General features: G+C 44.1%; 4 protein-coding genes across 12 annotated transcripts; 2 read left to right on the forward strand and 2 right to left on the reverse strand.

The window, feature by feature from the left end:
* Positions 1-3,978: 3,978 nt before the first annotated feature.
* LOC139365140 (heme oxygenase 2b) lies at positions 3,979-13,822 on the reverse strand. Its single transcript, XM_071102556.1, has 8 exons — positions 13,759-13,822; positions 12,935-13,017; positions 10,044-10,180; positions 9,528-9,645; positions 8,895-9,107; positions 8,433-8,708; positions 6,958-7,087; positions 3,979-6,634 (listed from the first exon to the last, which is right to left on the reverse strand). Exons 3-8 carry the CDS (start codon positions 10,124-10,126, stop codon positions 6,507-6,509), a joined length of 948 nt encoding a protein of 315 aa, XP_070958657.1. The 5' UTR covers positions 10,127-10,180; positions 12,935-13,017; positions 13,759-13,822; the 3' UTR covers positions 3,979-6,506.
* An 8,313-nt stretch (positions 13,823-22,135) lies between these two features.
* Positions 22,136-42,264, reverse strand: LOC139424064 (cilia and flagella associated protein 70). The gene is made up of 26 exons (XM_071175754.1): positions 42,178-42,264; positions 41,669-41,852; positions 41,399-41,497; positions 41,191-41,276; positions 40,866-41,045; positions 40,341-40,523; positions 39,542-39,636; positions 39,197-39,299; positions 38,929-39,063; positions 37,157-37,318; positions 35,945-36,037; positions 35,544-35,635; positions 35,243-35,303; positions 34,673-34,867; positions 29,636-29,767; positions 28,895-29,020; positions 28,469-28,602; positions 28,069-28,184; positions 27,482-27,667; positions 27,089-27,282; positions 24,777-24,929; positions 23,480-23,641; positions 23,076-23,165; positions 22,787-22,888; positions 22,374-22,421; positions 22,136-22,291 (listed from the first exon to the last, which is right to left on the reverse strand). The coding sequence occupies exons 1-26, from the start codon at positions 42,247-42,249 to the stop codon at positions 22,211-22,213; spliced, it is 3,264 nt and encodes a 1,087-aa protein (XP_071031855.1). The 5' UTR covers positions 42,250-42,264; the 3' UTR covers positions 22,136-22,210.
* Positions 42,265-42,390: 126 nt separating this feature from the next.
* On the forward strand, positions 42,391-51,966 carry LOC139365141 (tubulin epsilon and delta complex protein 2). Of its 8 annotated transcripts, none has more exons than XM_071102558.1 (10): positions 42,391-42,458; positions 42,942-43,063; positions 43,189-43,244; positions 43,361-43,973; positions 44,218-44,271; positions 44,813-44,891; positions 45,285-45,486; positions 47,411-47,509; positions 50,304-50,512; positions 51,110-51,966. In XM_071102558.1, exons 2-10 carry the CDS (start codon positions 42,960-42,962, stop codon positions 51,242-51,244), a joined length of 1,551 nt encoding a protein of 516 aa, XP_070958659.1. In that variant the 5' UTR covers positions 42,391-42,458; positions 42,942-42,959; the 3' UTR covers positions 51,245-51,966. The 8 variants fall into 8 exon arrangements, with proteins under 8 accessions (XP_070958659.1, XP_070958663.1, XP_070958661.1 ...); XM_071102562.1 differs by having other exon boundaries at positions 45,285-45,435; XM_071102560.1 differs by having other exon boundaries at positions 42,397-43,063; positions 51,110-51,270; positions 51,336-51,966.
* Positions 51,967-63,232: 11,266 nt separating this feature from the next.
* LOC139365143 (transmembrane protein 100) lies at positions 63,233-65,917 on the forward strand. 2 transcript variants are annotated; one of them, XM_071102566.1, is made up of 3 exons: positions 63,233-64,309; positions 64,407-65,219; positions 65,251-65,917. In XM_071102566.1, exon 1 carries the CDS (start codon positions 63,562-63,564, stop codon positions 64,015-64,017), a length of 456 nt encoding a protein of 151 aa, XP_070958667.1. In that variant the 5' UTR covers positions 63,233-63,561; the 3' UTR covers positions 64,018-64,309; positions 64,407-65,219; positions 65,251-65,917. The 2 variants fall into 2 exon arrangements, with proteins under 2 accessions (XP_070958667.1, XP_070958666.1); XM_071102565.1 differs by having other exon boundaries at positions 64,407-65,917.
* Positions 65,918-71,568: the final 5,651 nt, after the last annotated feature.

A 71,568-nucleotide genomic window follows, 5' to 3' on the forward strand; every position in this document is an offset into this window, starting at 1 on the left:
TCTCTGCATCTCTGACAAATGTTAGATGCTCATTCCTCACGGTCTCCACTATTGTGTGTGAGCAGGATCCTGACAGACAGACAAAAAGCTCTGCTCATGAGCTACGCAGAGGATGAGACTGAAGTGGAGGGGACAGTCAATGGTGTCACAAGCACCACTGCAGGTAGTGGCACACACACGCACACACTGTTTCTGCGCTAGGTTCCTACACACTGACTGCACACTTACCTGCTCCTCTTCATTTGGTTTACAATTAGTTGAGGTCCCAGCTCTGCTCATGAAAGCTGACAATGCTTTTATTTGTAAAATCTTAGCTCACGCAATACATGTTTCTGACCAGGTGGGGGCAGCAGTGCTAAGCAGTCTGAGGCAGGGCAGGACAGGCAAGAGGAGGTAGGAGAGAGCAAGCAGGAGCAGGGCTTCTTCACCAAGTTAAAACAATTGTTTAGCTCCACCTGACAGTCACAAACCAGGTAGGACACTTTAGTCATGATGCCTTCGCCTGACAGTCACAAACCAGGTAGGACACTAGTCATGATGCCTTCGCCTGACAGTCACAAACCAGGAAGGACACACTATTCATGATGTTGCGTTTGCCACTTGTGCACATGCATATGTGGGATAAACTGTTTCTGGAACACACTGGTTCGTGGCACACCGTTTGTCAGTCAGCTGGTTTGTGACTGTCATCTGTATAAAGTTGCATGCATACATACATACACTATACATACATACTAAAGTATGTGGCCTCCCCTTCAAATTAGTTGATTCGGCTATTTGAGACACCCGTTGCTGACAGATGTATAAAATCGAGCACACAGCCATGCAATCTTCATAGACAAACATTGGCAGTAGACTGGCCTTACTGAAGAGCTCCGGGACTTTCAACGTGGCACTGTCATAGGATGCCACATTTCCAACAGGTCAGTTCGTAAAATTTCTGCCCTGATAGAGCTACCCCGGCCAACTGTAAGTGCTGATATTTTGTGAAGTGGAAACGTCAAGGAGCAACAACGGCTCAGCCGCGAAGTGGTAGGCCACACAAGCTCGTCTGTCCTCGGTTGCAACACTCACTACTAGTTCCAAACTGCCTCTAGAAGCAACGTCAGCACAAGAACTGTTCATCGGGAGCTTCATGAACTGGGTTTCCATGGCCGAGCAGACAAGCCTAAGATCACCACACAAGCAATGCCAAGCGTCAGCTGGAGTGGTGTAAAGCTTGCCGCCATTGGACTCTGGAGCAGTGGAAACGCGTTCTCTGGAGTGATGAGTCACACACCATCTGGCAGTCCAATGGACGAATCTGGATTTGCCGGATGCCAGGAGAACACTCCCTACCCAAATGCATAGTGCCAACTGTAAAGTCTGGTGGAGGAGGAGTTATGGTCTGGGGCTGTTTTTGATAGTTTAGGCTAGACCCCTGAGTTTCTGTGAAGGGAAATGTTAACGCTACAGCATGCAATGACATTCTAGACCATTCTGTGCTTCCAACTTTATGGCAACAGTTTGGGGAAGGCCCTTTCCTGTTTCAGCATGACAATGCCCCTGTGCACAAAGCAAGATCCATACAGAAATGGTTTGTTGAGATCGGTGTGGAAAAACTTGACTGGCCTGCATAGAGCCCTGACCTCAACTTCATCAAACACCTATGAGATGAATTAGAAAGCTGACTGCGAGCCTGGCCTAATCACCCATCATCATCAGTACCTGACTTCACTAATGCTCTTATGGCTGAAAGTCCCTGCAGAAATGTTCCAAAATCGAATGGAAAGCCTTCCCAGACGAGTGGAGGTTGTTATAGCAGCAAAGGGGGACCAACTCCATATTAATGCCCATGATTTTGGAATGAGATTTTTCGACAAGCAGGAGTCCACGTACTTCTGGTCATGTAGTGTACATGCATACACACAATTGTTTAACCATAGAAATATAATTACTAGAAAAGACATCCCAATTCAAATCAATGTTTTGCTGTCACTTTCAATGGGTGGAGGGACAGTAGTTTGTCAAATGCTGGTTTTGAAAACACATGCAGTAATTCTGTTTCTTTTTTTTATACTGAAAGGTAAAAGGTCCACTGGGAACTGAGGCGAGTGTCCGAGGGTAGAGAGATGATGCCCTAAGAAGACAGCCACAAGGAGAGACCAGATATGGGGACAGGTGGTGGGAGAGTGTTGGGAGGGATGATGTCTACTGGACAAGACTGGTTACCCCAGATCTACCTTCACAGATCTCCTTTCATCCTTGATCAGTTCCATAGCAGTGGAAGACAATGGACTGAAACAGACTCAAACAGAATGTGGTCCTAACTCATACCTGCTGCCTAAAACCCAAATCCAAGAGGAAATATGCTCTGGAAGTACCAGGAAGTGACTGCCCCTTAGGCTTGTAGTTTTTTGGATGGTGTTAAATGTGCAAAAATGTTGTGCAATGTTCTTCAAGCATGTCATAAAAGGCATTGGGCAGAAGTAAATTCATCCACAAATATAATTCTACATCTTAAATGACCACATGTTGAAAAGATTGGGGTACGTGATCCGTATGTAAAGCGAACGGGGCGGCAACTTTAACAGGGTATTCCATAGATTTTCCTAATGTTCCTGTCCATCAGATTCCTAACCGTGTGATAGCAGTGCAGTCAGTCACTCATAAAGTATGGTCTGTCTGCTGTCTTTGAGGAATGCACTGTTGCCAGTGATGGCTAAAAAAAACATGGATATACAAAACATTAGACACCTCCATAATATTGAGTTGCACCCCCTTTTCCCTCAGAACAGCCTCAATTCATCAGGGAATGGACTCTACAATGTGGCATGCGTTCCACAGGGATGCTGGTCCATGTTGACTCCAATGCTTCCCACAGTTGTGTCAAGTTGGCTGAATGTCCTTTGGGTGGTGGACCATTCTTGATACACACAGGAAACTGGAAAAACCCAGCAACACTGCAGTTTGTGACACCTGGTACCTACTATCATACCCTGTTCAAAGGCATTTCAATCTTTTGTCTTGCCCATTCACCCTCTGAATGGTACACACACACAATACAAGTCTGGTCTCAAAGCTTAAAAATCCTTCTTTAACCGGTCTCCTCCCCTTCATCTACACTGATTGAAGTAAATTGAAGTGTCATTAATAAGGGATCATAGCTTTCACCTGGTCAGTCTGTCATGGAAAGAAGTTATTCCTAATGGTTTGTACACTTAGGGTATAAGAATAGAAAATCAATTTAATTTGAAAGGCCTGTGCTGCAATAAGGAACTTTGTTTTGGTTGAGATCCTCCTGATTTCTTAATGTATAAAAAGTTTGTTCTGTAAAGTTAACTCTGCTTCCTATCTAGCTAGCCACTGCAACGAGTTGTACCAACCTAGTAACAGCATTAGTACTGTCAAACAGCTATGGTGAGATAAAGGAAGTTGTCTGGCTGATATACCTTTCTGTTACATAAAGTGTAATGTGTGTGGAGATGCATTTGGGTCTGAGAACCCAGTCATCCAGGATGGGCATGACTCAAACCAGTTGGATCAGATGTGGCTGGACCTCTTCCCTCTTACTCTGCTCCTCGTCAACCCCTTCTCCCTTGATGAATCTGAGAATTCACTCAAAGCAGCACACTTTCATGTACCTCCATTCTGCCTAGTTATATTTGTAAATACACAGCTGTTGATATTGCAACCATACCAATGTGTCATGTTAGAGAAGTAAATAACATCTATAATTAAAGTGAAATCTAAATGAATTGTTCATGTCTTATTGCTGCCAGATGTGAACAGTGGAAATACTAAACTACTGGAGAACGGGCCAATGACCCTGGTCTAATTTTTTAGATGTCTGTACTTCCTTTAAGTAATAGAGCTGAATTGCAAGTGACATTACTAAGCACAGATCTGTTAGCATTTGGATATGTGTATCTTAGGAACACAATGAATGTATTCAAACAGGGAAAATGTCTCAACACATAAAATGACAAAAGTATACAGGAAATTCAACCATTTATTTTACTACAATGTATTCCTGTGATTTTCTTCTTTCACAAAATGAGACCAGTGACATTTGTAGTAAATCGTCAGTCACTGATAAAGCTTGAGTTAGATTGCAGTGTACTTACTATACAAGACTAATGGGTTTGATAATACGGTTACTGTTTACTTTCTATTACAGCCGACAAGGCAAGAAAGAGTCACGCAATGTGTCTGTCAAGCACTCACTGAGATCACTAGGCTTCCATTAGTCCATCGCCAACAACACTCACACCTCGACACCTGAGATTATGGGTCGTGTTCATTAGGGCCCACGTTTCAGAAGAGTTTAATTGGACAAGTCCAGTTAGTCCCTCCCTGTTTGTCTTCTTCTGTTTAGTGCCTAATGAACACAACCCAAGTCTGGTCATTCCAGAACTCCTTCAAAATGTTCTAAATACTGCAACAGTTCCATCCCCTGAAAACATACTAAAATTGCATTTACATTGAACTAAAATATGACAAGTCTTGCAATGTTTCTTAAGTATATAATTTCATTAACATGAACCTGAGACCCAACACGTACATGACTAATGAGGCTCTGGACTGGTCTGGACAGCCATAACTACACCTGGGTCATGTTCATTAGGGCAAAATGTTTTACCACGGAAATCAAACATTTCTTATTGGACTAATCAAGATAATCCCGGTTTCATTCTGTTTCGTTAATACCTCAGATGGAGGAAGGGCTACTGAACAAAGAATTCAAGGACTACCAAATACACCAGAGATGAATAGGAGAGAACCACAGACCTGAACACACAGCATAGAACCTGTTTGAAATGAACCGAGATAATGTCATGTCAGCAACTTGACCTTTGGTATTCAGCATTCTGACCTTTAACAACTTCTCCATCTTCAAGCGAAAGCATAGAATACAACGCAAACTGCTGTCTTCAATGTTAAAACTACAAACAAATCAAGGAATGTAATGTTGATGTCAGTGTGAATCCTGAAAAGGATCTGCTAAATACTGTATTGCCCTTATATTTCCTCAGATACAAACCTATGGTCACCTGCACAACACATTGTTCTCCTTCTCCACAACCAAACAACGATGGCTCAACCTCATCAGGTTGGTGCATAGCTTTCAAGTCTTAAATGTTATCCATTCAGACGGATGAGGTGCCTTGTCTTCACCAATCTAACCCGATCTCATCTCCCAGACCATTACACTAGCTGCGGTATTCGCTGCCTCTACCTGGTGTTCATAGGCCTAGAACAATACTGAAAATCAACTTTATACACGTTTCCAGGACGGATGTGTCCGTTTTCAGACACTCTGCTCCTCTCTAGACTGCCTGAGTGCCAAGCAAAGGACAAGGAACTGGACAGCACTAGATAACTAAATCCAACATGGAATAAAACAAAGAAATACACTTCAGAAATGATTAATAGTAATATTGCTCGTCCATCCTAAAACAAGAACTAAAAAGTGTCCATCCTGCCTCACTGTCTGTGTGCTTTTCACAGGAGGTTGGACATTTCTGCCTGCGTTCATTTGGAGAGAAGATAAAAATAATACATTGTGATGTGTGACAAACGTTGGCAACATTTTAAAGTCTAGACCTTTCTAAAAAAAGTGTGCTCTTGCTGTCAGTCAGCCTGTGCTGTCCGTAACCAAATCGTGGGACTACTCCCAAGAGAGTATCACCCCCATAACCATTAATACAAACTTTAAAAGATGTCGCTCAACCTACTCAAGCAAAGAGATAGTAGTCTGCCCTGCAGAAATACTCCTACACTTTGCCAGATCTGCATATTAACATATGCATAGAACGTGTTACTTTGACTGTTTCTGGCTCAGCAGTGTTTGAGTTGTGCTGGTGCTCACCGCTACGGAGTGCCAGCACCTCAAATGTTCTACTTGTTCAGTTCCACCACCTAAATAAAAAAGTACTGGCACCTAATTCAGTCCACTTCAAGCAAAGGCTCACTGCTCTAATATTTTCAAGATTACATTTTGGTTTGATGGACTGATTGTGAGGACACCCAGGGGACAGCAGAATATAGTCCTTCAAATCACCATGGCAACCTAAAAGTGTCAAAATCCACAAAGGCTTTTTTGTCATAGCAGGATAGCTGTTTTTCCCCTCCAACTCTACTGCATCACTCCATAATACAATTGTTAGGGATTATTAAAGAGACATCAACCTAACAACAAATCACACTATAATCTAAACAAGTAAGATCAATTGTCATCTCATGTCAACTCAAGAAGAAATACATCCTATAACAGGTTTGAATTTAAAAAATGGCTCTAAACTGGTACTAAGAGCTACAAATATGACCAACCATACTGAGAAGATACAGGATGGAGGGAGAGTGAGAGGGAGGTAGTAGAGAGAGAAAATTAGGAGGGAAGGTTACAAGGTCTGGGTACGGATGGGTTCTCATCCAAACGTTCAGAAAACAATTATTCTTGTCTTCCCTCCCTGTTTTTCCTCCTTCTTTCCTGCAGAACAGCCAACAATTGGCTGTGGGTCGGATCACATGAAGTACCACGCAGCCAATCCGGCGAGGGCGGCGACCCAGGCGGCGAACAGGACCTGGCCTGTGGGGTGTCTGAGGACGGCCATGGCCAGCTGACCGACGTACGCCGAGCCCCCACTGGCCGCTGAGATAGACAGAGGACAAAGAACACGGTCAGCAAACCTCCCACATTACCATGTGAAACACTCATACCATTTTTAACACCACTAAGCCAGGTCAAGCAGTACTGCACTGGCCTGGTTAGGGAGCCACCGTAGATGCTGGAGCCATGCTGGAAAGGACAATGTGAAAAGCAAATATCCAAGCCAGCCAGACAGTGTGGTAAGGGTATTGTGGTTCTAAATGCCCACGTATTGCTAACATGGCACAACAATTCTTTCTTTTGGTTTTCTGGATCAAATCACTTTGTTTCCAGACAGAGCCTACAGGAGTTGTGTGTCAGCGTACCCATTTGTGCGGCGTAGTAGGGGCATTTGTTGATGTCTCCTCCGGTCCCATGGGCCCCGTGAACAGGCATGCCCGCATCCATGACCTCCTCCTGGATATCCTTACCCATCTCCTCTAGCTCATCAAATACCTGACACCAAACACAGGGGATTACAACTGGTTCATTTTCACTCAGCACAAAACAGAACAAACGGTCAAACAGGGAGGTACCATCTGAAAAGGTCCAATAAGGAAAGCTTATTTTTCACAACACTTTGGAACAGTTTGATATTGTGTGTCCTGATGAACACAATCTCTGAACTGAAACAGTAAGCTGAATTGTGTTGACCCAGAGTTTAGCACAAACAGTTTCACATTGCGACTGGGTCGGTGGGCGAGTGAAAGGAGTGATATTTAACATAAGGAGGTGCCACTGGTCAAAGAAATGTCCATGATGCAGAACCGTAATAAGAATATGATCAAGTTCAACATCTGACATTCATGTAATGTAATCAGAAGCCAGATGTGAGGAAGTGAATTAATGATCATATCTGAGCACTTGAAATATGATAGATGGCACATTGTCTGGCTACGCTCTCAGAACCAGTTAGCAGAGTGGTTATGGTGATAAGCACAAATCCAACCATCTGCTGTTGGCCAAAGACCCTTATTTTCCCTGGGCACAGGACTTATCTCCAAAGACAGGATCAATACAGTGGCTGGTTACTGAGCTTAAATGATTAATTAAATGATACAATACTGAGAAATGCAACTAAACGGCCGAGGCCTACCCCAGAGACTAAACGGCCGAGGCCTACCCCAGAGACTAAACGGCCGAGGCCTACCCCAGAGACTAAACGGCCGAGGCCTACCTCAGAGACTAAACGGCCCAGGCCTGGCCTACCCCAGAGACTAAACGGCCGTGGCCTACCCCAGAGACTAAACGGCCGTGGCCTACCCCAGAGACTAAACGGCCGTGGCCTACCCCAGAGACTAAACTAATGCGGCCTGGCTTCCTCTGAAAACAAAACGTCTATTTTTATTTAACTAGGCAAGTCAGGCAATAACAAATTCTTATTTACAATGACGGTCTAACCCTGCCCTAACCCGGACGACGCTGGGCCAATTGTGCACCGCTCTATGAGACTCCCGATCACGATAGGGTTGTGATACCGTCCGAGATCGAACCCGGGCATGTAGTGACGCCTCTAACACTGCGATACAGTGCCATAGACCGCTGCGCCACTCAAGGACCCACAGATATGAGATGGCAATATTTCCAGCCATCACCTAGAAGGAATTATTAAGAGACCCACCGTTTACTGGAAGACCCACCACACCAGTAGGTGCAGCAGTCTCCATTTACTGGAAGACCCACCACACCAGTAAGTGCAGCAATCTCCGTTTACTGGAAGACCCACCACACCAGCAGGTGCATCAGTCTCACTCTTTAATCAACCCCAGCTCTCTCTCTCTCTTCCCTTCCCCTTCCTCACCTCCATGTTGAATTGAAAGGCCAGCACGGCCTCCGCCACCAGCCTGTCCTTGGTGGCCATGTCCAGCTCCAGCTCATTCATCCGGCTCCGGTACAGCTGCTTGAAGGCCTTGGCGCTGTGGATGCCGTCAAACTGGTAGAAATAGACGCCCTCGCCCGTCGATGGCAACTTCAGCGCCCGCTGGGCCACCTTCTTCAGCACCTGACCCCCGGACAGGTCACCCATGTAACGGGTGTAGGCATGGGCCACCAGCAAGACCGGCTCTTCCTGACCCACCTAAATACAAATACAACTTCACTGGCTTCTGGTATTGTCAACTCCCCCTGGACTCCACACACCAGAGGATTGAAGCAGCACAGGGAGTCACAGTGCAGCACCCATGGAGGAGCGTTAGGTCTGAAGTGCCTTGCATAAAGGCACAATGGTAGTGGATGGTGGTAATGTGAACTCTGGGTTACTCACCTGGTGGATGCGTTCCACGTAGCGTTGCGTGGCTGGCGAGCAGCTGACCCGCTCCTGCCAGTCCTCACCATAGAAGTAGTCCAGGTCGCGGGACAGGGCGTCACGTCTATTCAGCTCTGGGAAGTAGAGCGGGGAGAAGTCAGGATGATCCTTGTTCCTCTCAATCTCCTCCTCCATGGCCTCGTAGGTGTAGTAGAGGGCCACATCACCCAGCTGAGCGAGAGAGAGATGCAGAATTTTACCCCAAAACAAACATTTTAGGTGCAAATATTTTTCATTAATCCATGTTTGACAGTCCCTCAAATACTGTGTGTCAACATACATCCCTTTCTGTATCCTGGCAAAGTCTCACAAAGTGAGGATGTCAAAGCACTTCATGTTCTTTAAAGCCTTACAAGATATTGTTGTTCAGTACAGTGGTTGTTCATTACCAGTGGTGCTGAAAGACCCATCATGATTCTTCACAGTAATATCTTTCAAAGTGTTTGCAAAGTGAGGATGTCAAAGTTAGATCAAAAAGCCTACACCCTTAACTGACTGCTGTGGATAAATCAGATGATGCATAATGTTCAAGACAGTGAATGCAGCAGTACTAAATCTCAGAAAAGTGGCTGCTCTATTCTCCAGACTGACCTTGAAGAGCTCCTTGCGGATGCGCCCCCTGAGGAAGTCCTTGACAAACTGGGTGTTCTCCGCCTTCTCGTGAACCTCTTTGGTCCCGGCAGCCAGCAGTTCAGAAAGGTCTGTGGGGCTGTGGGGAGGGCACACTGGCTGACACCGCATGGGAAACTAGAGGCACACACTAACTACATGACCCATTGGGCTGGCTTCCCAAACCCAGATTAATCCTAGTTCTGGAGAAGAAGAAAAAACACTTTCAATGTAGCCTATTCTTCATTGAGCGTGCTTTTTACTCCAGGAGAAGGTTTAATCTGTGTCCGGGAAACGAGCCCATTGTGTTTTCAACTCTCCTCAGAAATAAAAAAGAGACAGACCAAATCTGACAGAACTGAAACATACCCTGCCCACACCCTGGCACTCAAACATACACTTGAGAGAAGAAACCTCTCACTTCCAGAAACTGCCCAGCCCCCATCCATTTTCAGAAATAGCACTGAAGTGAAGTTAGACCATCCCAGATTTCTATACCTGAGAGTGTCTTCTGGCTCTTTCTCTGCATTCACCAGGCCTCCTCCATCGGTGACACTCTCCGCCTTCACAGAGTCCTCCATCTTTTCTGCAGACAGCTTGGTCCTGTCACTCAGACAGACACTCTTTGCCAGTCTCTGCCAAAGACAGAACACCAAAACAAGACCCACACATTCAAAGCTGACTCACTATTGAGTGGGTGGGGTAGCCTACATGAGAGCCACATAGCCTAGATACAGTATGTGCAGATAGATAGATACAGAAGTAGTGCTTTTGTAAACAGAAGCCCAAATGTCCATGACAATAGAGTCTTAAGGGATAGTTGGAGATTTTGACAACTTATCAATGGTTTCCATTTACCCAGTCATACAAATGATATCCATGAGTTCATCTATCTCTGCATGCAGTTGAAGGTAATTAGTGTTAATTGAGCAATTGCCAACTAGCGTGAGTGTAATGACTGAAAGTCTATGCCATAGACTCTATGGGATCAGCCAGCATGCTCCTCTGACTATGGGTATGCTGTCCACGCTGTGTTCTGGTGTACCGTTTGACAGCTAGCATAAACAGTAGCCCAACATGCTCCTCTGACTATGGGTATGCTGTCCACGCTGTGTTCTGGTGTACCGTTTGACAGCTAGCATAAACAGTAGCCCAACATGCTCCTCTGACTATGGGTATGCTGTCCACGCTGTGTTCTGGTGTACCGTTTGACAGCTAGCATAAACAGTAGCCCAACAAATCCATAAGAGAGGTGTTGCTCTTTTTCTGAAACTGAAAATACAGAAAGGAAATATTTCTTAACTCCAAACAATAACAAGGTAAACCTAACATTTAAGAACAACAAGGCAGAAAAACACTTTACATAACATTAGCCAAGTTAGAAAACAGAACCATAGAACAGTAAATTTAGCTAGCTAGCTAACGTAAGTTAGCTCATAATAAGTGTAAAAATAACGCCACCACCTTGAAACATTTTCCTCTGTATAATAGCTAACATTGTTATGATACTTACAATACTATGCTTGCAATGGGCATAAATGCAGAGTACTGAAAATAAACAAATGTAATGATTGCTGTTTTGACATGGTAGCTAGCTAGCTAGCGATCTCTGACAGAGCTATTTGATTATATTCATCGTCATGGTAACCACATGCCCCGAGTCTGCCTGCTAGCAAGGGATCTCTTTACATTCTAGATGGCATTTACGTTCTATTTAAGCAATAAGGCACGAGGGGGTGTGGTATATGGTCAATATACCATTGCGAAGTGCTGCTCTTAATCAAGACGCAACGCGGAGTGCCTGGATACAGCCCTTAGCTGTGGTATATTGGCTATATACCACAAAGCCCCAAGGTGCTTTATTGCTATTATAAACTGGTTACCAACGTAATTAGAACAGTAAAGATGTTTTGTCATATCACACACGTGTTATATGGTCTGATATACCACGGCTTTAAGCCAATCAGCATTCAGAGCTCAAACCACTCAGTTTATAATTGGGTCCATGACAGTGCAAGTAGACAAAATTGCTTAATTAGTGCAAACCCAGCACAACATATATCAGATACAACATAGCAAACAGCATATATATATATTTTCTGATGAATCCTCGGCTCATGCCTGTATAAACTTAATACGGTAGGGTTTAAGCATAGTAGTAGGCATAGCCTACATCTTTGAGGGTGACGACCCAAACCATCCTAATTATTCATAATAAGTAAAAGAAATTGCCTATGTAATTAACTCAACTATTTACTAAAGCTACATTCATTAAAACATCAAGAAGGGTCCATGAAATGAACATCTGGCCACACAAATCAGTACCCTTTGTTATTGCTGCCTGAACATGTCTCATGTGCCAAGATTACCAAGAAAACCTTGCACAGAGGCAAAAGAGCACTTAGACTAATGTGGGTGGGTCTACTGCTCTATTCTGCTGCGGGCCAAAAGATTTTGTTCATTATTATTCTGCAAGTAAGACTATATTATTCTGCATTTAGCCTAATACTACACCATCTTCATGGTGTAAACAAAAAATTGGGTATATGATATAACGTGTTAATATCCTAATGACAGTAAAACCCAATTCAAACATCCCTCTACATTTAGGAGAAGAGAGCCTAAACAGAACAGCAGCATTTGATACAGAGACTCTCCATCCAATGTCAGACCAGCAGAACATCAGTCCACAACACAGGTTAGGCTAAATCTATAGAATAAACTCTACAGAAACACCTGAGATTTTTCAGATCAGTGTCACTTCAGTAACAGGAGCAGCCTACCACAATAAATATGTCCAATCCACTTCAAGTTCACAAGAGAGACCTCCCGAGTGGCGCAGCGGTCTAATGCCCTGCATTGCCGTGCTTGAGACATCACTACAGACCCGGGTTTGATCCAGCTGCGACCGGGAGACCCGCGAAGAGGCGCACAATTGGCCCAGCGTCGCGCGGGACAGGGAAGGGTTTGGCCGTCCGGGATGTCCATGTCCCATCACTCTCTAGCGACTTCTGTGGCGGGCCGGGCGCATGCACGCTGACATGGTTGCCAGTTCTACGGTGTTTCCTCCGACACATTGGTGTGGCTAGCTTCAGGGTTAAGCAAGCAGTGTGTCAAGAAGCAGTACGGCTTGCCAGCATCGTGTTTTGGAGGACGCATGGTTCTTGACGTTCGCCTCTCCCATACGGGAGTTGCAGAGATGGGACAAGACTAAGGAAACCTCTCACCAATATACCAATTGGATATCACGAAATTGGGGCGAAAAAGGGGTAAAAAATAATAAATACAATCCACATGATTAACACATGTTCACCATGCCTACCAGATAAGTTTGGGAGATGCAGTCGTCAATGCAGGCAGGGGAAGCAGTGGAAATGCTATTTTCTTACCAATTATGTGTTGTTGTTGTCGTCGTCTTGGGGCGTTGGTGGTCACTGGTCAAACGTCCCCTGACAGTTGATTCAGCTGTGACCTTATTCAGAGTGCCAGAGATAAGGGAATGTGTGTGTGACTTTGGCAACACTGACACACAAGTAACAACACAGTGAATAGCTGGCACAACATAGCAGGGGCCTAGCATTAGAAGGCCCTAGTCGCTTCACATAGTAATGAGGAAAGTCAACAATGAAGAGGCCTGGAACTACACAGAGAGCCAGACAAAGGAGCTCATAGTACACACATTGCTAGATGTTCAGTTAGTCTTGTGTTTACAAGCTAACTGTAAACTGTATCAAATAGTAGTTCTGGTTGTATCCATGATAGTGTTCCAACACTAGTTACATGCATTTGATCAAATGCGTCTTACATTTGAGGATATGGCAAGGGAACTAACATCAGAATGTCGATTGGTCTTGCTAACGATGTAACAAAGACGCTAACTGAGCTAGCCACCACCAGCAGAGCAGTTAGCTAGATGAACAATTTAGCCCTTGACATCAAGGCACTGAACTGGCAGCTGTTAGACATGTTCCATGCTAGCGATCTATGTATAGTAGTTTCTAGTCTTTCGATGAAACAGTTTACAAGTGTTATAACCAGCGCCAGCTAATTAAACAGTTAATACGTGATTTACTTCAGGATGACAATGTGTCAAACATCTTAGAATAGACTAATTTATTGTTTTGATGCTGTAGAAAGCTAAATAACTCACATGGGGTTATCTAGCATCCTACTCTGCCCCTATTGTACAGAGAATAAACATACAGTAGCTTACCTTCTCTGCGCACTCTGCGGAGCTCTTCTTCAGTATTGCTCAAAACATAGGAAATGTAGTCTTGCTTATTCTTCTTTGAGATTGGGTTGGCTGACCGCATCCAACTTTTAGGTGCATACACCGCCACCTACTGTACTGGAGTTTGAGTTCAGTCACGGACTACCTACATTAACTTACGGTAATACAAAATTGGGGGAAAAGGAAAATTACCCTGGCAACTATTAGCTCTCACTAAAAAAAACACCACCCCATTCCACTATTTAACCTTATCTAATCCTACTCCAGGCCAACGGTCTAAGAGGACAGAACACTACCACTCAATATCTCTGCAAGTCTTCTGCAGTAAATCCTCCCAATCCCAAGTACTTCTCTGCAGCTGCCACCACAACCTCTATTTTCTGTGACTTGTGTTCCATTTCTGTAGTACAGTTGACAACCATGGCTATAAATGCCAAGAAACCCACCTCACTGAAACACATACTATTCTCATCCCTCTTTATTGGTCTCTACTCACAGAAACCTTGTCATGTTCACATCTTCCTCTACCGCTCTCTTCACTTCTTCAGCATATGACACTTTCTGTACTAATATTAATCACTGACCTCAACCTGCCTTTGTCTCACCAGACACCTCCAATCTCCAGCCCCATGGGCAACCAACAGTTTACATACACAACTTTCTCCACCGATACTACACATTCCTTCATCTCATTCCCTCCTGCACTTTCTCACATCTAGGAATCTCCCTCCTACACACTGCGGCAACCCCTAAAACACAAGTGCATTGCAGTCTTGGGAACAATGTGAACAGAAAGAGAATACGAGATTTGGATGACTGATTTAGCCACGCTATGGCGCGCCACATTAACTAAATGCCACAGTTACATTCACTTGTATAAATTAATGTGAGACTGTTCGAATTAATTCATTAATTAATGGACTGAAGAGAGTCTCATTTTTGAATTAATTAATTGTCAGTGGATGCTCTTTAAAAAGACAATGTCAGATTATTTATTTCCTTGTTTTTATCGTCAATACCAGAAAATCTGCAGGGTGTGCAATGGATCTGATTATCATGGTGGTGGGGATGGACTGATTTGTGATCAATACAATCATTGTGAGGGGCAGAGGAAGGGCAAGTAAGTATGATAGGCACTCCATTGAACAGCTTTTAGAAACAGGAAAACTGGGAAAAATGTGTTACTATATGTAATGTGCTACTATGTGTAATATGTTACTATACTGTATGTAATGTGTTACCAAATGTTATTCGTTGATATACGAAATGTGCTGCTATATGTAATATGTTACTATATGTAATCGACTCTTAACCAAACATGCTATTTTGTTTGTTTTTCCTGTTGTTCGTAACTTGTTTTGTACATAATGTTGCTGCTACCATCTCTTATGACCGAAAAGAGCTTCTGGACATCAGAACTGCGATTGCTCACCTCAAACTCTACGAAGATTTCTTCTTCAGTGAGTCGGACGGGAGGGATATACTACAGACACCCGACCAGGCCCAGATCCCCGTTATTCGCTGGAGAAGGAAACTGAGATTTCGCGGAAAGAGATCAGGGTGCCTTGTGAGGATCAGGCAACAAGTGGTTAACCTGCCCACCGTCCTGCTAGCTAACGTTCAATCGCTGGAAAATAAATGGGACGAACTGAAAGCACGTTTATCCTACCAACGGAACATTAAAAACTGTAATATCTTATGTTTCACCGAGTCGTGGCTGAATGACAACATTAAGAACATACAGCAGGTTGTACTTTCTATCGGCAGGACAGAATAGCAACCTCTGTTAAGACACGGGACGGGGGCCTATGCATTTACAGTGCCTTGCGAAAGTATTCGGCCCCCTTGAACTTTGCGACCTTTTGCCACATTTCAGGCTTCAAACATAAAGATATAAAACTGTATTTTTTTGCGAAGAATCAACAACAAGTGGGACACAATCATGAAGTGGAACGACATTTATTGGATATTTCAAACTTTTTTAACAAATCAAAAACTGAAAAATTGGGCGTGCAAAATTATTCAGCCCCCTTAAGTTAATACTTTGTAGCGCCACCTTTTGCTGCGATTACAGCTGTAAGTCGCTTGGGGTATGTTTTGCACATCGAGAGACTGAATTTTTTCCCATTCCTCCTTGCAAAACAGCTCGAATTCAGTGAGGTTGGATGGAGAGCATTTGTGAACAGCAGTTTTCAGTTCTTTCCACAGATTCTCGATTGGATTCAGGTCTGGACTTTGACTTGGCCATTCTAACACCTGGATATGTTTATTTTTGAACCATTCCATTGTAGATTTTGCTTTATGTTTTGGATCATTGTCTTGTTGGAAGACAAATCTCCGTCCCAGGTTCAGGTCTTTTGCAGACTCCATCAGGTTTTCTTCCAGAATGGTCCTGTATTTGGCTCCATCCATCTTCCCATCAATTTTAACCATCTTCCCTGTCCCTGCTGAAGAAAAGCAGGCCCAAACCATGATGCTGCCACCACCATGTTTGACAGTGGGGATGGTGTGTTCAGCTGTGTTGCTTTTACGCCAAACATAACGTTTTGCATTGTTGCCAAAAAGTTCAATTTTGGTTTCATCTGACCAGAGCACCTTCTTCCACATGTTTGGTGTGTCTCCCAGGTGGCTTGTGGCAAACTTTAAACGACACTTTTTATGGATATCTTTAAGAAATGGCTTTCTTCTTGCCACTCTTCCATAAAGGCCAGATTTGTGCAATATACGACTGATTGTTGTCCTATGGACAGAGTCTCCCACCTCAGCTGTAGATCTCTGCAGTTCATCCAGAGTGATCATGGGCCTCTTGGCTGCATCTCTGATCAGTCTTCTCCTTGTATGAGCTGAAAGTTTAGAGGGACGGCCAGGTCTTGGTAGATTTGCAGTGGTCTGATACTCCTTCCATTTCAATATTATCGCTTGCACAGTGCTCCTTGGGATGTTTAAATCTTGGGAAATCTTGTTGTATCCAAATCCGGCTTTAAACTTCTTCACAACAGTATCTCGGACCTGCCTGGTGTGTTCCTTGTTCTTCATGATGCTCTCTGCGCTTTTAACAGACCTCTGAGACTATCACAGTGCAGGTGCATTTATACAGAGACTTGATTACACACAGGTGGATTGTATTTATCATCATTAGTCATTTAGGTCAACATTGGATCATTCAGAGATCCTCACTGAACTTCTGGAGAGAGTTTGCTGCACTGAAAGTAAAGGGGCTGAATAATTTTGCACGCCCAATTTTTCAGTTTTTGATTTGTTAAAAAAGTTTGAAATATCCAATAAATGTCGTTCCACTTCACGATTGTGTCCCACTTGTTGTTGATTCTTCACAAAAAAATACAGTTTTATATATTTATGTTTGAAGCCTGAAATGTGGCAAAAGGTCGCAAAGTTCAAGGGGGCCGAATACTTTCGCAAGGCACTGTATATAAACAACAGCTGGTGCACGATATCTAAGGAAGTCTCTAGGTTTTGCTCGCCTGAGGTAGAGTAACTCATGATAAGCTGTAGACCACACTATCTACCTAGAGTTTTTATCTGTATTTTTTGTAGCTGTCTACATACCACCACAGACCAATGCTGGCAGTAAAATCGCAATCAATGAGCTGTATATCGCCATAAGCAAACAGGAAAACGCTCATCCAGAGGCGGCACTCTTAGATGCCGGGGACTTTAATGCAGGGAACTTAAAACAGTTCTATCTAATTTCTATCAGCATGTTAAATGTGCAACCAGAGGGAAACAATTCTAGACCACCTTTACTCCACACACAAAGCTCTCCCTCGCCCTCCATTTGGCAAATCTGACCATAATTCTATCCTCCTGCTTAAAAGCAAAAATTAAAGCATGAAGCACCAGTGACTCGGTCTATAAAAAAAGTGGTCAGATGAAGCAGATGCTAAACTACCGGACTGTTTTGCTAGCACAGACTAGAATATGTTCCGGGATTCTCCCGATGGCATTGAGGAGTACATCACATCAGTCACTGGCTTTATCAATAAGTGCATCGAGAATGTCGTACCCACAGTGACTGTACGTACATACCCCAACCAGAAGCCATGGATTACAGGCAACATTTGCACTGAGCTAAAGGGTAGAGCTGCCGCTTTCAAGGAGCGGGACTCTAACCCGGGAGCTTATAAGAAATCCCGCTATGCCCTCCGATGAACTATCAAACAGGCAAAGTGTCAATACCGGACTAAGATCGAATCGTACTACACCGGCTCCGACACTCATTGGATGTGGCAGGGCCTGCAAACTATTATAGACTACAAAGGGAAGCACAGCCGAGAGCTGCCCAGTGATACGATCCTACCAAAGGAGCTAAATAACTTATACGCTAGCTTCGAGGCAAGTAACACTGAAACACGCATGAGAGCACCAGCTGTTCCGGACGACTGTGTGATCACGCTCTACACAGCCAGAGACCACAATAGTCCCTGTGCCCAAGAACACTAAGGTAACCTGCCTAAGGTAACCGACCCGTAGCACTCACGTCTGTAGCCATGGAATGCTTTGAAAGGCTGGTAATGGCTCACATCAACACCACTATCCCAGAAATCCTAGAGCCACTCCAATTTGCATACCGTACCAACATATCCACAGATGATGCAATCTCAATTGCACTCCACACTGCCCTTTCACACCTGGACAAAAGAAACACCTATGTGAGAATGCAATTCATAGACTACAGCTCAGCTCAACCATAGTGCCCTCAAAGCTCATCTCTAAGCTAGGGACCCTGGGATTAAACACCACCCTCTGCAACTGGATCCTGGACATCCTGACCGTCCACCCCCAGGTGATAAGGGTAGGTAACAACACATCCGCCACTCTGATCCTCAACACGGGGTCCGTGCTCAGTCCCCTCCTGTACTTCCTGTTCACTCATGACTGCACGACCAGGCATGACTCCAACACCATCATTATGTTTGCCGATGACATACAGTGATAGGCCTGATCACCGACAACGATGAGACAGCCTATAGGGTGGAGGTCAGAGACTTGACCGTGTGGTGCAAGGACAACAACCTCTCCCTCAACGTGATCAAGACAAAGGAGATGATTGTGGACTACAGGAAAAGGAGGACTGAGCACGCCCCATTCTCATCAACGGGGCTGTAGTGGAGCAGGTTAAGAGCTTCATGTTCCTTGGCGTCCACATCACCAACAAACTAACATGGTCCAAGCATACCAAGACAGTCGTGAAGAGGGCACGACAAAACTTAATCCCCCTCAGGAGACTGACAAGATTTGGCATGGGTCCACGGATCCTCAAAATGTTTTACAGCTGCACCATCGAGAGCATCCTGACGGGTTGCATTACTGCCTGGTATGTATGGCAACTGCTCGGCCTCCGACCGCATGGCACTGCAGAGGGTAGTGCGTACAGCCCAGTACATCAATGGGTCCAAGCTTCCTGGACCTCAATACCAGGCGGTGTCAGAGGAAGGCCCTAAAATTGTCAAAGACTCCAGCCACCCTAGTCATAGACTGTTCTCTCTGCTACCGCACAGCAAGCAGTACCGGAGCACCAAGTCTAGGTCCAAGAGGCTCCTAAATAGCTTCTACCCCCAAGCCATAAGACACCTGAACAGCTAATCAAATGGCTACCCAGACTATTTGCATTGCCCCCCCCCCACCCCTCCTCTGGAACGCTGCTGCTACTCTCTGTTATTATCTATGAATAGTCACTTTAATAACTCTACCAACATGTACATATTACCTCAATTACCTGGACACCGGTACCCCCTGTATATAACAAATTTAGTAAATATTGTTATTTACTGCTGCTCTTTAATAATTTGTTATTCTTATCTCTTACTTTTTTGGGGGGGGGGGTATTTTCTTAAAATTGCATTGTTGGTTAAGGGCTTGTAAGTAAGCATCTCACAGTAAGGTCTACTACACCTGTTGTATTCGGCACATGGGACAAATACAATATACTATATGTACTATGCTACTATATGTAATGTGTAATATGTTACTATATGCTTACTTAGCAAATAGCTGTAGCCATAGTACAGAGTGTGTATTGAAGTCATTTCCTTATTTCATATCAGACACTTGGGTGGCTTGTTTGACATTTTTACTGCAGCTGCGACCTTAGCGATGGCTAAGGGTCAAAAGAGTGTGAGACCTGTCAGGGGCAACGACAGCTTTTGGTCTTCATCAACCTCAAGGTGATATGATGAGTGGTGTTGCTGGCTCAGCATTGTTCAACTAAATAACAGTATTACTGCCTTTACACAGGCAATTCTGATCTTTTGACCAATTATTGGCAAAAGAGCTGATCTGACTGGTCAAAAGACCAATTACTGGAAAAAGATCAGAATTGGGCTGCCTGTGTAAACTCAGCCTCTGTGTCATTCAGTAGATCCATCAACTTCTCTGCTTCCCTTGTATGAGTAACTTGGAGATTTGTTAATTGTTTTTCTTCAACTTTCACTTGATTTCCTCTATTTCTGAATCCACACTGACTAGGTCTAATAATCCTGAAGACTTTGTCACGGAACAGTCCAGTGGTTTGCAAATGGCCAACATGAATAATGTGTCTGGGCAGGATAGTATGTTTAAGGACTCTCAGTACATGATACAACTTTCAGTACATGGTAAAACTCTCAGTACATGGTAACATACCATATTTATGGGAACATGACATTTCTGAGATTATTTATTATGGGCTAAATAGATTACATGATGTAGCAGCAAATACAAATATTTTTTGTGCCTTGTTATGTACATGAGGCAAAACGTTATTCCTATCATTTCATAATGTCAGAAATATACACTCATTCATGTAGGTTCACCCAGTGATGTGTCTCCCAGACCTTAATGTGGTGCGTGCTGCGGAGCGCACAGTGAGGGAGCACCAAGCCAAGTTCTCCCAGACCTTAATGTGGTGCGTGCTGCGGAGCGCACAGTGAGGGAGCACCAAGCCAAGTTCTCCCAGACATCAAGCATTCTACAACAGGCAGAGAGACTGTTTCGTTTCTTTCATTATTATTATTGTCATCATCATCATTATTCAAATTACAGCAACTCATTTTTCGCATGGAGTATCTAATTACACTGGAGGCCTGTTTGTGCATTTGCTTGTTCCAAATGGCAAAAAAATCAATGTCATGGGATTTTATTAATGTTATTAAAGGAACCGTCTTTTCCCCTCTCTCGCTCTCTCTCACTGCAGCGTCAGATCATCGAGATAATTCCTATCACTAAGGTGATCTACAAGTGGGAGACGCATTTACTTTGTCTATGGAAATGAGTTTAAAGACAGTGCAGATGACTATCCAGCTAGCTGTTGCTGCACAATAATGTAGTGTGGTCCTGTACGGCTCAGTCTGCAGAGCATGACGCTTGCAACACCAGGATTGTTCGTTCCATTCCCGTGTACAAAATAAAAATAATTGTATGCGTGACTGTCAATCGCTTTGGGTAAGTGTCTGGTTTAATGGATTGCTTTAAATACGTCTGTCTTCCACAGAGGTGGTGATTGTAGGGTATGGGGCGGCAGGGTAGCCTAGTGGTTAGAGCGTTGGACTAGTAACCGGAAGGTTGCACGTTTAAATCCCGGAGCTGACAAGGTACAAATCTGTCGTTCTGCCCCTGAACGGGCAGTTAACCCACTGTTCCCAGGCCGTCATTGAAAATAAGAATTTCTTAACGGCCTTGCCTAGTTAAATAAAGGTAAAATAAAAAGTGTACTGTAGTTTATGGTTGGCTTGGCAGTTTGCTATGCCTGATAGTCTTTACACTTATGCAGTGAATGCTTTGGATATTGTATTTTCCACTTAAAGTATATGCTCGACTCCCGTGGTCATTCGAACAATAAGCGCTAAGTTCAGTCCATTCGGAAAAGTATTCAGACCCCTTCACTTTGCCCACATGTAAATAAGTATTTATTTATTTTTTCTTTGCAAACATAAAATTGTAAAATACCCCACATTGTCATTATGGGGTATTGTGTGTATATTAATGAGAGGAGTACATAATTTAATTAATTTTAGAATAAGGCTGTAACGTAACAAAATGTGGAAAAAGTGAAAGGGTCTGAACACTTTCCGAATGCACTTGTATGCAGAAGGAAGTAGCTTATAAACTGTACATTACTCAACTGTACATTATTGTGATTGTGCGCGAATGGGGTCTGATTCTTGATGTGCCCCTGGTTGTCCTAAGAATTGTGCCATCTGGTTTGCTTAATATAAGGAATTAGATTTATAGCATTTACTTAAACTTTTGATACTTAAGTACATTTAAAACCAGATACTTGTAGACTTTTACTAAAGCAATATGGGTGACTTTCACTTTAGTCATTATCATCAAGGTTTCTTTACTTTAATTCCAGACCATTAGGTATTTACCAACAAGAATTACAATTCATCTTTGTTTTTTAACCTAAATCATTGATGGTACCGGCAGTTGTTCTTCAGAAACATGGATTTCCAAAGCCAACATGATCTTGGAGTGCCTTGATCTCACGAAGAACTGCCTCTTTCTGTAGGTTCAACTGTGAAATAAAAGTAAATTACTTCATTAAATGCATATACATATCAATAACATTGTTTTGAAACAATTCAGAGAGGAACAACCTGCAGGGCGTATTTGTAGGACTGCTCTGCCTCAAGTCTTCTGCCCGTCTGAAACACACAACCACACACACTTCAGGGTTAATACACATGGATTTCACCTGAACTCTTTGTTTGTGTCAAAAACCCCAGTACACGGCCCTAAAGGAGCCAATTCTCTTCTGGCCTCCTTCTGCACACTATATACACTGTACTGTGTATATACTATAGCACTCAGTCCCACATAACAAGATGTAACAGAGATCCTTTCATTCGATATGTAATTCTATGGTGGTGACATCATAAGGTTTGGATCATAGAAACACAATCCTTAGAAAGGGTTTGAAACCTCGAACTCTGGCAATCTGGCTGGCCATCATTGACTTGAATGGGGAGGACTGTTTTATGGATTCTATTTCTATGGACTGGATGCTCACCTGCAAACAAACTAGAGACAGGTAACCCCACACCTCCGCGTTCCCGTTGTTCAGGATGTTGGCCTCTGTCAGTGCATCCTCTGCTTCAGTCAGCTCCCCTAGCTGTGGGTGGGCACACACACACACACAAATTAAGAATGTATTCCTAATTCCTAACTAGCCTGGTTAAATAAAAGGTTAAATAAATAATAAAAATGCATATACACACAAATATATCCTTCATACATAATCAAAAAGAGCGGTATCATTTCTAGAGGAGCTTGGGAAGAGTAGATATGGTATTTTTTACCCGGTAACAGGCGATCCCTAGTCCCAGCCAGGTGAGGCAGGAGGGGGAGCTCTTGCAGGCGCGCAGGTAAGTTGTTTTCGCCCTCTGAAACTTAAGTGTCAATACATAAAGTGTTAATTTCAATCATGTTGGCACACATCGGTAGGTAGGAGCTGGAGACACACCTAATTGGTGGACGAGGTGCAGAGTCAAACTAACAGACCAAAAACAATGAATCTCACACACTCCTAGGGACTCTTAATTACAGGGAGTTAATTACAGTGGGTAACTTTAATATTTTTAGAATAATGTATTGTTCAGTTTCCACCAAAACAACTACCAACTCCTGAATATTCCCCAGTAGTAAATACATTGTTCTCAGGTCCCAGGTGGTGTGTGTGACCCCCACCCCCTGTTCATCTCACCTCCCCTTCCTGCAGGTAGATGGATCCCAGGCGCAGGTAGATGGGGTGTGTGTCTGTGGCATCCGTCACAAAGTCCAGGGTCCTCTCGTAACACTCCTGGGCCTTCCCAAACTCCCCAGTCAGATGGTGTATGTGCCCAAACAACGCCCATACATCTGGGTCCTATACATGGCCAGAATACACACATCTGGGTCCTATACGTGTCCAGAACACACACATCTGGGTCCCTATACGTGTCCAGAACACACACATCTGGGTCCTATACGTGTCCAGAATACACACATCTGGGTCCTATACGTGTCCAGAACACACACATCTGGGTCCCTATACGTGTCCAGAACACACACACATCTGGGTCCTATACGTGTCCAGAACACACACATCTGGGTCCTATACGTGTCCAGAACACACACATCTGGGTCCTATACCTGTCCAGAACACACACACATCTGGGTCCTATACGTGTCCAGAACACACACATCTGGGTCCCTATACGTGTCCAGAACACACACATCTGGGTCCCTATACGTGTCCAGAACACACCTATCTGGGTCCTATACCTGCACAGAACACACACATCTGGGTCCCTATACGTGTCCAGAACACACACATCTGGGTCCTATACCTGCCCAGAACACACACATCTGGGTCCCTATACGTGTCCAGAACACACACATCTGGGTCCCTATACGTGTCCAGAACACACACATCTGGGTCCCTATACCTGTCCAGAACACACATATCTGGGTCCTATACGTGTCCAGAACACACACATCTGGGTCCCTATAAGTGTCCAGAACACACACATCTGGGTCCTATACCTGCCCAGAACACACACATCTGGGTCCCTATACGTGTCCAGAACACACACATCTGGGTCCCTATACGTGTCCAGAACACACACATCTGGGTCCCTATACATGTCCAGAACATACAATATAGCAATCAGGTCCTGTATAGATCACTTAGTTAGAGCATGGTTTTAATAACACCAAGGTTGTGGGTTCAATTCCTGCAGGGATCACACTAATGTGTTAGACATTTGTTTCCTGTATGGAATAATATATAAACCATTTAGAAGCATCAGATTATCATCAGATTGCTGCAAAACCAATTTCCTTTGCAACAATAAAGTTGAAAGTTGAACTTGAAGGGCCAGCTTCTCAGACACAGATTCAGCCTAGTTCTGAACTAACAAGCTCTTTCAATTGAGAATCACCATTGAGAATGCTTTTTACTCCTGGACCAGGCTTATTTTGTGTCTGGGAATTGGGCTGGAAATGTCTGTTGGCTCTACCTGAAAGCTGTCGTTGAGCGCCTCCTTCAGGCTGGACTCGGCGCTGCCGTACTCTGCCCTGAGCAGCTGCAAGCGGGCCAGGGCCAGGTGGTAGGAGCTGCTCAGACCCCCACCTGGACACAAGAGCTCCTGGGCCAGCGCTCTCTGGGCCATCTGTGGACAAAGGGTCAGAATTGGACAAGATTAGAAACGTATGCACAAAAAACCACATGGATCACCGTGCAGAGTCTCTTTTTTATCATCTACCATCTGTAGCAAACACAGGACACAGAGGGAAGGCTGACAAATATGTGTCTGGAGTGATGCACAGATCTCGTATCAGAATATTGGACAAATTAAAGAGTGATAAGCAGGAAGACAGTGTGAGAGAGATACTATTACACAGAGCTATAGTAGCTTACCAGTCTGACATACTGTATGTGTTTTTCACTCATTGTCTTCTGTTGGATTGGGCCATAGTTTAGTGTATACACATCCATAGTCTTCTATACAGCATGTGTGTCTAGTAGCTGTGTGTGTGTGTGTGTGTGTGTGTGTGTGTGTGTGTGTGTGTGTGTGTGTGTGTGTGTGTGTGTGTGTGTGTATATATATATATATATATACAGTGCCTTGCGAAAGTATTCGGCCCCCTTGAACTTTGCGACCTTTTGCCACATTTCAGGCTTCAAACATAAAGATATAAAACTGTATTTTTTTGTGAAGAATCAACAACAAGTGGGACACAATCATGAAATGGAACAACATTTATTGGATATTTCAAACTTTTTTAACAAATCAAAAACTGAAAAATTGGGCGTGCAAAATTATTCAGGCCCCTTAAGTTAATACTTTGTAGCGCCACCTTTTGCTGCGATTACATCTGTAAGTCGCTTGGGGTATGTCTCTATCAGTTTTGCACATCGAGAGACTGACATTTTTTCCCATTCCTCCTTGCAAAACAGCTCGAGCTCAGTGAGGTTGGATGGAGAGCATTTGTGAACAGCAGTTTTCAGTTCTTTCCACAGATTCTCGATTGGATTCAGGTCTGGACTTTGACTTGGCCATTCTAACACCTGGATATGTTTATTTTTGAACCATTCCATTGTAGATTTTGCTTTATGTTTTGGATCATTGTCTTGTTGGAAGACAAATCTCCGTCCCAGTCTCAGGTCTTTTGCAGACTCCATCAGGTTTTCTTCCAGAATGGTCCTGTATTAGGCTCCATCCATCTTCCCATCAATTTTAACCATCTTCCCTGTCCCTGCTGAAGAAAAGCAGGCCCAAACCATGATGCTGCCACCACCATGTTTGACAGTGGGGATGGTGTGTTCAGGGTGATGAGCTGTGTTGCTTTTACGCCAAACATAACGTCTTGCATTGTTGCCAAAAAGTTCAATTTTGGTTTCATCTGACCAGAGCACCTTCTTCCACATGTTTGGTGTGTCTCCCAGGTGGCTTGTGGCAAACTTTAAACAACACTTTTTATGGATATCTTTAAGAAATGGCTTTCTTCTTGCCACTCTTCCATAAAGGCCAGATTTGTGCAATATACGACTGATTGTTGTTTTATGGACAGAGTCTCCCACCTCAGCTGTAGATCTCTGCAGTTCATCCAGAGTGATCATGGGCCTCTTGGCTGCATCTCTGATCAGTCTTCTCCTTGTATGAGCTGAAAGTTTAGAGGGACGGCCAGGTCTTGGTAGATTTGCAGTGGTCTGATACTCCTTCTATTTCAATATTATCGCTTGCACAGTGCTCCTTGGGATGTTTAAAGCTTGGGAAATCTTTTTGTATCCAAATCCGGCTTTAAACTTCTTCACAACAGTATCTCGGACCTGCCTGGTGTGTTCCTTGTTCTTCATGATGCTCTCTGCGCTTTTAACGGACCTCTGAGACTATCACAGTGCAGGTGCATTTATACGGAGACTTGATTACACACAGGTGGATTGTATTTATCATCATTAGTAATTTAGGTCAACATTGGATCATTCAGAGATCCTCACTGAACTTCTGGAGAGAGTTTGCTGCACTGAAAGTAAAGGGGCTGAATAATTTTGCACGCCCAATTTTTCAGTTTTTGATTTGTTAAAAAAGTTTGAAATATCCAATAAATGTCGTTCCACTTCATGATTGTGTCCCACTTGTTGTTGATTCTTCACAAAAAAATACAGTTTTATATTTTTATGTTTGAAGCCTGAAATGTGGCAAAAGGTCGCAAAGTTCAAGGGGGCCGAATACTTTCGCAAGGCACTGTATATATATATATATATATATATATATATATATATATATATATATATATATATATATATGTGTGTGCTCATGTTGCTGACCTGTAGTGCGTTGTTCTGCAGCAGGAACTGCACTGTCTCCATATAGATGGTGGTGTTTAGTCTGGTGGGGGTTGCTAGGTGTTGCATGGCACTAGGTTCAGCCTCAGCACCTCCCTTGTATCCCTCCCCAGGCTTGTTGCCCTGGCAGCTCTGAGACCCGGTCACCACACTGGCTTCTGTGTCTCCATCCACGTCTACAGCCAACAAAAGTAGATCACATAAATGAGTTTGACCTCTTGCACAACAACACCTCACACTCACAAAGCATGGTCTTGGTTGAACAAGGCTGACAAAACGTCTAGTCTCAGACAGGGTGGCACCACCGTACGATGCTCGATTTGACGCTCGGGCTACCAGCTAGCGATACTGCATCTGCTACACTTCAGTGCTCACCTGGCTCGATGGTGAAAGACTCACAGTTCGCCACCTCCTGCTCCTCCTCCCCCAGGTCTGGTGACTCCACCCTTGTCTCCACCCTGCAGGGTGGGGTGACCACCAGGGCTGCCCTCTGCTGCTTGGTGGCCTCCAGGAAAGCCATCTCTGTCTGGATGGAGTTGTCCTGGCCCTCATAGAACAGGCCTGACCAGTGACCACAGATAATATGGTCATCACCATTGGATGGAATTTTTTTTGGAACTGACTCCCAATTGATTCCAAATTGAAGAATTAGAATCGACACCAATACTTCTGAAGTCAAACAGCTCTATTACAACACATTATTCTAGTATCGTAACACCGTATAAACTATTACTAAAGTATTATGGCGTGTCCTTGTTTCTTTGTATTGAATTCTTGGGATTAGATTATGTTCGCTGACAAATTAAAGTAAGAGGTGTCTGTTTGTGTTTGTGATTAATAGAGGCGTTTCCATCCTGGTCCTAGATCACTTTGTGCTGTAGAGCCAACCCTAGTGTTGTTGTTACAAACATACAGTATCTGGGACCAGGCTAGCATCTCCCTCCCGGGCTCTCATCTCTTACCATACAGAGTCCAGGCCACCACATTGGCCGGGTCCACACACGTGGCTCCTTCAAAGAATGTCTCTGCCTCCTCAAGGCGTCCACCCATCTCTGCCAGGATACCACACATAAGCAAACTGCAGACAGACAGAGAATATCATTCAGTTAGACTCTGTAATTCATTTATTTACTCATAAAATAAAAATACATCAAATAATGAAATAAAATGAAATAAAATTGTGCAGGGGTGAAACCCCCCAGAAAAGGCTTGTAGGAGGGCCCTCATCCCATGAGAGGTATACATGCAAATGGCAAGTTCCTGGTTTCACTGGATGTAAGTTTTAAGTATGGACCTCTATTCCCCTGGTCTGTTTAAACCAGAGTGAACGCTGAACCAGGTTACCATCCCCTCCCTTATTACCTGGGCAGGTGTGTTTGCTCCATGGACACAGCGTAGTGGAAGCACTCCTCAGCCTTCTGGTAGTCAGCCGTCAGCATGTACAACACCCCGTAGTCAAACCAGTGGGCTGGGTCGCTACGGTCACGAGTCAGCTGCTACAGGGGGAGAACCATCACAAACAAACCAAGCTCACTAACAGGGTTAGAACATCTCTTTCTGAACTAAAACCATGCTTAGAAATGTCCGTTGTTATGATGTTTAACCCTCCCGTCACAACTAAAGGTCCAATGGTTGAAAACATTCAATAGTTTTGTCACAGGCACTCTAGTGACTGCAGCACAAGGTGTGTGGTGCAGACAGACAGTGTGTAACTACTCCGAATGTGATTAAAATGAGTGCTTCAGCACTTCGCCTTTCCCAAAATGATCCCCTCCAACACTCTGTTACCTCCTGGTAGTACTGGGCAGCTAGCTGGTAGTCCCCGTTGAGCTGGGCCTCCTTGGCAAAGTGGATGAGCTGGGCACAGTCCACCAGGGGGCGAGGCTGAGTCTCCTGGGCATCCACTGACAACGTCTGGGGAGAGAAGAAGGACAAGGCAGTTAGTATTTTTTTGTACATTTTGTGGACACAAACGATTGCACATAATTAATATATTTCACCAAATATAGCATGTTACAAACAGAGCCCCATAAGGGATAGTTATGAACACCCAACCCTAGGCAACACAGTGACCAGGGGCTGGTTTCAATTATGGACTTTTTTGGTATAGAGGAACTACGTCACTGTCTATGTCAAAAAAACAACACATCTGGGGACTCTCCGAACAAATCACAAGGCAGCCATGCCAGAACGTCGCGATTCAAAACCAAAGTTTACAGGCAAAACCTTTGCAGTGGTTTTAGTTAAGATAGATAATGCAAACTAGCCATTTGTGAAATGCACACAACCTCTGTGATCCTGCTAGCTACTATTTTATTAAAGCGGATAAAGTAGTGACGCAGGCAGTGACGTAGTTCCTCTATACCAAAAGAGGCCATCATTGAAACCAGATCCTAGTCACTGTATATATATATATATATATATATAAGGGAAGAACAGAATAGGTTGAAATCCATGGAAAGAAAGAACTGGTCATGGAAATGTATGTATGGTGGGACTGGGAAGGGTGAGCAAGGGTGTGTGTCTTGCCTTGTTGAGGGCGACGTGCATCTCGTCCACCAGGAACACATAGAGCTGGCTGAGGAAGGCCTGCAGCTGCTCAGGATCTGAGAAGGCCTCAGTCCGCAGCATCTTCTCCCTCACGATACGCACCACAGAGTACTGGCCATGACATGGTAGCAAAAACATCACCACAGAGTACTGACCCTGACATGGTAGCATAAACATCACCACAGATTTACAGTTGAAGTTGGAAGTTTAGATACACCTTAGCCAAATACATTTAAACTCAGTTTTTCACAATTCCTGACATTTAATCCTAAGAAAAAAATTTAGTCTTAGGGTCATTTAGGCTCACCACTTAACTTTAAGAATGTGAAATGTCAGAATAATAGTAGAGAGAATGATTTATTTCAGCTTTTATTTCTTTCATCGCGTTCCCAGTGCGTCAGAAGTTTACATACACTCAATTAGTATTTGGTAGCATTGCCTTTAAATTGTTTAACTTGGGTCAAATGTTTTGGGTAGCCTTCCACAAGCTTCCCACAATAAGTTGGGTGAATTTTGGCCCATTCCTCCTGACAGAGCTGGTGTAACTGAGTCAGGTATGTAGGCCTCCTTGCTCGCACATGCTTTTTCAGCTCTGCCCACAAATTTTCTATAGGATTGAGGTCAGGGCTTTGTGATGGCCACTCCAATACCTTGACTTTGTTGTCCTTAAGCCATTTTGCCACAACTTTGGAAGTATGCTTGGGGTCATTGTCCATTTGGAAGACCCATTTGCGAGCAAGCTTTAACTTCCTGACTGATGTCTTGAAATGTTGCTTCAATATATCCACATAATTGTCCTCCCTCATGATGCCATCTATTTTGTAAAGTGCACCAGTCCCTCCTGCAGCAAAGCACCCCCACAACATGCTGCCAACCCTATGCTTCACGGTTGGGATGGTGTTCTTCGGCTTGCAAGCCTCTCCCTTTTTCCTCCAAACATAACGATGGTCATTATGGCCAAACAGTTCTATTTTTGTTTCATCAGACCAGAGGACATTTCTCCAAAAAGTACAATCTTTGTCCCCATGTGCAGTTGCAAACTACAGTCTGGCTTTTTTTATGCCAGTTTTGGAGCAGTGGGTTCTTCCTTGCTGAGCGGCCTTTCAGGTTATGTTGATATAGGACTCGTTTTACTGTGGATATAGATACTGTTATTCATTGTTATTCTAACTTCTGCGACGCATATAAGGCCCTCCCCCGCCCTCCTTTTGGAAAAGCTGACCACGACTCCATTTTGTTGCTTCCAGCCTACAGACAGAGACTTAAACAAGAAGCTCCCGCGCTCAGGTCTGTTCAACGCTGGTCTGAACAATCTGATTCCACGCTTCAAGACTGCTTCGTTCACGTGGATTGGGATATGTTCCGCATTGTGTCCAACAACAACATTGACAAATATGCTGATTCGGTGAGCGAATTCGTTAGAAAGTGCATTGGAGATGTTATACCCACAGCGTCTATTAAAACTTTTCCAAACCAGAAACCATGGATTGATGGCAGCATTCGCTCGAAACTGAAAGTGCGAACCACTGCTTTTAACCAGGGCAAGGTGACCGGAAACATGACCGAATACAAACAGTGTAGCTATTCCCTCCGCAAGGCAATCAAACAAGCTAAGCGTCAGTATAGAGACAAAGTAGAGTCGCAATTCACCGGCTCAGACACAAGAGGTATGTGGCAGGGTCTACAGTCAATCACGGATTACAAAAAGAAAACCAGCCCCGTCGCGGACCAGGATGTCTTGCTCCCAGACAGACTAAATAACTTCTTTGCCCGCTTTGAGGACAATACAGTGCCATTGACACGGCCTGCTACCAAAACCTGCGGACTCTCCTTCACTGCAGCCGAGGTGAGTAAAACATTTAAACGTGTTAACTCTCGCAAGGCTGCAGGCCCAGACGGCATCCCCAGCCGCATCTTCAGAGCATGCGCAGACCAGCTGGCTGGTGTGTTTACGGACATATTCAATCAATCCTTATCCCAGTCTGCTGTTCCCACATGCTTCAAGAGGACCACCATTGCTCCTGTTCCCAAGAATGCTAAGGTAACTGAGCTAAACGAATACCGCCCCGTAGCACTCACTTCCGTCATCATGAAGTGCTTTGAGGGGCTAGTCAAGGACCATATCACCTCCACCCTACCTGACACCCTAGACCCACTCCAATTTGCTTACCGCTCCAATAGGTCCACAGACGACGCAATCGCAACCACACTGCACACTGCCCTAACCCATCTGGACAAGAGGAATACCTATGTGAGAATGCTGTTCATCGACTACAGCTCAGCATTTAACACCATAGTACCCTCCAAACTCGTCATCAAGCTCGAGACCCTGGGTCTCGACCCCACCCTGTGCAACTGGGTACTGGACTTCCTGATGGGCCGCCCCCAGGTGGTGAGGGTAGGTAACAACATCTCCACCCCGCTGATCCTCAACACTGGGGCCCCACAAGGGTGCGTTCTGAGCCCTCTCCTGTACTCCCTGTTCACCCACGACTGAGTGGCCATGCACGCCTCCAACTCAATCATCAAGCTTGCGGACAACACTACAGTGGTAGGCTTGATTACTAACAACGACGAGACGGCCTACAGGGAGGAGGTGAGGGCCCTCGGAGTGTGGTGTCAGGAAAATAACTTCACACTCAACGTCAACAAAACAAAGGAGATAATTGGGGACTTCAGGAAACAGCAGAGGGAGCACCCCCCTATCCACATTGACGGGACAGTAAGATTTAAGTTCCTCGGCGTACACATCACAGACACACTGAATTGGTCCACCCACACACATGGCAGCAGCGCCTCTTCAACCTCAGGAGGCTGAAGAAATTTGGCTTGTCACCAAAAGCAACTTCTACAGATGCACAATCGAGAGCATCCTGTCGGGCTGTATCACCGCCTGGTACGGCAAACTGCTCCGCCCTCAACCGTAAGGCTCTCCAGAGGGTAGTGATGTCTGCACAACGCATCACCGGGGGCAAACTACCTGCCCTCCAGGACACCTACACCACCCGATGTCACAGGAAGGCCATAAAGATCATCAAGGACAACAACCACCCGAGCCACTGCCTGTTCACCCCGCTATCATCCAGAAGGCGAGGTCAGTACAGGTGCATCAAAGCAGGGACCGAGAGACTGAAAAACAGCTTCTATCTCAAGGCCATCAGACTGTTAAACAGCCACCACTAACATTGAGTGGCTGCTGCCAACATACTGACTCAACTCCAGCCACTTTAATAATGTAAATTGATGTAAAAAATGTATCACTAGCCACTTTAAACAATGCCACTTAATATAATGTTTACATACCCTACATTACTCACCTCATATGTATATGTATATACTGTACTCTATATCATCTACTGCATCTTGCCATTTTTATGTAATACATGTATCACTAGCCACTTTAAACTATGCCACTTATATGTTTACATACCCTACATTAGTCATCTCATATGTATATACTGTACTCCACACATCTATCCTGTGACTGTATGATTCTCAATCATAATGACTTGCCTATGCAAAAACAAAGGAAATAGAGGTCAGAACATCCATCTGCATCTTGCCTATGCCATTCTGTACCATCACTCATTCATATATCTTTATGTACATATTCTTTATCCCTTTACACTTGTGTGTGTATAAGGTAGTAGTTGTGGAATTGTTCGGTTAGATTACTCGGTTATTACTGCATTGTCGGAACTAGAAGCACAAGCATTTCGCTACACTTGCATTAACATCTGATAACCATGTGTATGTGACAAATAAGATTTGATTTGATTGATTTGATTACTTTTGTACCTGTTTCCGCCAGCATCTTCACAAGGTCCTTTGCTGTTGTTCTGGGATTGATTTGCACTTTTCGCACCAAAGTACGTTCATCTCTAGGAGACAGAACGTGTCTTCTTCCTGAGCGGTATGATGGCTGCGTGGTCCCATGGTATTTATACTTGCATACTATTGTTTGTACAGATGAATGTGGTACCTTCAGGCGTTTGGAAATTGCTCCCAAGGATGAACCAGACTTGTGGAGGTCTACAATTCTTTTTCTGAAGTCTTGGCTGATTTCTTTTGATTTTCCCATGATGTCAAGCAAAGAGGCACTGAGTTTGAAGGTAGGCCTTGAAATACATCCACAGGTATACCTACAATTGACTCAAATTATGTCAATTAGCCTACCAGAAGCTTCTAAAGCCATGACATCATTTTCTGTAATTTTCCGAGCTGTTTAAAGGCACAGTCAACTTGGTGTATGTACACTTCTGACCAACTAGAATTGTGATACAGTGAATTATAAGTGAAATAATCTGTCTGTAAACAATTGTTGGAAAAATGACTTGTGTCATGCACAAAGTAGATGTCCTAACCGACTTGCCAAAACTATAGTTTGTTAACAAGACATTTGTGGAGTGGTTGAAAAACTAGTTTTAATGACTCCAACCTAAGTGTATGTAAACTTCTGACTTCAACTGTATATTGTTAGTCTTATTATACATCCCACTTCTGATATTCTATGAAAAACAATTGTTTATGAATAACATACCAGGGGAAACATATGTTTCAGACAGCATTGAATTGTCTTCTCAAAAAGACTTGAAAAGGGACGACAGAGCTAGGCTGGTCCAACTTGGAAAGACAGCACAAACAGATCTGGGATCAGGATATTTGGGATCCAATTTATCTTTCACTAAATCTATAATACATTGTAAGGAACCGACCTCAGATGAGAAGAACAAGCAGACTGGCTTGTTAACCAGAATTTAGGAGATAAGCACCAGCTGGCCACTGGTTAGCCCCGACCCCGCTGTCCAAAAGTAGTTATTGAGCACTCATGCAACTGTCATTCTCAACATTATCCTTTACCCACTCCCCTAACCCGGATCATACTCATTAGTGTACACCATAGCAAAAGGTTTTGCAACGAAAAACAAAAACAAATGTTTCTTAAGTTCAGGTAGTCTCTCCCTGTGTCAGTCATTTTTTTTGGTGCCTAATGAATGCGACCCAGCCCTTTCTCACCTTAATCTGCTCCTTGAAAGCAAAGTACTTCCCAGAATAGTTGAGTTCTCCCAGGAGCTTGGTCTTGCGCTGCTCCTGGCTGGTTGGGTCCAGAGGCTTCTCTCCGGGCAGGAAGGCAGGCCCGAACAGCTGCTGGTACTGCTCCAACACCTGGCCTGCCACACTAGCTATCTGGGCCTGGTACTCCTGCACAGCCTGGTACAGCAGGATAGAAGGAAGGAAGTAGGGAAGCAAGGAAGGAAGCAAAGCCGCAAGGAAGGAAGGGGTATGTAAGGCTAAAAATAGACTTGTTTTCAAACAATTATGACATTTTGGTAACGATTTACATTTCCCAGAGCCCGTTATAAGGTTAAGTGTGACGTTGGTTTGGGATGTGCTGGACCGCAGGAGACAGCAGCTATCATCACTGGAAACCACTGGCATTTTATGCCTCTATACAAGTCTAGATTATGGCCACAAGATGGCAATCACTCAGAGTGAATGTAATGATTGAGGGAAGTGCAATCATTAGACCACGTTTTTGGATTACGTTTGTGGAATGTGTGTGTGTGTGTGTGTGTGGTGGTTTACTCTCTCTGCTCCAGCAGGTCTGCGAGGCAAAGGAGCTCTAGGAGGTATCAGCTCCATCACCCTTTCAACAGAAATGCAGAGAAACCGTAGTAAACCATAATACAACGTTACAACAACATTACTAGGATGTTGCTACAACGTTACTACAACTGCTACTACAACATCTATTCAAACAAACCATCCCTTTTTCATCCCATTCCAATCTATACTGCAATACTTCCACTCAATTACTTCAGACTTACATGTTAATCTTTTAGGCCATTCCACATGTTTAATTAAAGTTGAACAAACGTCACATTACCTTTTGGCTAACTCTTCCGGTGATCTCTTTGGCACCAGCGACTTCTCAAGAGCGATTTCAATGATGATGTAGGTTCTGGAATCTGCATACATCTAAGTTCAAGGTTCAAGTTAATTTGCCACATGCAATAGATACACTGGAAATGGTACACAGAGATGATAGGTGCTACTTATTGAGGGTGGCAGGTATCCTAGCAGTTAAGAGCATTGGGCCAGTAACGGAAAGGTCGCTGGTTCGACTATGTGAAAAATCTGTTGATGTGCCCTTGAGCAAGGCACTTACTCTAATTGCTCCTGTAAGTCTCTCTGGATAAGAGAGAGTCTGCTAAATGACTACATTGTAAATGTATACATGACCCCTAGATTTGATATTGTTTAATGGTTCACAGAACCCCAACTCACCTGACCCTCTGCGTTCACTTGTTGCTGCTGTTCAGTTTCAACCAGCGTCACACTATCAGTGCCAATGGGTGCTGACTTCCCCTGTGTCCCGGGCTGAAATAAAACAAATCACTATGTCCTTCTCTCTCACCAATCAAGGCAAACAAGCAAAGCATATTTCAATTCTAGTTCACTCTTTACAAGTTAGAATTTTGCCATGAGACATTGCAAAAAGACGAAGTTGGAAATACACAATAGCAAACAACCTGCAGGGTTCAACCATGCTACAGTACAGAACAGTTATTAAACAGTTATTCTCTGGTTGGATGTGGGCATGTGTAGGCAACACTTCTAGACAACACTTGTGTATGAACCATGAATGAGAGGTTGTTGTTTGTGTGGATCGATTCATGTACTTGTATGTACTTGTGCATGCTTGCGTGCTTGTGTGTGTGTATGTATGTGTACTTTGTGCACTTTGTGTGTGTGCATCTGTGGGCATGCATGTGTGTGTGTGAGCGTGTGTGTGCACACTTGTGGAGGCACGTGTGTGTGGGTGCATGCCTGTGTGTAAGAGCCTGTTATTTGTCTGGCCATAACAAATGCTTAGTTGTTGGGGTGGCTGTGTATGTGTGTGTGTATGTTTACGTGTATATATGTGTGCGTACGCACATGAGTGTGTGTGTGTGTGTGTGTTCGTCGCTCCTTCTGCTGCTGGGCCACGGGGGGGGCTGTAGCGAGGGGCCAGATGAGCTAACAGCTAACGAGATGATTCACCGCTCTCTGACGACGCTGGCAAGCTGCTGCCATTAAGGCTAATTGCTTTGGGAAGCGCTCCTGTTGCTGCCGACCCACAACTCAATCATAGAGGAAATCAGGGTCTCTGATCTAAGATGCTCTGTGGGAGACTGCAGCTGGCCTATCAACAGGATGTCACTGAATGCTATTGAGACCTTTTACAAAGAAGTCATATCCTAGCTCTATCGCAGACAGTGGCTCTTTCTCAATTCATCTTTCTTCGATTCCTTGCATCCTATCTCCTTGCCTCCTACTCAACCATATTGGAGGAGAAGGTCAAGGGTCCCTCCCATCTCACCTTGTTCTCCAATGTGTTCTGAGAAAGAGGCGAGGAGAGAGGGTGCTAGGCATTAAGGAAAGATGAATTGAGAAAGAGCCACTGTCTGAGACACAGAGCCCCATCGTGGTCAAAAAGGCAGTAAGTCAGTCGCTTACCCTTTTGGCCGATTCCTTGGTGTCCTTCCCGCCCTTGTGACCGCCGTCAAACATCTTACTAGGGACCGCCTTGCAGGAGCCTACGGAGGAGGGGGCCCTACCTCGGCCCTGGGTGGCCGGAGCCCTGATACTCTCTCTCAGAACACTGATGTTTCTCTTAGCCTGTCAAACACAATACAAGGGTCGTGTTCATTAGGGCACACCGTAACAAAACATTTTGCAACGGTAAACGAAAATGACGGTACTTATTGGACCAAGTCCATAGTCGTCCCTCCTGTTTCAGTCCGTTTGTCACCTTGTGAACATGCCCCGGGTCACACATAATAACACCAGATAATCACTCAGCAGGGGGTGGTTTGGTTCTATGTTGCCAGGGTAATGCAAAAACTCAAGTTCAGCACCGCAGGGGTACCGTAAGAGCATTAGAGCACACCACAGGAGGTTGGTGGCACCTTAACTGGGTCGGAGGGGCTTGTGGTAATGGCTGGAGCAGAATCAGTGGAATGGTATCAAATACATCAAACACATGGTTTGATGCCATTCCATTTACTCTGTTCCAGCCATTATTATGAGCCATCCTTCCCTCAGCAGCCCCCATTAACAATCCAAAGTATGGCACAACAAGCCAATTGGCAATGAGCAAAAACCATCCCCGCAGGGATACAGCGCTGCACAGCTGTGAAATACTAAAAGATGTGTCAAATGTGTGTTGTGGTTAACGGATGTATCTCATATTTCCACATTTGTTCATGTACAAGCTAAGAGCCCTTAGAAACCTAATGGTTATGAGATGTACTGCGCAAACACAAACAATTTGTTTTAAGATTGTAATAACATGGACCATCAAGTGTTTTGATTCTCTATTTTAGGACACTTGAGGGTATCATAGAACATTTTTTTAAGGGCAAAAAAGTGTTCTAACTACATAGGAAATGTACAAAAACAAACCAAAACAACTAACTAAATGTCCTTTAAACAAAACTCCAATAGACGGAGAGAGATAGCAACAAGGACACGAAAACTGGCACGGAATAGAATGGATGATAATCTGGACAACTGCTGTGTCTCAGAATGAATTAGTCAACATGGCTGCCTCTGTTCTGGTAGTCTGTTCTGCAAGTCTGTTTCATTTACCCAATCATATCACAGTCTCTCTCAAACACACAGACACCGAAAGCGGTTCTGTAATAATCACGAGTGTCAAATTAGTATTGACCGTTCCTCCACACCTGCCACTGCAAGACTATCTCACCTTAGTCTTGCGATACCAAACCTGTCAAACCATATTCTTATTTCCCCCCCCTTTTTCTCCCCAATTTTGTGATTACGATCTTGTCTCATCGCTGCAACTCCCCAACGGGCTCGGGAGAGGCGAAGGTCGAGTCATGCGTCCTCCAAGACCTACCAAACTGCGCTTAATACCTGCTCGCTTAACCCAGAAGCCAGCTGCACCAATGTGTCAGTGGAAACACCATTCAACTGACAACCGAAATCAGCCTGCAGAAGCCCGGCTCGCCACAAGGTGTCGCAATAGAGCGCGATGAGCCAAGTAAAGCCCCCCGGCCAAACGCTCCCCTAACCCGGACGACACTGGGCCAACTGTGCGCCGCCCTATTGGACTCCCGGTCACAGCCGGTAATGAGATCAAACCCCAGGCTGTAGTGATGCCGCAACACTGAGATGCAGTGCCTTAGACCGCTGCCACATGGGAAGCCCCAACAACACCATATTCTAAAGAAACCTTGAATGGCTGTAGTCGAAGCTCCTTTCACCTTGACCAGTAGGTCAGAGTCGTAGAAGGGGTAGAGCCGGTACGCCCCACGGACACGCCTCGCCCCGGGGTACAACAGGGGCGCCATGTCCACGTATGCCACTCCATGGAAGGAGAGTTGGGTTTCATCCTCACCCTGATGAACAGAGACACACACACACACACACACACACAAAAAGGCAATTCAAAGAAACATTAGTAAGGATATTAACAATAATGGCCAAGAGTGATTTTATCAGATCCTGTATAGGAGAAATTCAGTGTCTTACTCCCTTGTCTTTGCCAGCCTTCCCTCCCTTAGTGGCTCCAACCTGTGGTGACCTCATGACCTCTACTGGCCACAGTCTGCTTTCTGCTATCCTACGGGTCAGACTGAGAGAGGAGGATAGAACATAGATAGAGAATTCAATTAAATTCAATAAAACTTTATTGTTCCCAAAGGGCAATTTGGTAGTAGCGCAGTATATAGTCCAACTTTTTTCAATTCAATATTGAAAAACTTTATTGAGGATACTGTAGCTCTCTATTTATATTTGTTACAGATAAAATCCAAGATTTAAAGCAGGGCTCAATAGAAGCAGATTGTTGGCAGTGAGGTGGTGTATCTGTCTCACCAGGCTGCACCATCTGCATCCAGAAAGCAACGACGCTCTGTGTCCCAGCTCACTCTCTTCTTATTGGTCTCCGCTTCTTTCCGGAAATCCCTGTCCTGGAAAACACAGGAAGCGATGAGGGGAAGAGATCCATTGTCACGCCCTGACCTTAGTTATCTTTGTTTTCTTTAGTATTTTGGTTAGGTCAGGGTGTGACGAGGGTGGTTTGTTAGTTTTTGTATTGTCTAGGGGTTTTTATATTGTCTAGGGGTTTTTATATTGTCTAGGGGTTTTTATATTGTCTAGGGGTTTTTCTATGTCTAAGGTGTTTGTATCTCTAGGGGTTTTAGTAAGTCTAGGTGTTTATATGTCTATGGTTGCCTAAATTGGTTCTCAATCAGTGGCAGCTGTTTATCGTTGTCTCTGATTGGGGACCATATTTAGGTAGCCATATTCCTTGGGTATTTTGTGTGTTCTTGGTCTATGTTTAGTTGCCTGTCTGCACGACGCATATTAGTGCCATGGTTCGTTTTTTTGTTGTTTTGATAGTTTGTTCAGTGGTTTTTCTTTAATTAAAGAAGATGTATGCCTACCACGCTGCGCCTTGGTCACCTCTTTATGATGACCGTGACATCCATACATTACACAGAATGTATTGGTCAAACCACTGAGAGTGCAAACGATGACTCAATGACAATAATTGAAATAATGACATAACAATAAAAACATTTGATATATTTGGTATTAAGGTGAGATTGTGCTGCAGTACTAGAGATGGTTATACCAACCATAATACCAGAGTACAAGTAGGCTAGAGTACCTCTATGCTGGTGAGATCCCCATCCTCCATCTCAATGGGCTCTCCCTCCACGGAGACACCTGGTATAAACTGAGCTCCAGGAGCCAACAGGGGACCCAGGGGCCACTTCCTGGGTCTTCCCATGGGTTCACTCTCCCCGCCCACCTTAAGCAGCCCATTGGAGAACATCAGCACCTGCTCTTTCTGAGGGAAACAAGAAATGTGTCAGGTACAAGTTAAATGTCATATGACATTAGGGATTGTTGGTTCATCTGTGTATGTGTATTGTATCCTTGAATTACTGTCAATAGTTCACAGTTGACAACATTTCCACAGTAAAAATGCTTTAGTGCATTAGTATGGGAATTGGTCTGTACTATTCCAGTGTGACTGTGAACTGACCTATAGAGTTGTCATTCTATTCAATAGCAAATATTTGACAAATGACATGAAAAGAAGAGGAATTTCACTTTACTTCCTGTATTGACTGAATTTAAATGGAATTGGCTCCAACCCTGATGGCAACATAGGTCTCTTATCGCTCACCTCTGCAGTGAGGGGAACCTGCAGGGCAGCCACATAGCTGGAGAGAGGACCAGAGACAGGGTTCCACACCTCCGGAACAGAGTAAGCTGTCTCCACAGTAACCTTCAGCAGGTTGGAGTCAGACAGCTGGACGCCGGATAGCAGAGGCTCGGAAACACAGACGGTCACGTCTAGAGATGGCTGGATGCCAGGCAGAGGAGGGAGATTACAAACAAACAGAGCATACATACATACATATTCACGTATGATATACATACACAGTCACGTATGAACACACAGTCACACACACACAAAGTCTCTCGTGCTGGTTAGTTTTTACTCCTACTTTACAGCTGCCCTCCTGTGAGGCTGCCTCCGCAGGTGAGCCAGGAGTTGGATGAAGTAGCACAGTGGAGAAGAAGCTGACCTGACCTATTGAGGGTGAGAGAGAGAGGAATACATTTACATTTCAACCATGAGTGAGTTTTTTTGGGGCCCTGGAAGCTATTAAGTTAGATGGATACTCGATTGGATCTAATGTGTTGGTCTCTCACCATGCAAGAGAGGTAGCAAGTCCACTATAGCTTGCCCTATAACTGCAGTCTTCTCCTCCTTCTGCTTCTTCTCCTTGGGAAGGACCTCAATCACTGTCACTAAATGACAACGACAACGACGGATTAATGTGATAAGCAACCGTGGATTGGTGAACAACTGGCTGAACGAGGGAGATGAGGATATGGATCAATCGTCAAGATAAATAGAGGCTTTAACATCTGAAACAAGCAGCACACATCATAATAATGGATTAGTTAGTAGTAGCTCACATATGACAGGTTTGTGTGCCATGTCATCTAATGTGTGGGCAGCATCTGAGCACTCAAAGCTGCAGGTGAAGTTGTAATCCACGCCCTGATCCACAGCAGCATCCAGCTTCTGGGAATCTCCCAGGACGATGCCATTGAACTCAGCTCTCACATAGTTCAGGATGGACTCAGCCTTGTTGCCCCTCTGGAAGTGAAAAACAGCAACACCATTTTGTTAGGGTTTATTATAATATTAACGTTAGTTAGCTAGCAGAATTTGATCAATAGAGCTGTCACAGCCGGGGGTGCACATTTGACTCAACTGATCCATTAAGTTAGTCATCAAACTCTTGATCAACTGAATCAGTTGTACTTCCTGAGCTAAGACAACAACGTGCACAACTGTGGATCCCCAGAACCCAAGAATGTAAAACAACAAGTTAGCCATATATGCAAGTTGCTACAACTGACCGATCTTATTCTACCAGTGCTACTAACGTACTGGAAACCAGAAAGGGACACAAGCTTACCAGGTTATTTCCACGAAGTACTGTTATTTTCACGAGTGTTGCTTTGTCTCCCACACCACGAAATTGTTCCATTCTGTTTTTGTAAATCAGAGTGAGTAAAAGTCAAATGTTTGTTGATTGTTCTGGATAAACAAAAACTCCCCCTGCACTGCAGCAGGTGAATACATCAGCGTCCCCGTTTCCATAGTAGCGAGTCTGAATATCGCGAGAAGTGGGGTTGTTGTTGGTGGTGGAGGAGTGGCTAGCTAGTTGCTAGTGAGTCCCGTGTGCTATTTTTTTACGTGAGTAATATGTATGTTGTCCAGTATTTAAAGGACTACATAGTAGACGTTGTGTATGAACGCCATACAATGTTGAATGGGTTTTCTATCAGTCGGTTGAACTTTGCAAATCTACTCTGTTTTTCCAGTTAGCTAACGTTAGCTAGCGTAACTTCCGATTTTTGCTTTCGCGGGTCAGTACAACAACAGCTTGCTAAAGTTGCATGCAGATGTTTGGCAAGTGTCACACTTTCTCAAGATGCAGTATTCAAATGTGTATGTGATGCATTTAAGTTTGCAGTGTGCCTATGCTTTCATTTAGCCATCGAGCTAGAGCAGGGGTGTGTGTATACACTAGGAACGAACCTGAATGTATCCAATATAGCATCTTGTTTTCACTGTAAAAAGTGTTCCGATGCAAAGCGTGTTGGACTAATGATTACACCCCAGATATAGTTTGTTTGCTCATGGTCACTGTGAACTGTAATCTATTGTGCATGACAGTGCTAGGCTGCCTGCATTATGTCACTGCTTAGCCTTGTGGATGAAGCCATCAAGTTGTGTAAAGTAGAGGAGACCAAGATAAACGAGAACATCCTTCAATACAGGGAGATACTGCGCTCTTTGTAAGTACAGTAAAACCTCCACGTCCATTGATATCTGTTAAGCTAATGGTCTACAGTTGTTCTGTATGAGTAGGTAACTCGATAGGCCTGTGTTATAACATGCTTGCCATCTGATCATTCACCAGGAGACCACAGCAAGAAGACGGCAAGGAAATAGAACTAACAGATGATGTTGAAAAGGGTATTATGATGATCCTGTCTGCTATTTTCTCTGAAGCCCAGTGTACTAGTAGTAATGGATATGGTAATGTTTTTAATATCTACGTTGTCAGTATGTTTTTCTCTTTCTCTGTTTAGACCCAGATGTCCAACTGGAGGAGAGACGGGAGATGGAACTGCTGAATCGATTGCTGGAGAAGGCCCTCAGAGTTCGCGCTGGCACAGCACCCCAAAAAGACCCTCAGAACTGTCCAGGACCAAAGAAAGAACCAGTGGACACTACACAGGGCAAGGGAAGGGCTCTGACCCCAGGTGGCACCAAAGGGGATAAAAGTGGCATTAAAACTACCTCCAAACCCATCACGATGGACAAAAAAGAGTCCAAAAAGTATTCTGCCTCCCATCTCTACAGGGGTGGAAGGGGGAGGATGGGTCACCCTGTAGGTCATTCAGGACAAGGCAGGGCAAGCATGATCAGAAGCTCTGTCCAGATGCAGAAACGATCTGTCGTGTCATCAAAGGGGTTTCCTCCCCAGTCCTCTGGGAAGGAAGTGAAGCAGGCTGGTCCTCCAGGTCCTGTGTCACATGATCAGGGTAAATCACCACAGGCCTCATCAGGACATCATCAGGTTGAGGTGTCCCACAGGTCAGCTGCAGCCACTTCCTTCCAGCCCCCTAACTGGGACACGGTGTCTGTTTCACACATGGAGGGGATGCCAAAAGCACATGTAATTTCACCTCCACAGAATGGGTAGGCTGCAAGACAACACTAGACCACTGCTTAGTGAACAAAGTATATGACAGTGTCAAATTCCTATTCCAGAAGCAACATAACCAATTAAAATGGAACGTCAAAGTACCGTACTGATATCGTTAAGAAGTTGGCTAGAAGCAACTCAACGTTTGTGATATAATATGACTAGTCTGTTGTGACAATAAGTAGTTTGAGTGTGGTTTAATGACACTGTACATGTTTGATTGTGTTTTTGTGGCAGGGCTCCCACACCGTTGTTAACTAAATGGATCAGTCTAAGGACCAAACAAAGCAGGTCAGCCAGTGAATCATATCTTTTGTGGAGGAAATGTCTGACCTATATCATCCTCCATGTAACATTTTCCATCCAGTGTTCTGTAATGCATACAGAATTTTCTCGAATGTATTATGTGCAAAAGGGTAAATTCCTTGTGCACCGCAATGTGTCCAGGTGCTATGATTCTGGCAGGAACAGCTAGCTAGGTATCCAAAAGATAGTCCAAAAAGTGTTTTTTTTTTTTTTTTTTCATATCTTTTGTATACTCCTTGATGTTGAGCTGTGTTTGTTTGGGGAACAAGAAGTAGGCTATACACGTATACCACAGGAGGTTGGTGGCACCTTCATTGGGGAGGACTGGCTTGTGGTAATGGCAGGAGCGGAATCAGTGGAATGGTATCAAATACATCAAACACGTGGTTTGATTCCATTTGCTCCGTTCCAGCCATTATTATGAGCTGTCCTCCCCTCTGCAGCCTCCATTGATGTATACTTGTATACTGTTGTAATGGTGGCTGGGACATTCATTTGACCCTTTCAGTTTGTTTTCTTCCCTCAGGTTATGGGACAAAGTCCTGGCTCTACAATCCAAACCTGTGGCGGAGAGGAGTCACTTCACAGAGAGAGTGAAAGCCACTGTATTCTTCCTCAGATGAACTGAACATTTACCACCCACATATAGCCAAACCTGATTTAATGCACCCTCATGCTTACATTTAGGCATTAATGAGTAGTTAAATAGTGTTTTAATAGTATATCTTATTTGTGACATGGGACCTTCAGAGATATCAATTGTTCATTTTAACGAGTATAAACTCGTTACTAATTCTCTCACTCCCACTCGTTCACACAGCCTACGTGAGAGAAATTAGCACGGCATCAAATTCAGTGTCTACCAGCGTTTCTCAAAATAACACACCAGATTTTAGAATTCACACACAGAAAATTAAATGTGTGTATTTGTGTGTCTTCTAATATTATCTCAGAGTTTTGTCTGCTTGTTCTCCTTGACCCGTCCCCTTATGGGTCAGTTCTCCAGAGAGTGGCCAACCAGTGGCAGCCCGGCCGACACCGGGGCTCAGGTGGACAGACTGACACAGCTCTGCACGGATCTGAGTCATTGCTACCAGAGCGAGCGGCTGCTGACTGGCCAGACCTTCAGAACCTCTGGCACTGAGCCAGGTACCAGCACAACCAGAGGAGATGCAGAAGGGGGGATGGAAGGAGGGATATGTAAGAAATAGGAAATTACAGAAGTGGAGGGATGGAAAACTGGTAGGAGATGACAGAAGTATTGGGGATGAGAAAACAAGAGTCTGGAAAGAAAAGCAATAGGGGGTGGAGAAGGGGTCCATTTATCCAATAACTAAGGATTTAGTTAACTTAGAAATAAGAACGTTCAGTGTTATTTTTCAGCTCATCACCCCTTAGTCCTCTGACCTCATTTACTGCTGAGCTTATTAATTCTGAAGCCATTAGCAATCATTTGACAGAGCTGTTTTTATGCTACAGATAACAATTAATTACAGTAACTTCTGAGTAATGTAAAGCAATTAGACACGGCAAAACCTTGTCATTTTTTATAGAACCATTACCAAAACATTTGAGATCGATCCGCATTGCGCTTCATCACTGCATTTGTTTAATTTCATGTCCAAATACTGAAGAGAGTAACTCTTTGTCAATGTGTAATAATAATGCTTAGCTCATGTCTGTTATACATACCGTGCATTCGGAAAGTATTCAGACCTCTTGACTTTTTCCACATTTTCTTACGTTACAGCCTTATTCTATGGATTAAATTGTTATTTCCCCCCTCAATCTATACACAATACCCTATAATGACAAAGCAAAAACAGATTTTTAGAATGTTTTAGCAAATTTATTTAAAAAATGAAATATAACATTTACATAAGTATTCACACCCTTTACTCAGTGCTTTCTTGAAGCACCTTTTGACAGTGATTACAGCCTCGAGTCTTCTTGGGTATAACGCTACAAGCTTGCCACACCTGTATTTGGGGAGTTTCTCCCATTCTTCTCTGCAGATCCTCTCAAGCTCTGCCAGGTTGGATGGGGAGCGTCGCTGCACAGCTATTTTCAGGTCTCTCCAGAGATGTTCGATTGGGTTAATTGTTTCTCATGGTCTCAGTCCTTTAGGTGCCTTTTGGCAAACTCCTAGCATGCTATCATGTGCCTTTTACTGAGGAGTGGCTTCAGTCTGGCCACTCTACCATAAAGGCCTGAATGGTGGAGTGCTGCAGAGATGGTTGTCCTTCTGGAAGGTTCTCCCATCTCCACAGAGGAGCTCTGTCAGTGACCATCGGGTTCTTGGTCACCTCCCTGACCAAAGCCCTTCTCCCCCGATTGCGCAGATTGGCTGGTAGGCCAGCTCTAGGAAGAGTCTTGGTGGTTCCAAACTTCCATTTAAGAATGATGGCCACTGTGTTCTTGGGGACCTTCAATGCTGCAGTAATTCTTTGGTACCCTTTCCCAGATGTGTGCCTCAACACAATCCTGTCTCGGAGCTCTACAGACAATTCCTTTGACCTCATGGCTTGGTTTTTGCTCTGACATGTACTGTCAACTGTGGGACCTTTATATAGACAGGTGTGTGCTTTTCCAAACCATGTCTTATCAATTCAATTTAAACTATTAAAATAAAGAGAGTCGCACACTCCAGGTGTAATCTCCCAGCCATTTAATGGGTATTTACCAATGTTTGGGCGTCACTGTGCCTTCCTTTATTTTGATAGTTTATAGTTTATTCGCCGTTAGTCAGCACATCCACACAAACTATTATTCTGGGTGTGCGCCAGCTCATGTTTTTTATCATTCAATTGAATTTACCGCAGGTGGACTCCAAATTGTAGAAATATCTCAAGGATGATCAATGGGAACGGGATGCACCTGAACTCAATTTAGACTGATAACAAAATTCTTATGTAAAGATAATTTGCCAAACATGTCTGAAAACCGTTTTTCGATTTGTCATTATGGGGTATTTGTGTAGATTGATGAGGAAAAAAATTATTTAATCAATTTTCTAATAAGGCTGTAACGTAACAAAATGTGGAAAAGGTTAAGGGGTCTGAACTTTCCGAATGCACTGTACATTTATATTTATGGATGATTTTTTCCATGTTGTTATGTGAAGCAACATGCCAGAAGAGGGAATATGAGTCCTTGCTGATGCTGGAAGGACTGGAGAAGATGGTGGCAGACCTCCGGAAACATGCTGGACAGCTGAGAAAAGGTACTAAATCTTGCTTCACTCTATACACTCACATCTCCACTCTCAGTGTTTTTCACTGGCTCAGTGTAGAGTATAATCAAATGTCGAGAATGAGTTAGCATTTTAAAACTCAGTCTTGGAAAGTAGCCATATTACCCTCCAATACTCCCTTTACTGACTTTTCCAGGGACTTCACTTGTGGTGAAATTGTGACCCTTTGCAATTGATTCACGCAGCAGAATGAGCCTGTATAGCATCTCACAGTATAATGCAACATATTCTCCACGACCTTGAACCAATACAATTATAAGCTGAGCTCTCTTTTCCCCCCTCTCACCAATCTCACTGTGACAGTGTGGTGCTGATGGGGGGGACTTTTATTTAGAATTGACAGTTTTTAGTGCTCCCCAAGCCTCCAAGGTGACTGGCTAGGGGCCAGATTGTGACAGAATGTTCCAGAACACTCACACACTATCCAGAGTCAAAGCCAGAGTCCCCCACTTAAAATTGAGAGCCTCGACTGGCTGCCTTGCTGGCCCCGGGCCTTCTCTAACACTCACAAAGAAATATCTCATTTTCATGTACTTAAGTATTCACATCCCTGAGTACCAATACTTTGTAGAAGCACCTTTGGCACAGAGTTGTCGTGAAATATTTCAAATCAATGGAGAGAGACTTAGATTTCCTCAAAACAATCAAACTTTATTATTCATTATTACAATAATGGAGCTGGTCAACAATAAACGCAGAGGTGATCACTGAGAACCCACCAGCAGATGTGGGTTATAGCTCTTTGTAGCAAAGTACATCCTCCTCCTCTACACACCTGACAAACAGATGTGTAGAATGATACAAAGATGCATTGTGTAATCAAGTAACAGACACAAATGTACATTCTCCTCCTCTACACACCTGACAAACAGATGTGTAGAATGATACAAAGATACATTGTGTAATCAAGTAACAGACACAAATGTACATTCTCCTCCTCTACACACCTGACAAACAGATGTGTAGAAATTATACAAAGATACATTGTGTAATCAAGTAACAGACACAAATGTACATTCTCCTCCTCTACACACCTGACAAACAGATGTGTAGAATTATACAAAGATACATTGTGTAATCAAGTAACAGACACATGTACATTGCGCCAGGTTTCTGTCTCTAGGTAATTTACTGCTTGTTTATACAGAGTTATCTTCCCAGTTTCACACTCCTTAACACACAGATACTAATGCAACATGGAACACTGGGTACTCCTCACAATGTCTGAAGTTCGGTGTTCATCTGCGTGTGGGAGAGAAACTGGAGGGAGGGTTCACCTGGCCCTGGCAGACAGGCATTTCACAGACACTGTTCATTCAATGGAATGCAGGCTGTAGGTTTTATCACCAAGGCATTTTAAATCAATTGCGTTAAGCCCCAGAGGCCCAACTCAATCACACAGACACAGATGACAGAGTACTAATGCAACGTATTATGTGACTTGTTAAGCAAATGTTTACTCCAGAACATATTTAGGCTTGCCATAAGAAAGGGCTTGAATATTTATTGACTCAAAAGACATTTCAGATCATTTTTTTTCATTTGTAAACATTTTTCAATTTTTACATTATGGGGTATTGTGTATATAGACCAGTGACAAATCTAAATGTCATCCATTATAAATGGAGGCTGTAACACAACAAAATGTGTAAGAAGTCAAGGGGTGTGAATACTTTCTCTAGAACAATTATACAGTTCCTATCTTATCTCTAATCTACATTCTGGTATTCATTCTGAAGGAACTGTATCATTCTTATAATTGATTTCTAATCTATATTCTGGTATTCATTCTGAAGGAACTGTATCATTCTTAGAATTGATCTCTAATCTATATTCTGGTATTCATTCTGAAGGAACTGTATCATTCTTATAATTGATCTCTAATCTACATTCTGGTATTAATTCTGAAGGATCTGTATCATTCTTATAATTGATCTCTAATCTATATTCTGGCATTCATTCTGAAGGAACTGTATCATTCTTAGAATTGATCTCTAATCTACATTCTGGTATTAATTCTGAAGGAACTGTATCATTCTTATAATTGATCTCTAATCTATATTATGGCATTCATTCTGAAGGAACTGTATCATTCTTATAATTGATCTCTAATCTATATTCTGGTATTCATTCTGAAGGAACTGTATCATTCTTATAATTGATCTCTAATCTATATTCTGGTAGTCAGATTATGATGCAGCATTTTGTTTTGGGACAATTCAATTCAGTGTAAATGTCCAACAATAGAATGGTACAGTGACTTTTGTTGCAGCATTTTCTTGAGTCAACGGACAACAGTATGATGAGCAGATTCATTCTCAGGTCACCATCCTCCAATGGAGAAATGTGCTCCCTGAGAGTCAATCTTCACGCGGACACACACTAACGAGCTAAATGAACCCCTCACTGTCTTGACTTATGGATAATGAAAATAGAAACCGTCAGTTACACCAGATTTATTCTGGTTTCCTTGGTCTCCTTTTGAGATTGTGTGACGGTGAGGCTCCTTCTCAGGTCCCCCTGTGTGAATGTGACGGTGAGGCTCCTTCTCAGGTCCCCCTGTGTGAATGTGACGGTGAGGCTCCTTCTCTGGTCCCCCTGTGTGAATGTGACTGAGGTTTTAAAGCCGTCAGTCCGCGCAATGCTTGGCTTGTCCCTGCTATTTAAAGCTGAGGGAGCAGCAAGCACACAGGAGGCGCAAGCGATTTCGGCTTTGGTTGCTCACGCTCCTCTCACTCTAAAAATAATCAATTTTTCCGACCAGAGCGGGAGGCATGGGATCGATGGAGGAGGCTGAAGGGGGAAGGAGCGGGCGCGTTCTGCCCCGTCAGGAGTAAGGGTGAGTGGGGTGACCTGAGTGGGGTGACCCCCTTGCCCCCCACCCTGACCTACACCAGCCAGGCAGAGCTCCAGGAGTTGGAGAGGCTGAGGTTGCGAGTGGAGCTGCTACAGCAGGAGGTGCACCTGCATCAGGTAGCGGCACATCTGTCTCATACATACACACACGCACACACACACCTGTATCAGGTAAGAGGCACATCTGTCTCATACATACACACACACACACCTGTATCAGGTAGCGGCACATCTGTCTCATACATACACACACACACACACCTGCATCAGGTAGCGGCACATCTGTCTCATACACACACACACACACACACACACACACACACACACACACACACGTATCAGGTAAGAGGCACATCTGTCTCATATATATATATATATATATATATATATATACACACACACAGACACCTGCATCAGGTAAGAGGCACATCTCTCTCACACACCTGTATCAGGCAAGAGGCACATCTGTCTCATACATACACTCACATACCTGCATCAGATAAGAGGCACATTGTCTCATACACACACACACCTGTATCAGGTAGCTAATAACACACCCTTTACATATTTCTACCAAGAGCCATGCCATTACACACCTGTGCCATGTTAAAAGGAAAAAGGATTTCTCCACAAAGGTCAATACTGTGATTTTGCATCTGTGTGTATGTATGCATTAGTCACTTTTTTGGTGTGTGTGTTCTGTTTCTCTGACAGGCTCTCTCTGACACCATGGTCATGCCCTCCGCTCCTGGACTTCCCAACCCCGCCGCGCTCCGTGACATTTACTCCCTGCTTGGAGAGGGAGGGGTGATGTTTCCTACTCTGGTTCTGGACACAGAACCTGACTAAAGGAGCAGGTCAAATGAACTGAACAGGCCAAATCACCTGGGTCATGTTTATTAGGGCACACAATGCAGCAGGAAACAAATGAACTGAACAGGCCAAATCACCTGGGTCATGTTTATTAGGGCACACAATGCAGCAGGAAACAAATGAACTGAACAAGCCAAATCACCTGGGTCATGTTTATTAGGGCACACAATGCAGCAGGAAACAAATGAACTGAACAGGCCAAATCACCTGGGTCATGTTTATTAGGGCACACAATGCAGCAGGAAACAAATGAACTGAACAGGCCAAATCACCTGGGTCATGTTTATTAGGGCACACAATGCAGCAGGAAACAAATGAACTGAACAGGCCAAATCACCTGGGTCATGTTTATTAGGGCACACAATGCAGCAGGAAACAAATGAACGTTTCTAATTGGACAAGTCCAGGTAGCCTCTCCCTGTTTCATTCGGTGTTCTTCCATTTGGTGCCTAATGAACACGACCAAGAAAGACTATTGAAGAATAGACCAATGAATGGTATGTCTTAGGAGGGGACACTGAGAACAAAGGAAGAAGAATGGAGAATCTTCTGAAAAGAGGCATTTTTGTGTGTTGGGAATGTCAATCTGTGTATTTATTTGGAGAGATTGAGCATTTTGGTTTTACATTGTTCCTTTTTATATATTGTAAGACTCCTATAATTAGATTAAATTATTCAAATGGATGGATATTGAAAAAGTTACTTTGCATTTTCCATTCGGTAGATCTACAAATGTGTAATAATTTAAGTAAAAATGTTGTAGGCGAACTAAGTTAGGGCCACTGACAGATGCTGTGATTTTATATTTGTCAGCAGGTGGCGCTTTACCCATGACTCGCCTTTCAAGTCAAAAACAGCCTACATGCAGTACATTAGTACTTGTTATACAGACTCCATACAGTACATTAATACTTGTTAAACAGACTACATGCAGTACATTGGTACTTGTAATACAGACTACATACAGTACATTAATACTTGTTAAACAGACTACATGCAGTACATTAGTACTTGTTATACAGACTACATACAGTACATTAATACTTGTTATACAGACTCATATAGTACATTAGTACTTGTTATACAGACTACAAGCAGTACATTAGTACTTGTTATACAGGCAGTACATTAGTACTTGTCATACAGACTACGTGCAGTACATTAGTACTTGTTATACAGACTACAGACAGTACATTAGTACTTGTAATACAGACTACATACAGTACATTAGTACTTGTTATACAGACTCATACAGTACATTAATACTTGTTATACAGACTTCATACAGTACATTAGCACTTGTTATACAGACTCATACAGTACATTAGTACTTGTTATACAGACTACAAGCAGTACATTAGTACTTGTTATACAGACTACATACAGTACATTGGCACTTGTTATACAGACTCATACAGTACATTAATACTTGTTATACAGACTACATACAGTACATTAGTACTTGTTATACAGACTTCATACAGTACATTAGTACTTGTTATACAGACTACAAACAGTACATTAGTACTTGTTATACAGACTACAGATAGTACATTAGCACTTGTTATACAGACTCATACAGTACATTAATACTTGTTATACAGACTACATACAGTACATTAGTACTTGTTATACAGACTTCATACAGTACATTGGTACTTGTAATACAGACTACATACAGTACATTAGCACTTGTTATACAGACTCATACAGTACATTAGTACTTGTTATACGGACTACAGACAGTACATTAGTACTTGTTATACAGACTACATTCCCTCTTATCTATCTAATGCATGTTAAGTTTTAATTTTAAATATCAAGTACACCATATTTTTCCCTGAAATGAATACTGTGGCTAATACAACGGGAAGCACTGTGGCTAATACAACGGGAAGCACTGTGGCTAATACAACGGGAAGCACTGTGGCTAATACAACGGGAAGCACTGTGGATAATACAACGGGAAGCACTGTGGCTAATACACCGGGAAGCACTGTGGCTAATACACCGGGAAGCACTGTGGCTAATACACCGGGAAGCACTGTGGTTAATACAACGGGAAGCACTGTGGCTAATACAACGGGAGGCACTGTGGCTAATACAACGGGAAGCACTGTGGCTAATACAACGGGAAGCACTGGTCTTTATGTGCAGAGTTTGCTCTAATAAGGCAGCAAATAAGGGGGCAGGTGACTCATTTGGGTAAAGAAGGCCAAAACTAACTCTGTCCTTCTGGTCTGTGGGGTGGTGTGGAAGGAGAACAATGTAGGAGATTCACTATTATCCATCCTGGCCCTGGGCTGTATTCAAAACACGCCAGGGGTACTGTGAATAGGACAAGCAAGCAAAAATCCAGTGGGGAAAAACTTGGCAAAACAGTTTAATGACGGCTGGGGAGGGCTGAAGAGGTAGATCAACAGCATGAGCCTCATCTGCCCGGCCAACACGCCATCGGTCGTCAGGTGGTGTAGGTACGAACCAGTGGAGGCTGCTGAGGGGAGGACGGCTCATAATGACTGGAACGGAGCAAATGGAATGGCACCATGGAAACCACGTGTTTGATGTATTTGATACCATTCCACCTATTCCGCTTCAGCCATTACTATGAGCCTGTCCTCCCAAATGATGGTGCCACCAACCTCCTGTGGCACGCACCAAGTGCCAGTCCCAATTCACTCCCTACCTCTTCCCCTTGGCCCTAACCTAATCCTTTGGTGTTTGCAGTTGTTTAAAGTGTAAGCAATATGGGGAAGAGGTAGGCCCTAAGAGGCCCTTCAGATCGGCCAACATTGAAGGGTAAGGCCTACGGGACCAGCTGTCTGTGTTCATCTCCATAGTCATAGCCACAAACTTGATCTGTGTCTTTGACTGGCCAGAATCCATGCCTAATCTAAGAGGAATAGCCTCTTTCTGCTGTTTCATACATTTTGACTGACATTCCCATCCTGTCTGCTTCTGGATCAGATTTCTACATCCTGTATGGGTCTGGTATGTAATGGGTGCGTGTCGGTGGCAGGGAAGTCAGGCGCAGGAAAACGAACTTGGTATAAGTGCTCATAAAACTCCAAAATATACCAAAAATAATATAAGTGGGTACAAAACCCGTCGCACACCGACACATGACTTGCACATAACATACAATAAAACAATCTCCGACAAGGACATGAGGGGAAACAGAGATACACAACATGTAATTGATGGGATTGGAACCAGGTGTGAAGGAAGACAAGACAAAACCAATGGAAAATGAAAAATGGATCAGCGATGGCTAGAAGGTCGGTGACGTCGAACACCGCCCGAAAAGGGGGGGGACCGGCTTCGGCGGAAGTCGTGACAGGTATGACCACATCTAATATTCTATCTGATCCTAGGATCTGTTGTGATAGAACATGAAGTGATGGGTCTGTCAAACATTATTTTTTTTGTCACATGCACTGAATACAACACTTACATGTAAGTGTAGACCTTACATTGAAATGCTTACTTACAAGCCCCTAACTCTTTTTTGAACTGCACTGTTGGTTAAGAAAATATTTACCAAATAAACTAAAGTAAAAAAAAGATAAATAACACAATAAAATAACAATAACGAGGCTCTACACAGGGGGTACCGGTACCGAGTCAGTGTGGAGGCTATATACAGGGTGTACCGGTACCGAGTCAGTGTGGGGGCTATATACAGGGGGTACCGGTACCGAGTCAGTGTGGAGGCTATATACAGGGTGTACCGGTACCGAGTCAGTGTGGGGGCTATACACAGTGGGTACCGGTACCGAGTCAGTGTGGGGGCTATACACAGTGGGTACCGGTACCGAGTCAGTGTGGGGGCTATACACAGTGGGTACCGGTACCGAGTCAGTGTGGGGGCTATACACAGTGGGTACCGGTACCGAGTCAGTGTGGGGGCTATACACAGTGGGTACCGGTACCGAGTCAGTGTGGGGGCTATACACAGTGGGTACCGGTACCGAGTCAGTGTGCGAGGGTACAGGTTAGCCAAAGTAGTTTGTACAAGTAGGTAGGGGTGAAGTGACTATGCATAGATAATAAACAGCGAGTAGCAGCAATGTACAAAACAAATGGAGGGGTGGTGGAGGTGTCAATGTCAATAGTCCGGTGGCCATTTTATTAATTGTTCAGCAGTCTTATGGCTTGGAGGTAGAAGCTGAGCCTTTTGGTCCTAGACGACGTACCACTTGTTGTGCGGTAGCAGAGAAAACAGTTTACGACTTGGGTGACTGGAGTCTGACAATTTTTGGGGCTTTCCTCTGATGCGATATGAGAGATTATGAGGGTGTGTGTGAGAGGTAGTGGGGGCCTAGAGAGGATAAAAAGGGCCAATTCAATGCGTGCCCAGTCTACCCACGGTCAAATGACGTGAGGATGGCACAAGCTGGTCCAGACTGGGCGACAGGTGGCGCCGGGTTTACACAGCGGGTCGTGGGTGAGTATGCTCTGCTGCACCAGACCTCTCTCACACACACACACACACACACACACACAACCACACACACACACCCCTCCAGGGTGACTGAGTCACCAGGGGAACAGGTTCCATGGAAAGCTACTTAGATGGTTGTCAGCTGGGGTTAGCAGGTTTCTCACCAGAAAGAGACAAAGTGACGTAATAGCATACAGCAGGATAGTAGTCATGGTGACACGAGGGTGGTGTTCAGAGGCACACAATGGAATAGAATGGGGATTTTCTGTTTTCCATTAGATAGCACAGCCACAAAGTCAAAATTGGCTAACACAAATTTGCTTTTTGGTCTTAACATAAGGCTAGAGTTAGGAATGTGGTTAATGTTAGGGTAAGGTTGAAAATCAGATTTTAATTAGAGAAATTGTACAAATAGGCTGGGTTTATGACTGTGATTTATGGCTGTGGTAGTCAGTGACGACTGGCTCTTCCTTACCAACAGCTCTATTCCGATAAACGGGTCATTTTCCTCTGCTACAGTAGAGTGATGAGGGCACTGATCATTATTCATTTAGAAATGATTGTATCAAGTGCTAGCTCTGTCACAATCTTCTGTTTCTGCTATGGTACTGGTATTCACCAGTAGGTCTTTTACTACTACACACATGCTCTGTCAGTGGTTTTATGGGCCCGTTTGCCATCCCTATCAGAACATATTCTTATTATATATTTAATCATGATGCTACTGTATATCAATCCATTATTGAATGGGAAACTCTCCCAACCATTTTATCAAAGCATCCACTGTGATTTATAACTATGCCTTTCTTAATTGCCCCTGAGGGGATAAATACCGTGTTATTGAGTAAAAATGAACTATGTGTCTGTATAATTGCGGTTGGCAGTCCCTGTGTGGGAAGGGCTGGATTCCCAGCAAAAGGGAGGATTCTGTCTTGATAAGAGCTTCAGTTTAGGCCAGGGCGTGTGAAGAGGGGAGACAGGAAAGCACTAAGCGGCAGGCATTAATAATGTCAACATAAATTTGCAACACACAGAGGTCCCGGTGAGCACACTCAACTCAGCCTTCCTGTGTTCCCGGTTGCCTGACACAAGTCCCGCCCAGGTGGCATACTGTAGTATGTATGCTTCAGACAACTGAACAATTTTCAGCAATGTCCTAGTCTTTACGTAAAGGGCAATTCTGCAACTTTTCAACCTCAAATTCATTATTATACCAGTGTCAACATGCATTTCTGTGATTAAAAAGATTAGAGTTCTTAAAAAATGCTTCTCTGTGACATCACAGGGTAGGATTAAATGTAAGAAAAACAACTAGTTTCTAGCCAGTTAAGGGTATTTTCTTGCTCCCCACATCACTATGAATCTCATCTTTTGATGCCATCGGGTAGAACTGTTACACTTTACTGTATATTTTTACTACAAAACTTAGAAACTGGTATTGTGCTGGAGATAATGAAAATGAGGTTGAAAAGTGGTGGAATTAAATTGTATTTGTCACATGCGCCGAATACAACCGGTGTAGACCCTACCGTGAAATGCTTGCTTACGTGCTCTTAACCAACAAACAAATTTAGCTTAATAAACTAAAGGAAAAATAGTAACAAAATAAATTAACGTTGAAGTTTTCTGTGTAACTGTTCTATATTCCTCTACTCAACTGGTATCTTTCTCTCTCCCTTATGCTTTTCCTTCTAGTCATTTTAGGAAGGGGACAACTGATGTTGTTTGAATTTAATTATCCTCTACTCTATTCTTTCTCCGCCTGGCCCTTTAATCTATCCATCCTCTCTGTAATTTGAATGGGGGGTGGGGTGGGGGGGCAGATGTACAAAACCCATAGTGCTTTATAAACTGCCGTGTCCAAGTACACAGCCACAGAAACCATGCTGCGTTACCAAGAATCCACCTCGTTTTTCATTGAGCCTTCTTTCTCCTCTCTCTCCCACTCTTCTCTGACGCCCTCGGCCCTTCTCTCCCCCCATCCATCCCCCTCCTCTCCTCCTAAATCTCCTGTATCTCTTTCTCTGTTGGTATTCAGTTACAGCAGGCAGCTAGTGTTGAGTCACGCTGTTTCATCAATTACCCCTCCAGCAATGGTTTATTATTTGACTTCCTCCCTGACCACCCTGCCTGTGTGTCAGTTTACTCCGTCACAGAGAGCTTCTCAACCAAGGCCAGGGAGGAACATCCCAATAAAGGTTCAATCTTGTCAGTGTGTGTGTGTGTGTGTGTGTGTGGGGGGGGGGGGGGGGATCTATTCCCATGTCCTCTTATTTCCTTTCAGACTATGGAGGAAAGTGTGTTCCACAACTCTCTTTGTTTATGTTGAAACCAAGGAGTTTTGGTAAATAAATAATACTAATAGGTCTTTGACGGTCACCTGACCCCTCAGTAAACCCCCTTCAGGTTGTTGTGACCAGTGGAGGCTGTAATGGAGGCTGTAATGGAGCGAATGGAATGGCATCAGACACATGAAAACCATGTGTTTGATGTATTTGATACCATCCCATCCATTGCTCTCCAGCCGTTACCACAAGCCCGTCCCCCCCAATTAAGAAGCCTCCAACCTCCTGTGATTGTGACCATAGAATTAGTTTTATTTCTATGGTTGTGGGTGACGCCCTCCGCCTCTCTGGTAGTCTGGTGGGATATTTTGTTAATCTGCCGCCAGACATGAGCGAGACATGATGACAGGTAAAGAATGTAGGTGGACTTCTATTCCATGGCTGACATCAATAACTAGTTATCCCCTGTCTATGAACTGGTTCTCATCAATGGCTGACATCAATAACCAGTCATCCCCTGTCTATGAACTGGTTCTCATCAATAACCAGTTATCCCCTGTCTATGAACTGGTTCTCATCAATAACCAGTTATCCCCTGTCTATGAACTGGTTCTCATCAATGGCTGACATCAATAACCAGTTATCCCCTGTCTATGAACTGGTTCTCATCAATAACCAGTTATCCCCTGTCTATGAACTGGTTCTCATCAATGGCTGACATCAATAACCAGTTATCCCCTGTCTATGAACTGGTTCTCATCAATAACCAGTTATCCCCTGTCTATGAACTGGTTCTCATCAATAACCAGTTATCCCCGAGTCTATGAACTGGTTCTCATCAATGGCTGACATCAATAACCAGTTATCCCCTGTCTATGAACTGGTTCTCATCAATGGCTGACATCAATAACCAGTTATCCCCGAGTCTATGAACTGGTTCTCATCAATGGCTGACATCAATAACCAGTTATCCCCGAGTCTATTACCTGGTTCTCATCAATAACTAGTTATCCCCTGTCTATGAACTGGTTCTCATCAACAATTGTTAAAACGCCAAATTCAAAACAGAAATCTCATAATTAAAATTCCTCAAACATACAAGTATTTTACACCATTTTAAAGGTAAACTTGTAGTTAATCCCACCACAGTGTCCGATTTCAAAAAGGCTTTACCACAAAAGCACACCAAACGATTACGTTAGGTCTGCACCTAGTCACAGAAAAACACAGTCATTTTTCCAGCCAAAGAGAGGAGTCACAAAAAGCAGAAATAGAGATAAAATTAATCACTAACCTTTGATGATCTTCATCAGAATGCACTCACAGGAATCCCAGTTCCACAATAAATGTTTGATTTGTTCGATAAAGTCCATCATTTATGTCTAAATACCTCATTTTTGTTTGCGCGTTTAGTACACACTCCAAACTCACGAGGCACGGGCAAATCCAGGCGAAATTCAGGCTAAAAGTCATATTACAGTTCGTAGAAACATGTCAAACGAAGTATAGAATCAATCTTTGGGATGTTTTTATCATAAACTTCAATAATGTTCCAACCGGAGAATTCCTTTGTCTGTAGAAATGCAATGGAACGCAGCTAACTCTCACGTGAGCGCGCGTGATCAGCTCATGGCACTCTGCCAGACCCCTGACTCAATCAGCTCTCATTCCCCCCTCCTTCACAGTAGAAGCCTCAAACAGGGTTCTAAAGACTGTTGACATCTAGTGGAAGCCTTAGGAAGTGCAATATGACCCCATAGACACTATATATTTGATAGGCAATGACTTAAAAAACTACAAACCTCAGATTTCCCACTTCCCGGTTGGATTTTTTCTCAGGTTTTTGCCTGCCATATGAGTTCTGTTATACTCACAGACATCATTCAAACATTTTTATAAACTTCAGAATGTTTTCTATCCAAATCTACTAATAGTATGCATATATTAGCAACTGGGCCTGAGTAGCAGGCAGTTAACTCTGGGCACCTTATTCATCCAAGCTACTCAATACTGCCCCCAGCCATAACAAGTTTTAACAGACAGATTATTTCATTTATAGTTCACTGAATCACAATTCCCGTTGGTCAGAAGTTTACAAACACTAAGTTGACTGTGCCTTCAAACAGTTTGGAAAATTCCAGAAAAGGATGTCATGGCTTTAGAAGCTTCTGATAGGCTAATTGACATAATTTGAGTCAATTGGAGGTGTACCTGTGGATGTATTTCAAGGCCTACCTTCAAACTCAGTGCCTCTTTGCTTGACATCATAGGAAAATCAAAAGACCTCAGACATTTTTTTGACCTCCACAAGTCTGGTTCATCCTTGGGAGCAATTTTCAAACGCCTGAAGGTACCACGTTCATCTGTAAAAACAATAATACGCAAGCATAAACACCATGGGACCAGACAGCCATCATACCGCTCAGGAAGGCGACGCGTTCTGTCTAGAGATGAACGTACTTTGGTGCGAAAAGTGCAAATCAATCCCAGAACAACAGCAAAGGACCTTGTGAAGATGCTGGAGGAAACAGGTACAAAAGTATCTATATCCACAGTAAATGAGTTCTATATCAACATAACCTGAAAGGTCACTCAGCAAGGAAGAAGCCACTGCTCCAAAACCGCCATAAAAAGCCAGACTACGGTTTGCAACTGCATATGGGGACAAAAATCGTACTTTTTGAAGAAATGTCCTCCGGTCTGATGAAACAAAAATAGAACTGTTTGGCCATAATGACCATCGTTATGTTTGGAGGAAAAAGGGAGAGGATTGCGAGCCGAAGAACACCATCCCAAAAGTGAAACACTGGGGTGGCAGCATCATGTTGTGGAAGTGCTTTGCTGCAGGAGGGACTGGTGCACTTCACAAAATAGATGGCTGCATGAGGCAGGAAAATGATGTGGATATATTGAAGCAACATCTCAAGACATCAGTCAGGAAGTTAAAGCTTGGTCGCAAATGGGTCTTCCAAATGGACAATGACCCCAAGCATACTTCCAAAGTTGTGGCAAAATGGCTTAAGGACAACAAAGTCAAGGTATTGAAGTGGCCATCAGAAAGCCCTGACCTCAATCCTATAGAACATTTGAGGGCAGAACTGAAAAAGCATGTGCAAGCAAGGAGGCCTACATACCTGACTCAGTTACACCAGCTCTGTCAGGAGGAATGGGCCAAAATTCACCCAACTTGTTGTGGGAAGCTTGTGGAAGGCTACCCAAAACATTTGACCCAAGTTAAGCAATTTAAAGGCAATGCTACCAAATACTATTTGAGTGTATGTAAACTTCTGGCCCAATAGGAATGTGATGAAAGAAATAAAAGCTGAAATAAATCATTTTCTCTACTAATATTCTGACATTTCACATTCTTAAAATTAAGTGGTGATCCTAACTGACCTAAGACAGGGACTTTTTTTACTGAGTTTAAATGTATTTGGATAAGGTGTATGTAAACTTCCCACTTCAAGTGTACACACACACACACACACACACACACACACACACACACACACACACACACACACACACACACACACACACACACACACACTGTGCACAAATAAGCATGTTCACATTGGAGGAGACGTCTGGGACCATATGGTGTGGCTCTTTGTAGACGGCTTTAAGACGAGACATTCCTGATTAGCATGACATGGTTAATTTAGTTAAAATGACACTGTCATTCCTCCTGCATATCAAGGAGCTCACATCCACACACAAAACTACTATCTGTTTTAATCATTCATTAGAATCATGCTTACAATATTCATAGTTGAATGAATATATCCCATCCCATAGAGTTTAATGTATTATTCAAATCAGTCTTCTACTCATCCCATGAGCGTGTATTCTAAATGAAACAATATTTAAACTGGTTAGAATGTCATCCCAGTAGAGCCTTACCCACCAGTAGTGAAGCATCTTTCTGTAACTGGGTTTAGGTGAGCTGGGAGAGGACTTAGGGAGGCAGATCTGTCAGGATTGATTTAATTTGAAGAGAGGCTGAAGTCTCCGGAGGCTGGTCCTGGTGGTATAGAGGAGATTAGCCTCTCTGTCATTCATACGTAGCCTTTATCCCATTTAGCCATTTGGCAGGAGGCTTTGTGTACGTGTGTGTGGAGGAGGAGGAAAGGGTGCTGCGTCGTGTGTGTGGGCGGAGGAGGAGGAGGAATGGGTGCTGAGTGTGTTTACTATTACGTGCATCTGTGTAGAAATCAGAAGGATCACTCCAGATCCAAGGCGAAATTCGACATTTGTGCAGGTCCACTGGATGTCGGGAGACACTGTCAGAACCAGCCCAAGATCCCTGTACTGGGATTCAACCCACAGTCTACAGAGCAGGAGCTCATCGCCACTCCACCATCCGTCCACAACAATATACCAAGTCAGAGTTGTCTCTGTTTCATCCCTATCCCAAACCTTCACCCCTAATTAACCCAGTCAGAATGAATGCCTACACTTCACACTAGAGTTGTTTCTGTGTTTGTCACAGAACGTTGGGAGAGTCAGTTTACTCGTCAAAAATAAACGTTTGTCCAAGGACGTTGGGGCATGAAGTCGGACTGTGATATCTTGTTGGTATAAATATAGGTTTTCATATATGGACTGTGTGTCTGTCTGTGAATGTGTTTCTAAATGTATCTGTGTGTGTGTCCCTCTGTGTTGTGGCAGGGTGCAGTGGGAATGCCGTTGTTGTATAATTAGTATGTCGAGCGTGATACAGCTGTGCCGTTGCGGCGAGGTGTGTGTGAGAGAGAGAGGTGGCAGACGCTCCAAACACTCCCCTTCCTCTCTCTACTCTGATCAAACAGAAACGCTATCTCTACCTCACTCTGCTGGTATCTTTTCTATAGTTGAATCCTGGCAGAGTCGTGCTCCCCTCCCTGCAGAAAACGTAGCAGTAGGTGTTTCTTCTATTCTCCAGGGGATACTTTCTCTCTACCGCATGGAGATAAAAAGAGAATAAAGGAGAGGAAGGATGGAGAGAGAGACGAGACGGAGAGGGAGCAGTTAAACTGTTCTTCTCCTCTTCTCCCTTCCCCCTTCCTCTTCTCTCCTCCCGCTTCCTGTTCTCCCACCACTCCCCATTCCTCCCTGCCCCGGTCTTTGACATCACATATGCTGCGGCCAATCTGAGGCTTTGTTCCGCCCACTTTCCTCTCCCTGGCTCCACCCCCTCCGCTGGCCCCTTATATATCCCCCTACAGTCCCGGCCGCAGAGTGTACAATGTGCTGCCAGAGAATCAGCAGCAAGCAGGGCAGACGCAGCAGAGAGACAGAGAGAGAGGGAGGAAGAGACAGGGAGAGTGTGAGTAGGATTTCTGCGCTTTATGACCAAAACCTCACAATACCTCCCACTCTACCTATTCCTCCCTTTCTCCTCTGTGCTCTGAGACAGAGAAACCTCCTCTGGTTGTCTCTATTTCTTGCTCCAGGCCAGTGCTGACTACTACTGAGGAGAAGATAGCTGAGGCAGAGGCAGCTCCAGGAGGATCTGCTGCCTGGTCTGCACCTCCAGCCTCCACCACCTCTCTCCCTGCGGAAGGCCGGGTTAGTCCAACAGGATGGGCTGCACCACTAGCAAACTGGCCTGCCAGCCTCCAACCCAGCCCCCAGGAGCCCCGACCCCTGGACAAGACAATCAGTCCTTGAGCCAGCTGGAAGCCCAGGGGCCCAAAGGCCCGGAGGTCCTATCCAGTCTGGAGCGCCTTTCCCAGGCCACGGGCGGCATGGAGAAGTCCTGGTATCGCTGCATCTTCCCCTTTGGCATCATCTCGTTGGTGATCGGTGTGTCGGGCACGGCTGTTACTTACACATACAATGACCTGCCCCTGACCAAAGTGGTGACGGTAGTGTTGCTTATAGCCGGACTGGTGCTGACACTGACCGCCGCCGCCTGCTGGACGGTCCACAAGAGAAAGAAGAGGAAAAAGAAAGAGAGGGCTTCAGGAGCCGGAGGAGGAGGAGGAGGAGGAGGAGGAGGAGGGAGCTCCTTTACCTCAGAGCAGTGCCCCTTGTGAGGAACACCTGGAGCCTGGGATATTCTGACCACACAGGGACATGACAGGAGAGAAGCCCCAGGAAGGGAGCACCGCCAGGGGGATGGGCTAGCCACCACCACCAGCCCTCCCTAGTCTTTATGGAGCCTCGCTGCTCTTGGCTCAGCTCATAGCTTGGGAATAGGTGTGGAGAGGAGGAGGATAAGGACTCAGGAAGAGGTGTGGAGGAGGAGGACAAGGACTCAGGAAGAGATGTGGAGAGGAGGACTCAGGAAGAGGTGTGGAGAGGAGAAAAACAAGGACTCAGGAAGAGGTGTGGAGAGGAGGACTCAGGAAGAGGTGTGGAGAGGAGGAGGATAAGGACTCAGGAAAAGGTGTGGAGAGGAGAAAAAACAAGGACTCAGGAAGAGGTGTGGAGAGGACGAGGACACAGGAAGTGGTGTGAAGAGGAGGAGGATGAGGACTCAGGAAGAGGTGTGGCGAGGATGAGGGCTCAGGGTTCACGGACAGACAGACGGGCGGAGGAAGTACCTGTGGAACTCTGAGGAGAGAGAGACAGAGGGAGAGACGGATGGGTCTGGCATGCGGGTTCACCACCTCCTCACACACACGCGCTTTTACAGTCGGACAGCAGGTGTCCAGTGTCAAAACAACCTCTCAGGAGACATGCACACACACACCCTGAGACCCCCTCACACACATTGACACACGCAGCGGGAGCCTCACAGACACTTAATCCGCTATGCCGAGCTGCTGCCGGAGTCAGTGCTGCCGTCACTGGCCGCGTCAGTCACGACATTCCTCCCAGCCAGGACAGGTGACAAGCCGACCTACCGGTGAAAAGTGGTCGCACGGCAACTCGACACCGGGCCGAAAGAGGAGTGCACCCGCGTCAGTGCCCCGCGTCATTCACTCGTCCTGTGACACTGCAGCAATGTGTTGGGGCTTTTTTTACGCAACAGGAGAGTGGAACCTGAGTCCGCCAGGATCTTACTGCCAGCTGGTGGTAGAGGGACGAGGAGAGGAGCAGGAGAGGGCAGGAAAATTATGTGTTTATTTGTGTGTATTTGTGTAAGTGTGTGTATGTGTGTGTGTGCAAGAAAGACATTCTACTGGGCCGAAAGAGTATGTACAGAACCTGTGGACTTTTTCCAGTGTAAGAACACAATAACTAATGTATGGAACAAAGAAATCACACATCTACACTATTACACTAGAACAGAGTGACCAGCCCCTTCAGTATTACAGTAGTAGGTCATTGTCTGTGCCTTTGTGCCTTTCTGAGGCACAGAAAAGACTACTATTCTAGACTGTGGAATACAGACCAAGGAGGAGAATATTCCACATGGAGTTATAAAGGCCCAAAGGAAACCATGTCTCTGCCTCAGCCATTGGTAACACAAAAGTCTGAGTTATCAGGTCCAGCACCGGTATTAATCCTCGCAGTGAAAAAGGGACATAAAGGCATGTTTTTCTCCATGCAGCCATTCTGAGAGTGGAGTGGAGAGAGCTGAGTGGAGAGAGCTGAGTGAGTGACTGCACTGCACACCTGACACACTGTAGTGTGACTATGAGCATTGACCTCTGTCAGTTTTTCTGCAGTCGTAGGACCTCAGCTCCTCTCTCACAGAGAGAGAAAGAGAGAGAGCGAGCAGGGGACAGGATGGGATAAATGAAGGACATTACTGCTGGGGGGACATTCCACCGAGGGACACTTTGACTTGGTGACACTCCACTCTGAGGGACCCCTCCCGTCCCCTTTTCAGTGCCTTGAGCGAGTGGAGCAGAGAACTGGAGAGCTGGAGCATGGAAAAAGGCTCTCACTTGTGTGTTACCCGTTTCCATCTGCTCTTCTGAGAATTTCCCTCTCCCTCTCTCTCCCTCTCTCTCCTCCTCTCCCTCTCCTCCCTCTCTCTCCTCCCTCTCTCTCCTCCTCTCCCTCTCCTCCCTCTCTCTCCTCCTCTCCCTCTCCTCCCTCTCTCTCCTCCCTCTCTCTCCTCCTCTCCCTCTCCTCCCTCTCTCTCCTCCTCTCCCTCTCTCTCCTCTCTCTCCTCTCTTCCCTCTCTCTCTGCGTCTTCCTCCCTCTTTCCTCCTCTCTCTCTCCTCCTCTCTCTCCTCTCTTTCCTCCTCTCTCTCCTCTCTTTCCTCCTCTCCCTCTCCTCCCTCTCTCCTCCTCTCCCTCTCCTCCCTCTCTCCTCCTCTCCCTCTCCTCCTCTCCTCTCTCTTCCCTCTCTCTCCTCCTCTCCCTCTCCTCCTCTCCCTCCTCTCTCTCCTCTCTCTCCTCTCTTCCCTCTCTCTCTGCGTCTCCCTCCCTCTCTTTCCTCCTCTCCCTCTCCTCCCTCTCTCTCCTCCTCTCCCTCTCCTCCCTCGACCCTGACAGACAGACAGCTATCTCAGGGGGAGACAACCCTCCTTCCCTCACATTACTATTACCATTCAAAAATTTCCCACTCCCCCCTCACCATTTTTCTCATCTCTCGTGGAATACCCCGTTGTGACTGACCACTGGAGGAGACTGGGACTACTGCAGCACGACAAACACACACACACACACAAACACACACACACACACACACACAAACACCAACACATACGCAAGCAAACACACACACGCAAACACACACACACGCAAACACACACCAAGACCGGTTTTCCATCCTTTCCTCTCTTTCCTCAATGTTCCTGAAAAATGAGGAAACTGCTCTGTGATCTGGGAAACCCTCTCTTGCGGTGGTGAGGATTTATTAATGGCATTGATTTGATTGGACCATCCTCATTTCGTACTGATGAATCAGTGTTTTAAAAGGATCTGTACAGGTTTGTGTCATTAGGGAATAGAGGCAGTGTACTCATCTAGCTTCTCTCAATAGATGTTCTGAGAATGAATAGGCGAGGCTACACAGTGTTACTGAGACCACCACTTGGGCTGATTGTCTTGATAATAGAACATATTGATGGTTGTCTTGACGATATAACATATTGATGGTTGTCTTGATGATAGAACTAACATATTGATGGTTGTCTTGACGATAGAACTAACATATTGACGGTTGTCTTGACGATAGAACTAACATATTGACGGTTGTCTTGACGATAGAACTAACATATTGACGGTTGTCTTGACGATATAATTAACATATTGACGGTTGTCTTGATGATAGAACTAACATATTGATGGTTGTCTTGACTACTACAGTGTATCTCTGGATGCGTAGAGAGAGTTAAATGGATATAGATTAGAATGCACATACACGTGAACAGAGGTAGAGAAGGGAGTCTGGCCTTCAGTCTGGAGCGGTGCCTGTTTTGAACGGGCTCTCCCCTTGAGAAAAGTGTCATTGATTAGCCAAGTATTGATCCAGTCCCATAGAACACCAATGGCATCTAGCATGGTGTTAAATGTGTCTATGCATAAAGAGAAATCAGATACATAACCTTTCAGTGCCAAAGACTCGGTCTGCATCCCAAATGGCACCCTATTCCATATATAGTGCACTACTTTTGACCAGAACCCGGGTCATATGTAGTGCACTATATAGGGAAAAGGGTGCCAATAAAGACGCAGACTCTCTCCACTCACAGGTCAGCCTCAGCTCTATGGTTACATGTCTAGTGTAGTAGGATAGACATGCAATGGCATGGATCAGCCCTTTCTCCTGCTTTTGCCTTTGTCCTGAATATGTTGCAGCTTATTGTGTGTGAATGTACTGTAACTATGTCCTCTATTGAACGTGTTAGTCAGTACAGCTTTGTCTTATGTCCTCTATTCTACAACCCAGCCAAACTGAGGTGAGCTCTACTGCGCTGGCCTACTGGAATTATGCTGGAAACATTTGATGAACTAACGCAGTATGGTTCAGATTGGCACAATAGTGTGAAAAGGCTGAGAGAGAGAGAGAGAGAGAACAGAAGACAGAGAGAGAGAGAACAGAAGAGAGAGAGAGAGAACAGAAGAGAGAGGGAGCGCAACCAGCCAGTCGAGGCTCTCAATTCTAAGTGGGGACTCTGACTTTGACTCTGGACAGATTTAGGTCAGTCATGCTCAGTGGTGGAAAAACGACCCAGTTGTCATACTTGAGTAACAGTATAGATACCTTAATAGAAAGTTACTCAAGTAAAAGTGAAAGCCACCCAGTAAAATGCTACTTGAGTAAAAGTCTTAAAGTAGTTGGTTCTAAATATACTGAAGTATCAAAGTATCAATAGTAAAAGTATAAATCATTTCACATTCCTTATATAAATCTAGAACATACGGCACTATTTTCTTGTTTTTAAAATGTACGGATAGCCAGGTGTACACATTAACACTCAGACATCATTTACAAACGATGCATATGTGTTCAGTGAGTCAGCCAGATCAGAGGCAGTAGAGATGACCAGGGATGTTCTCTTGATAAGTACGTGAATTGGATCATGTTCCTGTCCTGCTAAGCACTCAACATGCAACGAGTACTTTTGGGTGTCAGGGAAAATGTATGGAGTAAAAAGTACATCATTTTCTTTAGGAATGTAGTGAAGTAAAAGTTGTCAAAAATATGAATAGTAAAGCAAAGTACAGGTACCCCAAAAAACTACTTAAGTAGTACTTTAAAGTATTTTTACTTAAGTACTTTACACCACTGGTCATGCTGAACTGAATATTATTATTATTCGTAGTTAGAATGCTTTACTGGAAACGGCACTGAAAATGTCTCTGAACTCTGGCTGCTCTGGCGCAGGATCAAGGCAGTGGTCCTGGCCTTCAGCCACAGAATAGGAATGCTGCCTTCTTGTCCTTTTTGTTACTGGACAGAATAACAAGTGGCTTTACTGGCTGAAGTAGCTGAATTCTCCAGTACTCTCACTGGGCACAGACGTTAATTTAACGTCTATTCAGCGTTGGTTCAACGTCATTTCATTGAAATGACATGCAAACAGCATTGATACAACCAGTGTGGCCACAGTGGGATGTGTATATAATTCTCTGTGCTTTACAGCCAGCTCTACTGACTTGCGTCGTCACGGTGTGCCATACATTGTTAGTGGAGTTTGGCATGACAACGGATATGACCAAGGAGTCAGGCTGAAGCTCAAACAGGCCTGCTACCAGCAGGCTAGCTTCAAAAGGCCTTTTCACATGTGGTTATCCCAAGTGTATACTTAACCCCAGACGCTCTTAGTCCTGGGCTAGAAACGCTAGAGCAGGGGTTCTCAAAGTGGGGTCTGCAGACCCCTGGGAAGGGGAAAACTGAAAACTAGCTGTTATTGGCAGAGAGGTTTGGAACTCCCTTTCTTATTGGTCTATTATTTCATTTACTACTAGGCAGAACAAAACTCCATCCGATCAAAACATAATGAAATTTTAGGAGGACTTTTCGAACAGCTCTTACAGCATTATCATAAATAAAATGCTAATTAATTACTTAAAAATCATACAATGTGGTTTTCTGGATTTTTGTTTTAGATTCTGTCTCTCACAGTTGAAGTGTACCTATGATACAAATTGTAAGTAGGAAAACCTGAAAACTCGGCAGTGAATCAAATACTTGCTCTTCTCACTGTAAATATAATGTTTGACTGCACTGGGCCTTTAAAACGGCAAAGTTGTATCTGCCTCATGACAAAATGTGTAGAATTGCAGGAAATGTGCTTGTAAACTGCAACATTTTTTCTCTGATGTCAAGAGGCGAGCTTTAAAATGTTCCTTTCCCTGGCCAGAGACTTGGTTCATCCAGCCATGCCCTGCTGAAGTCATGGTAAAACTGGACTTGTTCTGATTAAGAGGGCATCCCTGTTGAATTTCTTTTTATTTCTCTTGCACTAGTTGAACACGATTAAAGAACACGATTAAAGAAGACTGAGGAAGAGTCTCTGGTGACGTATTTGCCACAAATAGTCACATAACATCGTTTTAAATTGAAAGGAAGCCAAGTCTGAATATCAAAAGAAGCAGGGTGAGATATTTATAAAAGAGATGATTTGTAGGCAGCGCTCTGAGAATCCCTTAGAAGAGAGAGAGAGAGACAAGGCCCCAGGTGGTTCTGATGTTTACATTGTAGCCATCTCTCTCTTTCCATCTCTCCCTCCCTCTCTCTCCCTCTCTCTCTCCCTCTCTCTCTCTCTCTCTCTCTCTCTCTCTCTCTCTCTCTCTCCCTCTCTCTCCCTCTCTCTCTCTCCCTCTCCGAGGAGAGTTGTGCAATTTCATTGAGAGAACTGGACCGCAAAGTGCTACGTGCAGGGAATACAGTCCCAAGCAGTTCGGCTGTCATTCTAACCACACACACACACACGGACACACTGAAACACAGACATGGACACACACGGACACCCACATGCGCACACACACGGATACGCACAGTCCGACATGTAGGTCTCTGAACACCATGCATGTACTGTGTGTGTATTTAGCTTTGTGAGTTCAGCTGTGTGCTTGCTTCTGAGGAGAAAATCTTGTTATGTAATCATATATACAGTACGTAGTAGTACTTGATGTGATACTTGAATAGCACTTAGGTCGTATTCATTAGGGCACACAGTAGCAAAAGATTTTACAACGGAATATGAAAACTAAAGTTTCTCATTGGATAAGTTCAGGCACTTCCACACTACTTCGGTCTGTTTTCTTCCGTTTGGTGCCTAATGAACACATCCCTGGTATGAGGTGATGTGATGTAAAGATGGAATGATGATTATGCTGCAAAAGAGAAGAGAGTAAAAGAGGGACATCTACCTCTACTCCGGGTGAGGGATATCTTTAACAAATAGTGGACAGCCATGTCTGTCTGCTGAAACAAATGCTGTTTATTTGTCACTAGTGACAGAAAATGTTTGTCTCTCTGCCCATTATTCTGTGGTGAATACAACTGTATATCTGTTTGTATATTTATACTCTGTCTGTCTGAACGTGTATATTTTAATTATAATTGTTGTGGTACCCCTTTCCTGCAGTCGAATGACCTAGTGGCCTCATGGGTGGAATGTTATTCATATTTTTCATAATTTCATAATTAATAAACATGATTTTTTTAAACCCACTGAAGATCTGTTATTTCTATGTCAAACAGTTTTGTTATATTTCAGTCTTCTGGGATGTTTATGAAGTGTAATATTGGGATTCAAACTCAAAATGAAATACATTTCCTATCTGGCATCTTCTTTTTTTGTTGTTGCCCATAACCACGTGTGTGAGGTGTATACTTTGTTTCAAAGTAGATTTGTTTGACTACCAACAACCACTCTGTGTGACCCTGATTTAGCCCACTGCAGTAAAAGGTTATTAAAGCAGTGATGTGAAAATCCTCTCTTTCTGTCATCTCTTGGTATAAGGTTTTGATCGAAGAAAGGATAACTCTGTTTTGGCTAAGAAGTTTAAAGGGATAGACTGCTTTCAAAGTAAGGAAGCACATATCTAAATATGTCATTTAGCTGAACTGTCCCTTTAATTTGACAATAACACAATTACTGCTTGTGAGGTGTTTACAGAGCTGTTGAGTCTTCATTGATGCTCAGGTTAACCTGGACTCCAGGTTTATCCCTATAGATCTGTCAGGATTTCTGTTTTGCAGGACTGGGCTAAAAATAGAGCAAGAGTAG

The sequence above is a fragment of the Oncorhynchus clarkii genome, chromosome 13, assembly GCF_045791955.1.
Source record: "Oncorhynchus clarkii lewisi isolate Uvic-CL-2024 chromosome 13, UVic_Ocla_1.0, whole genome shotgun sequence".
Lineage (NCBI taxonomy): Eukaryota > Metazoa > Chordata > Actinopteri > Salmoniformes > Salmonidae > Oncorhynchus > Oncorhynchus clarkii.

Bases quoted from the DNA above. Each gene is read 5' to 3' on its own strand.
- LOC139365140 (XM_071102556.1), bottom strand. From the start codon at position 10,126: ATGGAGGACTCTGTGAAGGCGGAGAGTGTCACCGATGGAGGAGGCCTG. The intron at 9,646-10,043 runs GTATAGAAATCT...CCCTCCCCACAG, and splicing joins GAGCCAGAAGACACTCTCAG to CCCCACAGACCTTTCTGAAC. The intron at 7,088-8,432 runs GTGAGGAAGGGG...GTTTGGTGTCAG, and splicing joins CCTTTCAATTCAACATGGAG to GTATTTGATGAGCTAGAGGA.
- LOC139365143 (XM_071102565.1), top strand. From the start codon at position 63,562: ATGGGCTGCACCACTAGCAAACTGGCCTGCCAGCCTCCAACCCAGCCC.
- LOC139424064 (XM_071175754.1), bottom strand. From the start codon at position 42,249: ATGGAACAATTTCGTGGTGTGGGAGACAAAGCAACACTCGTGAAAATA. The intron at 41,046-41,190 runs GTAGGAGTAAAA...CCTGGCATCCAG, and splicing joins CACAGGAGGGCAGCTGTAAA to CCATCTCTAGACGTGACCGT. The intron at 27,283-27,481 runs GTGAGCACTGAA...TGTTGGCTGTAG, and splicing joins GTCTTTCACCATCGAGCCAG to ACGTGGATGGAGACACAGAA.
- LOC139365141 (XM_071102558.1), top strand. From the start codon at position 42,960: ATGTCACTGCTTAGCCTTGTGGATGAAGCCATCAAGTTGTGTAAAGTA. The intron at 43,974-44,217 runs GTAGGCTGCAAG...TTTTTGTGGCAG, and splicing joins ATTTCACCTCCACAGAATGG to GGCTCCCACACCGTTGTTAA. The intron at 50,513-51,109 runs GTAGCGGCACAT...TTTCTCTGACAG, and splicing joins AGGAGGTGCACCTGCATCAG to GCTCTCTCTGACACCATGGT.